The sequence below is a fragment of the Mauremys reevesii genome, linkage group 14 (assembly GCF_016161935.1).
Source record: "Mauremys reevesii isolate NIE-2019 linkage group 14, ASM1616193v1, whole genome shotgun sequence".
Classification (NCBI taxonomy): domain Eukaryota; kingdom Metazoa; phylum Chordata; order Testudines; family Geoemydidae; genus Mauremys; species Mauremys reevesii.
The window spans coordinates 35983701-36054938 of NC_052636.1; the positions used below are offsets into that span (position 1 = coordinate 35983701).

The following is a 71238-nucleotide window of genomic DNA, read 5'->3' on the forward strand; positions in this document are numbered from 1 at the left end:
CTGTCAGGGGGCGGTGTTACCAGATTTGCCCATTACTTGGGGGTACGCTCATTTATTCGGGTTACTTTTCTGGGGAGGGGATTCTGTAATTCTATCCATGTGCTGTTTGTCTCATGTGTGTTTTCATATGGAGCTCTGCTCCTCCCTTCTGCACGTCCCCTCCCAATGGAGCTCTGCTCCTCCCTTCTGCACGTCCCCTCCCAATGGAGCTCTCCTGCAGGACCTCGGTTCCCTAGGGCTGGGTTTTTCCAGCCCCAAAACCGGATGAGCCCCCACCCACCCGCCCCTATGGTAACAGAGCAAGTCTGAGCGGACCGGGTCAATCAGCACTGTCAAGCTGACCCCGTATCTGCCCCTGGACTCACTGGGCTGGATGAAGCAGCACTTCCAAGCTGTTACCCTTATGTGTCCCAGATTCAGCACGGCCCTGTCCCCACCTTCACATCACAATTGTACTGGCAGGAACCTCCTTGATGAGCAAACCCCACAGGATTCTGGGCGCTGCAGGGATCTGTAGCTTAGGTAAGAGACGCGTTGCTGCAGAGTGACTGGGGGAAGCTAAAAACACAAAAGAGTGAGGTTCAGCAAGAGAGAGAGAAGCAGCCAGCTGAACCATGCAGGTTATGTATTGAATACTGGTGATCACTGCACAAGGAGCCTAAACCAACCTAACATCCACTATTAAAGGTTAATAGCTACGGTAGAAAGGAAAACAGAGCAAGAGAGAGAAAGTGGGGGGGTCTCAGCCACTCCATGAGGCTTGAACTGGTCGGGGTTCCCAGGTGACGCTGGTAGCTGAGGGTCCTGAGGGCTGGAGACAGGCAGAGCCCCCAGCACGATCAGTCAGGAGAAGATGGAGTCCCAGTGGAACTGATGCCTAGTTTGGCTCTAAGCATCAGCACCCTGACTGGAGGGTGAGTGGGGATTTTTGTAGAGAAAATACAATGGTTCAAGGGAGAACAATGCATTTGTTTATAGGTAAGGCTGATGACTCAAGGGTTTTCTGTAGACTAGACAATAGGAGCTGATCAGTCTTGGCTATGGGTGGTGTTTTCTTCCAGGGAGCTCACAATGCAACTAGATGGCTTCACTATTTGGGCATCAATTAAGGATCCATTGCTACAATTGGTCTGATAATTGCTGAGCTGGGTGTGGGCAGGCGTAGGTTCATTAGCATCTGGAGCAGAGATTCCCATGATGCAGTGCTTCCCTGCTTTTTCTGGTCCCAGAATTCAGTGTGGTTCTCTGCTCTCCATTCTGTATGTAAATAGAGATGGCTTCCTGTCCCATCTCTCATGCAGATGAGGGTAGGGGAGTTGTCTCCGCTCTCCATTCTGTATGCTAATGGAGATGGCTTAATCTTGTCACCCTTGTCAGGAGGGGTCTAGGTGTGTCTCCCAAGGCCCTTCACTGCTCTCTGCAAGTTTTTTTCTCTGATGGGTTTTGGTTTAAGCAGAGGGTGGGGGGTGTCTTTCATGAGTCAGGCTGGATACTGCACCCAGCTTCCCCAAGAACACAGAGGTGTCTGGGATCAGCGGGGAGCAGTTGGATAGGCGTGGGAGTCCCGGGGGTCTGTCTGGGGGTGGGGGTGTGGATAAGGGTCAGGAGGACAGGTAGGGGGTAGAGTCCTAGGGAGGCAGTTACAGTGGGGGGGTTCCAGGAGGGGGCAGTCAGGGGACAAGGAGCAGGGGGGATTGGGGGTTCTGAGGGGGGCAGGAAGTGGGAGGCAGTGGATGGGGTGGGGCTAGGGGGGGCTCCCTGGGTGCACACCCTAATGAAATGTGCTGCACACGCCTATGGTCACAGGGTGAGCTACTTGCATCCTTTTCCTGTTTGTGCCATTTCTTTCCGTCTCAAAACCTGAGAACAATTCTCTCTGGTTCTTCCCCTTCTCTCTCCCCTCCCCACATGTGGCTAGAAAATCCAAGGAGATTCCCTCGTTTTCCCTAAAATTATTGACTCTCTAGTCTCTCATTTTCCCTATTTTCTCCATAATTCTTAAATTCTCCTCAGCTTTGGGATGTGAACCCAGCCCGTTTGATCTGCAGCAATTTGTCCTTGGGTAGGTGGGAATTTGCTGTCCTGTGTCACTCCCCCAACGTGGGTGGGGGTTAGTAGGTGCTGGCTGGGGGAACCCGCAGACACGGCTGCCTCTGGGGGGGAGATGGGGGGGCCGATCTCTGCCAGCGACAGGACATGGCCACACAGGAGGGGAAGGGAGGAGCCAGTGTCCCTATGGAGCCTGCCCAGCCCCTTTGGTTCTGCTCCTTTCCAGCATTTTGTTCAGAGACTTTATTACTGGGGAGGCTGAAAAATCTCCCTGTGGGCTTAGCCTGGCAGGAGGGGCCAGGTCTCCCCTGCAATAAAGAGCTGGAGCATGTTCCCAGCATGGCAGAGCCTAGGCTGTGTCTCTGCAGGGAAAGGGCCTGGGGGAATCGTGATGTGACATGAACTAAAGCCTGTTCTGAAACCTCCGCAACTGCCCTTCTCGCCCTGCCAGGCTGCAGGATGTCGTCCATGTTTCGCTCCAGCTCATCCCATCCTCCCATGGGACAGGGAAGGGAAATGGCTGCAGAGGATCCTGTCCAGGTAGGGGTTATTGGGGGTTTGCTGGTGGGTTCCTGCTGGAGGGAGAGGGACACCAAATGCACCGGAGGAGGGAGGCTTGGGCAGTCTGGTTTGGGGGTTGGAGTTTGCCAAAAAATTCCCAGGGTGGAGAATGGGAGGAGGCCAGGGTGTAGCAAACCTGTTGGGACTTGTTCAATATGCGGCTTCCATTCTAGGAACAGACCCACGAGGTAAGAGGGTGGAAATGCTCTAATTTGTGGGACAGGAAACAACCCCCCCTAGGTGGGGCTAGGAAAATGGGCCAGAATCCCAGGGCTGGAGCCTGACCTGATTAACCAGCGGCTGCTGTGAGGTGTGAGGGGGCACCCACCAGGGAGGCTGGGGGGGGGGGGTTCTTAACCTTTTTCTTTCTAAGGCCTCCAACGTGCTATAAAAACTCCACTGCCCTGCATGTGCCTGGTTCTCTGCATATCACGATCATGTATGTGACTCAGTAAGATTTGACTCCATCATTGCTATTAGTATCATACTTGGAGCTGCGTTTATATTCATAGAAATTTTAAGTTACTTTACAGACAGATTTAAAAATACAGTTTGAAGATAAATGATCTTCATCTGCACAGTGTCTAAAGTTTTGAGTTTAGCTATTTTTTTCAAACGAGCCCTGCTAAGGTAAGTACAAGCAAAATGTACAGTCTGTTATTTGATTGTATCATTGTAAATAACGAATGACAAAGCACAATACGGCAATAACAGTAATAATGATAATTACTCCAGCCAGGCCAGGTGAGGCATTTTAGAACTCGTTACTCAGAGAACTGAATTTAAGCATAAGACAGAAATAAAATGATGAAATTCAGAGATCAGTTAAAAAGCTAAACTACCAGCACTGTCATCCTGACCGAATGTGAAAGAATAAAATTACAGAGACTACATGTACTTTGTGCATTTTGACAGGAGGTAAAAGGAAGTAACAACAGTAACTGAAGTGTGTGTGGTGGGGGAGTGTGAGACACACCCGCTGTCACTCCCAGCCCATCGGCACTCACTAGTCCGAAGGCTCGTTCACACGGCAGCAGGGGCCAGCAGCCCCCACTCCTGACCCAGAGGCAGCAGCACAGAATCTTGTCCCCCCACCTCAGCTCAGCAGAGACTGGTCACAGAGGCAGGAGGGTGGGGCCACCCCGACATCAGCCACCCCCCCGCTCCCCCCCCCTCCCCCCGCACAGCACAGGAGGCTCCTGGGAGCAGCTTGGCCGGGGGCAGCTCCAAGTGGGGAGGGGGGGCAGGGCTGCAGGAACAGGTGCAGGGGCAGACAGCTGAAGAGAAGTGGGAGAAGAGGAGAGACAGGACACCCCTGCTGGAGGAACCCCCTCAGCAAGGCCCCCCTGGACCGTCATGTCGTCTGCCCCCCACTGAGTCTGGCCCCGTCCAGCTCTTCACAATGAGAACAGCGCTGGGCTCCCTGCCAGCGAGCTCTCCCTGCACCCTGCCAGGGCCTCCATCTCCTGTGTCCGTCTGTGGCTAGTAGGGGGGGATGGATCTGCTGGGAGAGACAAGGGGCTCTCGCTTCGTCCCTCCCCCTGGCGTTTCCTGGCTGCTCTGAGCGGGGTGGGGGTGGGACTCTGCCTGTGAGCCACCCAGAGCTTCCATTTGATTGGCTCCTCTCCCCCATGAGTGTGGGGCTGTGAGTGGGGCGGCAGGTCCTGAGTGTTGGACTCTCGCTCTTTCAGGGGCCGGTGACCTTCGAGGAGGTGGCTGTGTACTTCACCAGGGGAGAGGGGGCTCTGCTGGACCCCGCTCAGAGAGCCCTCTACAGGGATGTCATGCAGGAGAACTATGAGACAGTGACCTCGCTGGGTAAGGAGTTCTGTTACCTTGGTCATTACAAGCTGTGGGGTCTCTAAAGAACCTGAGCAGTAATAACTTTATACCTTTATTCATCATCCAAGTTTTGACAAGTTTCCTTGCCCCCACTTTTTTGCCTTATCTCCCACCCACTAGAATAATTTTTAGACATTTGTCATCAGTCATTTTGAAATTGCATTTAATGTGTCCTTATTGGCTACATTAATAACTGTAGCTTTCATGCCTTTTCCTCATTTTAAGAGGAAAATATGCCTCCTGTAGAATTCTAAATTGAGTAAATAGGTGTGTGACCGATGCAGGGCTTGTGTGACAGTCAGATGAACTCCTCTTTTGATAGAAGAGAATATAACGTTGTCATTCAGGAGCCCAAAGGTGAAAGGAGAACAGAGCCATGTGAGATGAGGAGAAGGGGTCGGGGGAGTAGATAATTCTGGGGTGCCTGGACATGGGGAGGGTGTGTGCAGGGTTAGAGGTAAATTGGAGCAAGGGGGGATGAGGTTGTGAGAGACAAGGAGGGAACAGAAGATGCTCCCAAGGCACCAGGAGGTGGTGACAGCTGAGAGTAATGGGAAGAAGGGGAGGGGAGTGTGGAGCAAGGGCACCCAGGAAGTGGGCTGGGTGGGTCAGTGGGAGGGAGGAGAGGTTTGGGGATCCAGAGCTGTGGGGGATCCCAGACCTTTAACCCCGAATCCCTACCCAAGCCTTGTTCTAGAGCCTACACTCCAGTTTTCTTTCTGTTCAGTTTCACTTATATACATGTTTTCCCCAAATATTATTATTTTAACTCTTGACCTCCCTCTCCCACTCATTACGCCCTCCCCGTATAACCTCCCCATCTCTGTGCACAGAGACCCTGGCCACCGATCCTGAGTCCTTGCTGCATCCTCCCTCCCAGAGCAGGGCCACTACCCAGGCACAAATGGGCACTTTGTTGATGATGTCACAGGCTGGTGGTGTAGCCTGTACTATTTTTACATCTATAAGATGACGTATTGGGGCACAACTCGCCCTTGTACATGGCTACGCAAGGTTAATTGAGAAGATGAAATTTGGTGAAACACAGACAGTTATAATTGAAATCATAGGCAAGGATCAAGCTGCATAATGTACCCGTCGCCGAATTGCTGCTGAATCCATGGGACCGGCGGACCTCCCGCAGGCAAGCCACCGAAGGCTGCCTGACTGCCACCCTCACAGGGACCTCCAGGGTGGCCCCCGCGGCTTGCCATCCCGGGCATGTGCTTGGATAGGGACTCACATGCCTCTCCTTTTCCACCAGGGTTTGAGGATTGCAGCTTGTCCTCCACTGTGTTCACTGGACTAACGTCCAGTTCCTGTGCGTTGCTTTCTCTCCAGGGGCTGTGAGCAGTGTGTGTGTGTGTGAGAGAGGTGGGAATTTTGGTGATACTTGTATGATGCCAATACGCACCTCAGTTTCCCTCTGTGGTTGGTATTGCTGTGATTAGAACGAGCAGGAGACATGAGGTGTTTTGTCATGTAGCTGTCATGGAGTGATATGAATGGGTCATTAAGGACAGGCTGGGACCAACCTACATCAGTGGAATACCCGACAGAAACAAGGGAATGATTGTCACCTGTCCATGGGAGGATCTCCGCTTGGCTGAGTGAAGCATACTTGGACTCGTTATGTTTTTGGGAACAGGAAGAACTGGGCTCGCAGACGCAGGGAGCTCTACCAGAGCGAAGACAAATGGACAGGTGCAGTTAAAGGAAACCAAAGTGTTTTCTATAGTAGCCTGGCTCAAGGGCATTCGACAGTATGGACTATAATGTCTTCTTCACTTCCCTGTGCTAATCTAAGGACTTTCCAGTGCTGTGTTTCGGTTCACTAATGAACCCTGCTATGTTTTAACAGTCTGCCCAGTGCCACAGCAAAAACTTGCTCTGTGCATTGACTGAGGAACAGTCTCTGAACAGGAGTGTCGTTCAGCTGGTCCTGCTGGCAGAGCTCACAGGTTGAAGTAGGAGTGTTGAAGCCAGAGGACTATTTAAAAGCCCAGGCATTGCACAGATCCCATGGATCCATGACAGTGCCAGTGTGCCTAATGGGGAAAGGATATAAAATAAGACAAGGAACTAAATGCATATTTTGCATGGTCCCCTCATCAGTGCTCATGGGAATCCCTGATCATTTCCAACGTGTATTAAAACCTTCCTTAAAAGCTCACCTCTTAGTTATCAAGTCATGTCAGTTATGTTAGAGGCCTCCTGCTTCCCTGGTTCTTGTCACGCAGACAGCAAGCAGCAAAAGACCAGAAGTCCGAAGCGCAGACAATGCCATGTTTATTGGGGTTAGTTTCTAAGCAAGCATATTCCGAAGCCCTTCACACCAGTCGGGCTTATCTCTATACTCCCATAGAGTCTGTTCCCCAGTGTTTCCTTCCCAGCTCTGATGCGGCAGAGCCTTGCCTGTGTTCCTGTTCCATGTTCCCCCCTGTTAACAAACATGATTCCAATTTCCCTTCCCCCTCCTGTTTATATAGTAATATTCTCAGCTATACGTTAACCAATCATTGTACTGAAATTTAATGAACCAATCCTAACAGATTGTAATATAATTCTCTAACCAATTACATCCCACTACCCTAATTAACTTACACCTAGCAAAATTAATTATACAGCAGAGAGAAACACTTAGAGAACCAGACAGATTAACAATGGAAAATTGTGGGACATAAAGAAAAAGCAATACAGAAAAGAGTTTCACAACCGCAACTATTGAGAAGTGATTTCTTGCCGGACAGAATGCTGTCAAACTAAGTTTTCTTTAACCATCTTAAGATCTGTTTCTTTATCTGGTGGTGATGAGCACTATCAGGACAGGATCGACTTCCTAACAGCCCAATAGCACCTTATTTCAGTGTGACTGGTTTGGGATGTGAGGATGTGACCCTTCGCTTCCCAGCTTATGGCTGCCCCTACTGCTTAGCCAAAGGCCTTAGCCTAAGAACAAGGCCTCAGACTATCCTAGTGAGAGAAGGCCCATTCACAGGCGGACTGTGATTTTGATTCTTTGTTTTTATATCCCCGTAACTAGCTAAGTGATAAAAATACACCTAAGTTCTTAAAGTCTAGGCTTTACAGACAGGCCTGAATATCTCTATTCTAACCCATTCTGTGTCTGTCTTGTGTATTTAGATTGTAAATTCTTCAGGGCATGGGCCATCTACTGTTCTGTGTTTGTACTTTGCCTAGCACAATGGGGACTCACTGTTAGTTCGTTCTTAGGCACTAAGGTAATGAATATGATTAACAACTCTCCTGCCACTTTGAGCCAAGGAAGCTGGCCTTGGGATGTTACTGCTTAAAAATGAGCCGGGGGTAAAACCATGGAATATTCTTTGTGACAAGTATCCCACAAATTCCACTGACTTCCCTTATTTTCTTTGCCTGCAGTAGGGCTTCCAGATTCCAAACCTGATGTGTTCTCCAGGCTGGAACGAGAGGAAGAGCCGTGGGTCCCAGATCTCCAGGGCGCTGAGAAAGAAGTGCTCCTGAGAGCTGCCTGCACAGGTAGGGAATTGGGATTCCCTCAAACTGTCTGTGATTTCAGGAAACATTTGGGATTCCCTACAAAGACCCTATGAGACCTCCAAGTTCAGGATTGTTCCCTGCAGATGTGACTCATGGCTTCCCACCTATGCTCTGACAAGTGGCAGCAGGTCCCTGCCCAATGTAGCTTTCACCTGAGTGTTCTGGTGAAAATCAGCACCTGATAGGTTTGATCTCTCCCACACACATTTTGGTTTGTTCATCCCTTTTTCCATTCCTCTCTCTGAGATTTCCTTTCTCTCCGGTGCAGGTAGTAACCTATGTCTGCATTGGCTCAGTCTCCCATCAGGTGATGAGATGGTGCGTGAGAATGAGGAGCAGAAACCCCAGCAGGAAGATGCTGAGCAAGTAGAACCACATGGAACGCTGTCAGGAAGATCCAAAGGGAACGTTTCCGGGAGTTGTGCACTCCCAGAAAAAGAAACAGCCTGTGAGACTCAGCAGAGGTCAGAAGAAAACTTAAGTAGCCTCTCAGACCTTATTCCACACGAGAGAATCAACTTGGAACAGACATGCTACACATGCCATGAGTGTGGGAAAAGCTTCAATGGGAGCTCAGACCTTGTCACTCATCAGAGAATGCACAGAGGAGAGAGACCCTACATGTGCTCCGAGTGCGGGAAAAGCTTCCGTCAGAGCTCTACCCTTATCACACACTGGAGAACCCACACTGGAGAGAAACCCTACATGTGCTCTGAGTGCGGGAAATGTTTCAATCAAAGCTCTGCCCTTATCACACATAGGAGAATCCACACAGGTGAGAAACCTTATGGATGTTCTGAGTGTGGGAAACACTTCCTTGATAGTTCAACCCTCATCTCACATCAGCGAATTCACACAGGAGAGAGACCCTACACGTGCTCTGAGTGCGGGAAAAGCTTTAGTCGGCGCTCACACCTTATCACACATCTTAGAATCCACACAGGAGAGATGCCCTACACGTGCTCTGAGTGCGGGAAATGCTTCACTGATAGTTCAGCCCTCATATCACATCAGAGAATCCACACAGGGGAAATGCCCTATACATGCTCCGAGTGCGGGAAACGCTTCAATTGGAGCTCACACCTTATCAGGCATCAGAAAATCCACGTAAGAGAGAAATGTAATAAATGCCTTGACTAGGGCTGAGCAAAGATATATATTTTTTTAATCACATTTGCTAATTCCCCCATAGTGATGTTTGCACCATCTTCACCGTAGTAGCTCAGCTCTCCCAGATGAGTTGCCTGCTTCTGCCTTTTCCAACTCACCCTTCTTTGGGGTCAGTCCTGTGATCTTTTCTGTTGAGCCGTAGGAGTGTATGTCATAGAACCATAGAATATCAGGGTTGGAAGGGACCTCAGTCCATTCCCCTGCTGAAAGCAGGACCAACCCCAACTAAATCAACCCAGACAGGGCTTTGTCAAGCCAGGCCTTAAAAATCTCTCAGGATGGAGATTCCACCACCTCCCTAGGTAACCCATTCCAGTGCTTCACCACCACCTTAGCAAAATTAGTTTCCTAATATCCAACCTAGATGGCTCCCACTGCAACTTGAGACCATTGTTCCTTGTTCTGTCATCTGCTACCACTGAGAACAGTCAAGCTCCATCAGCTCCAGGTTGGGGGGAGAGGTTTGATTCCCAACAAGCTACACTGAGGCAAAAACTACCTGTGCCTGACATCCACTAGGGCTGCACATGGCGTTGGCTGCTCAAGTTAGTGATCTTGGTGTAAAAAGACAATTATAGTTGTAGAGCAGATGCAGTCCAGGTGCAGTGGCTGCCATTAGGTTTCCCCTTGTCCTGACCTAAACTGCATCACTTTTCCTAGTCTAAACAAACCCTGAGCATCATGGTTATACTGTTCCCCCTTTTCACAGCAATTGTTAGTCATCGAGTTCCCCCTTTGGGAACAAATTGTTTCATTTCCCCGTTGCTCTGATGTTGGTTCAGGTTGTGCTGGGGAGCAGATATTTTTACTACCATTTTCCTCACTTAAACTATATTGAACTATAACAAAGAGCAGGAACAGGGCAGGGATAGGGGAAAATGTCATTTCACCCTCTGTAACAATAGGAGATAGGGTAAGTCAGAGGGATTCCCTTATTCCCAATCACCATCCCAATCCCCCTGTTGTGCAGTTGGTTAGGTCAATCTTTTTTCCTAAAGGGCTGGGAAGATGATACCCTAGTAAATGACTTGGAACTAAGCAAAATACCCATGCATTGGGCTCCCAAAGCCGTTGTGGCCCAGGCCCTATCGCTCCTGAAGATATCTCCTTCCTAATCAGGTGCATGTTGCCTATTTGGGAAATGCAATCCCTATCTAGGTAGAGATGGGGAAAAATGGAGGTGACATTTCTGTTCAGCTCACCGCTGGGAGATGCTGCAAATGTGTAGAAATTGAAACCCATGTTGAATGTGATAGAGCTGCAGAAAGATACCTATTTTTAATAGAGACCTGACATTTGGTATCTTACAGGGATTCTAAGCCGCACCTGAATTTAGTTCGTAATTGAAATCTGTGCCACCAGATTAAAGAAATAAAAGGGCACAGTAGGGGGAGTTGTACCTCACTGTCGCTACTGATCTGTTGTGTGGTTGGTGAAGAATTCTACGCCAGAGAAGTGTAAAATTACTCCAAGTAAGGTCAAAGATTTGACAAGAACTCAGGTAGAAATTGCAGGTAGTGGTGATTGATTTTCACCCCAGATGTGGAAGCTATGGTGTTTTTAGAATCCTGCTCCCTAGTTAAGTGGCATTGATCACTATCCTAAAGGATGCCATGATTAAACTGGGCTCAACTGTCTTTTACCATCTGATTCCAAAGTTAGATGAAGCACAGAGAGAAACAGCTGATTCCTTCAGAGCCATTCCATGCCTATGGGTCCCAATCTGGCTGCCTTGTTGGACAAGGAGCACTTCCTTGCTGGCCAAACAATGGTAGCCAATGAGGGAATGTATCAGATGCGAAGTTCAGACTGCAGGATACTTGAATGCTGAGTCCAGAGTCTGTGGTTTGGTCTCTTAGGGCAGGTCTATGCTACCCACCGGATCAGCGGGTAGCGATCGATCTATTGGGGTGTTGATTTATCGCATCTAGTCTAGACATGATAAATCAATCCCTGAGCGCTCTCCCGTCGACTCTGGTACTCCAGCACCGCGAGAGGCGCAAGCGGAGTCGACAGGGGAGCAGCAGCAGTCGACTCAGCGCTGTGAAGATGCCGAGGTAAGTCGACCTACATACGTCGACTTCAGCTCTGCTATTCCCATAGCTGAAGTTGTGTTTCTTAGATCAATCCCCCCTCCTAGTGTAGACCTGTCGTTAGTTTTTCTCTTGAGTCTAATGCATTTGTATCACCTCTCTGCCTCCTGCTTCTTTGAAAAATTAGTGTGAAAATAGAGCACAAGTGGTTCTAATTCCTCAGCATCTTCCTGCTGGGGTTTCCCCTCCTCATTCTCACTCATGGTCCCATCACCCAATGGGAGACAGAGAGAATGAGACATAGGTCACACCCTGCACTTGAGAGAGAGGAAATCTGTGCCAGTACCTGGTTCCTAAACTGCAGCTACAGTTCCTACTCCGGGCGAATCCAAAGCCCGAGAGGTGCAGAGATCCAACCCCTTATTATCTTAGAAATGTTTTGTTCCCTTTTCTATTTTTTCATCTGTTTCTTTTTATGAAGTTGGAGACCTCCCAGTCTTTCTATTTGATAGCCTTAAAACCCTGCCCTATGGAATGACAGAACGCATGCTCCTCACCTGTGCAAGCATTGCAAGGAATTGAGTGGTCAGATACATATTGTTCAGCGAGAGCTGTTTGAATTCTTTTACTAATGTGTCTCTTAAGGTCTGTATGTATTTTGGGGCGAGAGGGCGAGGAGAAGTATTAGCTACAGAATAGTTTTCTCCTTAGTTTTCACTAATTAGCTTTGAGGTTGTGGGCTAAATGTCAGCAATGATTTGGTTTCGGTATTGAAATATTCAGCTGGGTAAATCTGAGTTGCACTGCCTGGGTCAGAATCTCTGATTGGGGTTTCGGCATCACTAAATGTGCACCTGCCTTCTTGGGTTGCTCTTTTAGGATTTATAGGGGTTGGTTTTTCTGCTGTATTAATCTGATGGTTGGACTAAATTGACGACTTGATTCCAGCGCAATATCCTTGTTAACTCATTGATTTCCTGATTTGACCTGAACTTTATCACTGTGTTGTTTAACCCTTAGCTGAGTGGTGTCTATAGTCATTTAGCCTTAGTGACGTGCGCTCTTGGCTTTATTTGTTCATGTTAATAAAATAAGTAACTGGGAAATTGAGTCATTTCTTTCAATAAGCAACAGGGGCTGGAACTTTTCTTTGTGTATTTCCCTTTAATTCAATCTCCATTTTCTTCATTTCACACTGTTCTAAGTTAAGGAACGTGGAGCAACAAAAACTGACACACACCTGTTGCTGCCCCATTCTGTGCCCATCCAGCAGGAGCAGAGAACAAACCCCTCCTGGAGCCGGTATTGTCACACTGGACTGGAAATACAGACACGTGTCCCCAAGCTTTGCTGTCCTTCTCCAATCATGGCATAAGGGTGACACCCGCACCTACTTGTAATCATGCCTGGCAGGAAGGAGATCCCTATGTGCATTGCCTTGGGAGCAGGGGGATCTGGGAGACACTGGGGGGGCTATTTACCCAGAGCTCAGGAGCAATCTGCTCAGGGGTGATGCAGTAGAAAAGAGCTGGGTGCTGTTTTCCCCACTTATTTCTCCTTATCCCCTTTCAGTCTCTCCTCTTTCCCTTTCTTCCCCCTCCCCCACCCTCTGGCAGGGAGACTTGGTCACTTCCCTGCTCCCAGGGGTGCTCACTCTCCCATAGCTGGATTGGCCCCTGCGAGTGCTAATAGGAGCGAGAGCCTGGGTGCGGGTCAGTTCCTGCAGCGGCTCTGGGACACACAGGGGCAGGAGGAGGAGCAGAGATGGGGCTAGTTCCCACCTCAGACAGTCCCTGGCCCAGTGAGTGCGGCAGCTGCAGCCTGGGTTGGGCTTGAAGGAGCCAGGAAGGGGCTGGAGCAGTGGGGGGCTGGTAGGAAGGAAGCAGGAAAAACAAGGAAAAGAGCCGTGGGGCAGCTCCTGGTGGCCGGGCTTTGTAAGGTACGAGTCACTGCTGATGCTGCTGCCTCCAGTGTGCGCTGGGAGCCGGGGCTGAGCTCCGGGCTGCTGATGCGGCCCCAGAGGGGCTGCTCCAGGGACAGACTTTCACTGAAGCACTTTCTCTGCCCATCCGAGGTGGGGAATTTCTCCAGCTGGACCCAGTCCCAGGCTCTGCTGCAGCCCCAGGCCAGGGGCAAGGGCCAGAGGGACCCCAGGGGCAGCCCTGGGTGGGCAGAAGAGAGACTCCACACACAGGTCCCAGAAGCTGAGGGTCTCGCAGCCCTTGGGGATCTGCTCTTGGGTGGGGTCTGGACAGCGATGGAGCCCCTGCCTCATGCTGCCTCAGGTGTAGTGTGAGTAACTGCTGTGTGTAGGAATTTGCTACTTATGGTGCATTGAGCATGCTCACATGAACTGAGCATGCTCAGTAAATCTGCTGAAGCCATTTCCCTTCACCCTGCCCTTTCTCAGAATCAGATTCTGCAGATTGCTATTTACAGGGTGTCATAAACGTATAGCTACAGGTAGCATCACATACCCTGTAAAGGGTTAAAAAGCTCAGATAACCTGGTTGGCACATGACCAAAAGGACCAATGAGGGAAGAAAATACTTTCAAATCTGTTGGGGGAAGGTTTCTGTTCTCGTGTTCCGTTGTTCTCCCCGGGTCAGTGAGGAACCAGGGCATGGAAAATACATCTCCCTAAGCACATGGCATAGAAAAACCTTAAGAGTTCTGTCCATAGGCAGGTCCCTGCAGACCTTGCTGAGTCAAAAGGTGTATCTACCTTTTCTCGGTGGGTCGATTGTAGAGCTGATGGTCCGTAATGGGCCATCAAGCAGGCTAGGCAGAACTGACACCAACTTGTCTGGCTGGGGTGTTCCCTGAAAGCAGAGCACAAGTTTGAAATACGGGCAGCATAGAGCCAATATTCATAACATCAACTACAAAAATGATACACAGTTAGAGAGAGCATAATTATAATGAGCCAATCAGAAGCTCTCCATAGACCCCTTGCACAACAGCCTTTCTACAGTATTGGCTGCGAATATAGAACAGTGGTCGCAACGGTGATCTATACAGTTACAGATTATGTCAATAATGTCACAGGAGGTGACACGGCATCAATGAAATTGGAGCTGGGGCAGCAAAGAGCCACCAGATGTTCTGAGGGCTGGAGAAAAATGCCTTCTAGTGAGCTATTGAAAGAGCTCAACCTGTTTAGCTTATCAAAAGAAGATTGAAAGGTGACTTCATTGAAATGCTGAAGTGCCTTTATGGAGAGAAAGGATTGGGTATTAAAGGGCTTTTGAATCGAGCAGAGAAAGGCCTAACAAGACCCAATGGCTGGAAGGTGAAAAGAGACAAATTCATATTACAACTAAGGCACAAATATTCAACAGCGAGGATGATTCACCACAGGAACAAATTACCAAGGAACGTGATGGATTTTCCATCTCCTGCTGTCATTTCATGAAGACTAGATGCCTTTCTGGAATGTAAAAGCAGCAAAGAATCCTGTGGCACCTTATAGACTAACAGACGTTTTGCAGCATGAGCTTTCGTGGGTGAATACCACAGGATTCTTTGCTGCTTTTACAGATCCAGACTAACACGGCTACCCCTCTGATACTTTCTGGAATGTGTTTGCCCCAAAAGTAGCTATGGTGTCCTACAGGAGGCCTGTGATATGCAGGGGATCAGATTAGATGCTCTAATGGTCTCTTCTGGCCATAAAGTCGACTCATTTCTGAAAAACTGAGTGTAGCATTGGGAGCAGCGTCTGATGTTTCCCTGTCTAGCCGGCTTGCTGCCTAGAACGAACACTCCTGGAGTGGGGTGATCCCCAGGGAGTAGCTCAAATCTGCAAAGTGCCTGGCCAGGGGCAGGACATTGGCACAGCAAGGGAGGGGTGTGGCAGTGACATCACAAAGGCCTTTGGCAGGACCTCAGACTATTGGTCCAAGGCGGTGGGGAGGTGGTGACCTCACAGAGAGATGCTGACATCAGCCAGGCAGGACAGGGGCGAGGGGCCAGGGAAACCTCAGAGACCCCTGTGGCTTTGCTTCAGCAAGTCTCCTTCTCCAGGTCTCTCTTTGAGGACTGAGAGAGTATTCGGGTTCACGGACGTGAGCGCCAGGAGGAACCTCTTTTGAGTTTTCTCCTTCCCTTTTAGTGATTTCACTAGAAAACAGCCGTCCCTGTTTAGAAGGTAAGAGCCTCCTGGAGGTTTGAAACTTGTTCAGTCTGATCCATGTGGTGACAGTTGAATTCTAGGCATGGAAAACACGAGCTTAAGGAGGCAGAATTTTATTGTGCACCTGGGATTTTGTCCCTTAGAATCACCGGGGACATTGGGGTTTGTCCTTTTTGTTTCACATTTTCCTCCATCCCTCCCTCCCTCCTTTCTCTTCTTCTCTTGCTTATTTTGTTCTTTCTCCTGTTCCCCTCCCAACACCAGGAGGGGTGTGTGTGTGTGTGTGTGCGCGCGCGCGTTGCGGGGGAAGTGCTCAGGCAGTCAGGGCCGGATTAACCTTCTGTGGGTCCCAGCACCAAACATATTCGTAGGCCCCTATATAGTCACTGTGGGCTCCGAGTGTGGGCCTGGTGGGGCAGTGCAATTGGTGCCATAGCATACCCAGTACTGAACCTCAGAGACATTTTTCATTTTGATCACACACCTCTCCATGACTGTACGCATTGCCATACACAGCTCCCTCAGCCCCCGGGTTTTCTCATTGAGCTGTACACCCATGTGGGTTTACCAGTGTCCACAGTGAGCAGAACTTTCATAGTGATCAAGGAAACTCCCCACAGATTTATCTCCTTTCTCATTCAGACCTTCTCTAGCCATGTCTCCAGTACCCCCCACGTCACCAGTCATGGCATGTGGTCCTAGTCTCAGCTCAGAGTTCTAAAGCCGGCAGACACCTGCTCAGTTCTGACAGATCCCCCCCTCAGCCTCCATCCTGCCATGTGAGCCAGCCACCTGCAAACACCATCTCCGCAAAGTCAGGACTTAGCCCTTGGGAATCTGAAGCCACCAGCCTCTCTCCCTCTGCTCCCATCTACATGCTAGTCTGCTACCTGGTCACCACCACCTCTCCCCATGCTTGTTTCCTTTCCACTTTGGACATGCTCCCACCCAGCTGGAAGCTCCCTCTGCCAGCCTGACCTGCTCCCTCTTTCCCTGCTCCCCCTGACATTCCTGTCCTACTGGTGACCTCTGTTCCTTGAGGTGAACTCCAGTGTCTTTAGCTGCTCTAGCTTAATGGCCCCCAGTAGTCACAGAGCCACTTGTAGCTTCTCTGGCTACAGCCATGGGGCCAGTTCCCAGAGGCCAGCCTTAGCCAGCTGCAGCTACTAGCCGCAGGAGGGGTGGCAATGCCAGGGCTGAGCCTGCTTGAACCTTGCAACGGCTGCACTAGGGACTCTAAATCCTCAGCCCTGGCCCTAGGCAGCTGCACACTCTGGAGTTAGGCACTTCCCTCCTCTAGGCCATGGCTTTAAATACCTGAGATTCCCATCACCTGCAGCAGAGGCCACCAATTCCCACGCCCCCCTCAGCCAGCACCTAGTCGTGCAGAAAGTGCAGCCTGAGTGATTTTGGAGGCTGGGTGGCAGGAGGTTCCCGTCCCTGAGCAGCAGCCCTGCAACAAGCTCACATGCTTCCCAGTTGGGACATTAGCCGTTACTGACAAGGTTTGTCTGTGTTCTTTTTTTTATCTCATTGTTAGGTGTAAGAAGTATAAACTGTTCAATAGGTTCCATTAGTTGGTTAATAAGATGTTTATGAAGTATCAGAGGGGGAGCCGTGTTAGTCTGGTTCTGTAAAAGCAGCAAAGAATCCTGTGGCACCTTATAGACTAACAGACGTTTTGCAGCATGAGCTTTCGTGGGTGAATACCCACTTCTTCGGATGCAAGAGTGGAAATTTCCAGGGGCAGGTAAATATAAGCAAGCCAGAAGCAAGCTACAGAACCAGTTTCTCCTCCCTTGGTTTTCACACCTCAACTGCTAGAACAGGGCCTCACCCTCCCTGATTGATCTAACCTCATTACCTCTAGCTTGCTTCTGGCTTGCCCCCAGAGCAACAGGGTTACCGCACAGTGTCTGCTAAGTGGATAGAGAGTTATCACCGCCCCCTGCTGGCCAGTCACACAGGCAGAGGGAGCCCTGGGGGATGTCTCTTGAACAGGAGAATGGAAGGCCTGGAGGGACAAAATAGGTAAGAAATGTCCAAGCCCTGTCACTAGCAAATAATGGCCACCCTGGATCCACCCCAGAGGTGGCTGCATCTGAGCACTGCGGGAAGCAACCCCTCACAGAGGCCATTTGCCATGGGGTTTGGGATACTTCTGGACCCACACTGCACTCAGAGTGACCTCCTCATCCCGTGCCAGCTGGAGGAAAGAAAATGGTCCAGCCAACTCTCCCATTACCAGCTGGGAACCACTGATCCCCCAAACAGAGGGAGGCCTCTGGCTTTGATGGGTATTAAATATCTGGCTGGTCTCTTTCTTAGGCAAACATTTTAACCGTGATGGGGTGGGGGGAGAATGATTCTCAAAGGAGAAGAGAAAGATGATCTCTGGGAAATTTAACCCCCTGCGACCTCCATGATGGAGACGGAGAAGGACTCAGGGCAACAGGCTCCCTCCAAAGAAGAAGTTGCTGGGATTGGGAAACACGGGGAACAGCCCCAAACACGAAAGGATTTTTAATTGACATTTGATAATAACATAGAAATGAAAGAGAAAGGGGGGAAATCAGAGAGATTTTATATCAGTTGTTGATTAGGGGAGACGGGAGAGCGGCTCATTGGAGGGGAAAGGGGGGAAATTGCCCCAGATTTTATAGCCCGTGTGAGACACTGAGCGAGAAAAGGGGCAGAACTAGAGAGAATTTGTATCGGGGGTGAGAGGCAAGTGGCACAAACAGGGGAAGGATCCAATTAACCCCCCTTCGCCCGCCTGCCCGGGAATTTCCTGGCTGCCCAGAGACAGTTCAACCCCCCGCGCCTCCCACTGACCTTCCCGCCCCCGCAACTCCAGCTTCTCCCCTCCCTGCCTGACACCCCCCATCTTCCCCCACACCACAGGGGATCCCCCCCGCCGGGCCCCAGTCTCTGCTCCCCAAATCCCAGCGGTGGGGGGGGGGCGTGGATCCTGCTGCGGCTCCGCTGGGGCTGAGGTGGCTCCGAGGCTTCTCCCGGGTTCCTTTCTCTGTGTCCCCCAGGAGTCATACCCCAGATTTTGGGGACCACTGACCCCTACTCGCTAAGCAGGGGCTAGTGATGCCAAAGCCCAGGGAAAGGGAGAACAAGTGCGGGGGCCCCAGCACCGGAACCATGACCCCCCCCACGTCTGTGTGTGGCTCCGCCCCCTTCCACACCTTCCACCCACAGCCCCATCCACTGTCACCTCTGTTCCACCCCTTCCCCCACTGGCCCCACCCTGTCACTCCTTTACCCCTGCCCCACTGCGGCCCCGAGACCAGAGAAGCTCTGTGCCCCTGCTGCAGCCCCCGGGCCGTAGCAGGGAGTGGGAGCTCCTCCAGCCCTGGGGCCACCGTGGGGGAGACTTTCCCAGGGGGGCCTAATTTGCCCAGGGCCCCTAGTCATGGGCCCCACTGTCCCCTTGGCAACGCAAGGTTTGGGGAGGCTGAGCCCCCCCGAGCCTCCATTACGAGCCGCCGAGGCTACCTCTGCTCAGTGGGTGGCCAGTCTCCCTGTGTCTCTGCTGCTCGTGCTGGGGAGCCCGGCCGGCCTTAGGGGTGGGGCCCCCGGCAGCCGCCCAGGGCTCCAGGGGGTCAAAGGGCACCGTGTGGCCATGCAAAGGTGCTCACTGCTCTCCCCTGCCCTAATGCTCCTCCGTGGCCCCACAGAGGCTGGGGGGAGCGAGGAGCAACACTATGTGCCCCATGCATCCTGGTCACTTTCCCCACCTGGGCTGGGCTGTGAGCAGTTCATGATTCTCTCAAATGTTGCAGTTCTCAAATACTTGCTGAATAATTCGTGTGCACTGTTGTTGGTCTGGAGCTCATCTGTGAGCACGTTATTCAGGTCATTCAGTGTATGAAATTCAAGATCCGATGGTTAGATTGAAAATCAGGGCTTTTGGGTCCTATTCCCAACTCTGCCCCTGACTGGCTGTGTGACCTAAGAGAAGTCAATTCTCCTTTCTCAGCCTGAACTTCTCTCTCTTTCGCGTAGGGATAATAATGATCCGCTCCTACCTAGCTCAACCCACTCACTCTTCCCCAGCACACACACTGTCTCTCCCCAGAACACAAACAGTCTCTACCCCGCCATGCACACTGCAGTTGAAAAGCAGCTGGCAATCTAGTAAGATGCCCGTGGAACGGTGGGATAGAGAAACCTGCATCATGTGATGCTGTACCAGCCCGTGAGGCATTGCAAACCCTTCCCAAAACACCCTGCAGCCAGTTGCACAGTGGGATAGTTACCCACAGTGCACTGCTCTCTGTTGCCATCCACGAACTGCTAGCATGGATGTGCTCTGGTGACACAAGGGGCATAGGGAGGACATTCAATAGCTGTTTTAACTAAACACTTTAACTAAAGCAGCAATGCCGGGGGGTTGGTGGCTTCTTTGTTTCCTCACCCTGGAGTAAACTCAGCTTTTTATTCCATTCTTGATGCTTCATGGAATAACAACAGATGACCGAAGAAAGATGTGGACAGGGTGGGTCTCGGGAGGGGCAGAGAGTTTCGAGCGGTGGGCAGAGCAGGTCTCGGAGGTGGGGGCAGTGAGCAGGGCAGGTCTCAGGGGAGAGGCACAGAGGTGTGGGTGGTGGGCAGGGTGGGTTGCAGGGATGGGTCAGAGTGGTGGCGGCTGGTGGGCAGACCTTGTGGTAGCGGGTGGAGAGGCACGAGCAGGAGGCAGGAAGGCCTTGGGGGAGGAGAGGAGCGAGCGAGAGGTGGATCAGCCGTCCTCAGCCAAAGAGGAAGAGCGAGGGTGGGAAGTGGCCAAACAGGAGCAAGGGGGGAGCACAGGTGGGGCCTCAGAGAGAGGAGAAGGGGGGGCAGTGCCATGGTCTGGGCACCAATGGGCCCCCCACTTCCAGGGAGCTTCCAACGCTCACACCCAGCCTCCCCAAATGCAAGAGCCATGGGCCACCTATTCTCTTCATCTTCACTAATCAAGCCCCTCCCCAAGCTATGTTGATGGGAGAAGCCCTCCTGTTGGCACAGCGCTATCTGCACCGGGGTTAGGCTGATATAACTGCATTGCTTAGGGAAGTACATTTTTTACACCCCTGAGTAATGTAGTTACACCGATCTAATTTTGTAGTGTAGACCTGTCCAAAGAATCTTGGGAGTAAAACTTCACCTGCTCCTCTGCTTTACTGAATCCAAACACCAGCAAAGCTTGTCAGGCCCAGATGGAGGTTGGCAGAGAGTCAGGTGTGTGCAGACATGATCCCTTCAGCAGCTGAAGACACCATGGCTTAGCTGGCTAAAACCATTGTTTTGTATGCAGGAGATCCTGGGTTCAAGTTCCAGTGGTACCTTCCTGAGTTGCTTTTGGGGCACCTGGTACTGGCTACTGTCAGAAGACAAGATTCAGAGCTAGATGGACCTTCGGTCTAGCCTAGTGTGGTTTTTCTTATGGTTTAAATTACACTCACAGGCACTGAGGATAGAGTTACTGAAAGTTTGGGAGTTAGGAGCTGATAGGTCAGTGGTCCAGTCCCCTCACAGACGACCCCATCCCTCTGGGACAGGGGCAGGTCTGAGCTCTCACACCAAATGCTCATTGTGGCTGCCAGAATCTGTGGGCAGCTCGTTTAGTTTATGCCGAGGGTTGAGTCCTGTTTTGTGCACTGTGTCTGCGAATGAAAATCCTAAACCACCCTTTGAAATAACAAAAGCAGCAGGACGTGTTTCTGTCCCTGCCCCAGAGCAGACAGACCAATGGAGAAATGCCATGAGTCCAGGGTAATACTCCCCTGCGGTTTTACCATTTCCACTTGCTAAACCCCCTCCCAACCTTCTGGGCTCCTGGAGCAGGGGACTGAGCCTGAGCCGAGACACGGACACTGCAACTTTACAGCCCAAGCCACATGACCCTGATTAATGTGACACGGGCCAGTCGTGGGTGTTTCATTGCACTGGAGACGTAGCCTAATGTTATGTCTGCACTGTGATTAACACACCCAGGGCACCTGTCGCAAAGCCCGGGTCAGCTGACTCAGGGTTATGGGGCTTGGGCTGCAAGAGTATAAAATTACAGTGCAGACAGATGGGCTTGAGCCCAACCTCTGAGACCCCACGAGGGTGAGGTTTCGAACCCAGGCTTCAGTGTGAACACAAATATCTGCACCACAGTTTTTAGCCTTTCAGCTTTAGCTTCATGAGGTCAGATGGTCCAGGCCAGCCATGCTGCCATCTTTATCCCAGGAGAGATGGACTCTAAGGGTACGTCTCCATTGCAATGTCAGCCAATGGGTGGCACGCTGTGCTCAAAGCAGCACCCTGGAAGCCCCATATTCACCACTCTCATATAATGATGATACGGTTTGTACAAAGTCTGCCTGGTGAGGTGTCATTTCAAAAGTCTTGGTCAGTTGAACATTAATATTGTGTTGGATTGTGTGTGTAGCATTGGCTGGGAAGTTTTGCTCTGTGTGTGTTACTGAGATGAGGTTGGGAAATGCCCACCACCAGCCTTTCAGGTGTGAGAATGGAGGAGCCAGACTCGCTGCTGGCCCATTAAAGGGATCCACACTCCCAAGGACTATCCCAGGAACCGTGTACAATGCAGACTTCTCCGAGATAGCACAGCGACAATGGACACTGCTTGCTCACATCCTAGCAAAAGTACTTCCTAGCCAGTTGGAAGAAACTATGAAAGGGGGGGTAGAGACATTATGAGTTAGCCTCTCTCCCCTACAACTCAACAGCTGGAAACACACCTGGATGGCAAAACTGATTCAGAAATCAGAAGAGAATAATAATAATACATTCAAACCAAAGTCCCCAAACAGACTAGTAGTGGTTTTTCAGCAGAAAATTTTCAGTTTGGGGAATTCTGTTTTCTCAGTCAGACTTTGCCAAGGGAAGCAGAGAGAAAATGGTTGAGTTGCCTCCTTCAGAACAGCTTGGCCTAGGCACTAGCTCTGGTTCACTGTTGTGGCCTTGCTCAGGTTGGGGGTAGTTTAATTATTTGGGGAGGTCCCAGGGTGTTTGGGGCAGATTATGAGGCTGTTCCCTTTTGAGATAAAAACTAAGTAATGCCGGACTAGAGAATTGTTTTAGAAATCTGGTATTTAGACATTTTATTTGAAGCAAAGGGGGTGGGGTGGGGGAGAGATTCTGAGAAGGTTTTTGTTTGCAAGAAGCAACATTGTTTGATCTGTCATTGTACCAAAGTGGGGAGACGGTTGTCTATAAAGGAGGGTGAAGACTAAATGCAGCTGCTGAGGATGGGATTTGAACCCATGTGTGCAGAGCACAATGGATTAGTAGTCTATCACCTTAACCACTCAGCCACCTCATCTGAGCTATCAGGAAGTGGACAGGAGGAGAAATCTAAGGCCGGCAGAGATAGGGCCATTAAGGAGTTTTTAAATACTAAGCGTAAGCAGGGGCTGAATGAGCTCCCCCCTCACATCTAGTGAGGAGCTGGGGGAAGACTTCAGGAACAGGCCGTGTTTGCACAGACACCCCTACTCTGCCTAGCTATGCAGCATGATGGGGCCGCTTCCCCAAAATGACCAGTTTGGGATGGTGGTGGGTTGCAAATCACTTTAGCATTGAGTGGTATGAAATGTTATTCTCCTTCCTGTACGAGTGAAGGGCAGCAGAACGTACCTAGGCCGTCCTGATGGAGGGGTGGGTGGGTGAGGAATCACTTTCATTGGACTGCAGAGAAGTGATTGAGGACGTCACCCTAACCCAGTGGGCCCCAAACATTTCACACTGTGCCCTCGGATCCATGGCTGTGGCCCCTCGGAAGCCGCGGTCGAGAACCGGGGCTGGGAGTGGGGCCGTTGCTTGCTGGGGATGGGGGTGCGGACAGGGGTAAGGGGGTCGAGGCCGGGCTGGGAGCCAGGGGCCCAGGCTGAGGGTGGGGTTGGGGAAGAGCTGGGACAGAGTGGGGCTGAGTGGGGCTTCCTCCCTGCCCTCCATGGGGGCTGGCTCAGGCCCTGAGGTGCCCCCATCAATCTTCCTCTGTGTCCCCCTAGGAGTCTTGCCCCACATTTTGGGGTCCGCTGCCCTAAACTGACCCCTAGTCACTAAGCAGGGGCTAGTGATGCTAAAGCCTAGGGACAGGGAGCTTTGCCAGAGTGGAGACTGTAGGTCACATGATGGGGGGCTGTGAGGGGCACACAGGCTCCGTGCTCTGGAACAGCTCGGAGTCAAACCCAGGCAGGAGCCTCCTCAGTGTGACCCCCCCAGGGGACGCCCTCACTGGGGGAAGCCTCCTTGGCTTCAGCCCCTCCTGGGACTGACCTTGGACCTTTCAGCCCCCCTGTTCCACACCAGGAGCTTCCTGCAGTGAGTCCACCTGAATCGGACACCTTGGAAAGCCTCACCCCCCCGAAGGGGAGTCCTGCACCCCAACTTCCACAGTCCCCAGTGACTCTCAGCCAGCGCTGTACAACAGAAGGTTCGTTAGGGGTCTGGGATCCAGCCTGGGAAAGTTCTGTGTTCGCACAGGAAGCAGGAAGATTCAGCAACGTCCATCTTGGGCAGCCCCTGAACTCAGAGCCTGGGCTCTCCCGTCGAGTCCCCAACCCAGCAGACTCCTTGCTCCCAACAGCCCGACTCAGCCAGGCCCTTTGCCCCTCATCTGTCCTCTGTCCTGTTTCCCTGGCAACCTGCTCACCTGGCCTCCAGCTCGTTCTTTGTTCTCCGACTCCTCCCAGCCAGCTGGCCTCTTGCAGCAGGTGCGCCCCGGCCATCGGTTGCTAGGAGACAGAATTTGTGGCCATTGTCTGGGCCCAGGCAGCTCAACAGCAGCCACACCTGCCCTTTGGGGGTCTCTGCCAAGATTTAACCCCCTTGTCCCACCGCTGAGATCCGTGGTCCCAAAACACTTCAGGGTCATGCCCCCACCCCGTCCATGCTCCCCCCGAGTCGTGGCTGGGAGTGGGGCCGCAGCTAAGGGGGAAGGGACACAGACAGGGTAAGGGGCTGAGGCAGGGGCCAGAGCTGGGGCTGGAGCCAAGAGTGGAGCTGGGTGGCTCCCCCTCCCCGCCCCATGGGGGCTGGCCCAGGCCCAGCTGCATCCCCCTGAATGTTACTCCATTCCCCCTGGCAGGGTGCACCCCACATTTTGGACCTTTAACCTAGATAATCGTGCAACAAATAGGGGAAACTGAGGTACACACAAGATGCAAACAAAACATCCAGAAAATTCCCACTTCGTCAAAGGGGTGTCAGTGGGGTCGGAGCTGGGCAGCAGCACAGGAAAGTGGGGAGGTTAAACTGCAAAACATCCCCCTGTGTTCCCGCAAAAGCCTCTCGTTTATCCCCTAACCCCCTCCCCATTAAAATCTCCACCCCTGCCCTGGCACACAGAGACCCCCTCACTCCAACACAGATTTTTAACTTTTCTTACTTGTCCTTGGCCTTCCACAAAATGACCCAGGGCTTTTACAACGAGAATGAGAAAACAAACTAAATCAAACCCAAAGAAACCGCTATCGACCTCCCCACCACACACACTTTGGGTCTGAATTTTTCTACTGAAATGTTGAGGCAATAAAACTCTCACTGCTCTTGTCCAGAAACAAACCTAAGCCCCCCATGCAGTACCTGGGGCATCTATGTCTGACCCACCAAGGCTTCAGCTCCTTTGGGGAGATTTCCAGCTGCCCAGTCCTGCTGCTATTCCAGGGGAGCAATTCCTGGCTCCTGTCAGCATTTATCTCAGCCCCGTTCTGGGCATCACAGGTTTCTCCGCAAAAGGGCAGCGAGTGGTTCTAGGGGCCAGTGATCCTCCTCCAAATCGAGCTAGAACCTGAGACTTCTTCCCCTTCCCCAGGTTGTGGGTGGGGAGGCATTTCACAGAGCTCTCGGAGCTATAGCCCGTGGCTAAGGAGAGAGAAAAAGCCTCCCATCCCCCTCTGCTCTGGGGGCTGGGTTTCCTCCTGAAGCCTCTGCCCCCCACCTAGTGCCTATGGCTCATCCCTGACCCTTGCTGCTGCTCCTTGCTATAGACTGTGAAAGGAGCGGAGGCAGCAGAGGAGCTTTCTGGGGACGCAGATCTGAGGCTTTGGGAAAGCCACATTGTCTGAGACATCAGAGCTCTGCAAACCAGGCAGCCACCCCCTCAATCCGAGGCCTGTTCCAGCCCTGAGTCTGGGCTGCCGCAATCCCTCACCCAGAGCAGGGCGCCCACAGATTACAGCCTGGAAATAGGCGTGTGAGACTAACTCCTGTTCTCCCTGACAGGGCCTCCCCTAGACCAAGTGGCATCCCAGGCAAGAAGTGTCTTCAGTGCCCCCCCCCACTCCATATGTTAAACCATTGAATACCTTATTTTTATTGCATTTGTAGCTCATTTCATGATTTCGATGCACAATCTGGATGCAGGATTTTCTCTATCATATAAGACAATAAATGTTCATGCTAGGATGTGTAAATCTGTATTTATTCATGCCGTATATAAGCAAATGAAAAAATAATTTCTTTTAAGCATATAGAAACTTTTAATTTTGACAGTAACTGAAATGTACTAACATCTAGAAATGGAACTGTCACCAGCACAGGGTGGGCTGGTATTAAATAGTGTTACAGTCGGAGACAGACAGCGTTAGGATGTTAACCCCAGCCCTTTGTTCAAAGGTCGCTTCTCTCGCCTTTCCCCCATGAACTGAAGCGCAGCATTCAAGAGATCCGGAGACTAGTTGATGACGTTTCCAAGTGCTAAAATAGCAAGCGATGTCCGTCTTGCATTGGCCATTATTGACTGGAGAGATGGTTTATGGAGAATAAACTTCAAGGTGAGAAGCAGTAGCCCAAAAAGGCCCCTGCAGGTGCTGAAGTAGCTCAGTTGGGAGAGCATTAGACTGAAGATCTAAAGGTCCCTGGTTCAATCCCAGGTTTCAGCAGGCTGTTTCATCCCTCTTCCTGCAGCAGTGAGCTCTTTCCTGGAAGCCCAGCACTGCCTTTACTCAATGCAAGTCCCTCATTTTGGGCTTCACTGCAGGAAAAGGCAGCATTGGCTTCTGCACCCAGTTGGCCCACCGGACCTTTCTTTCTTCTCTTGCTGCTTCTCAGCAAGGGGAAGAAAAAGAAGCTCCCCTTCAAGCTAGAGTCACAAGGGTGATGTAAGGACGACTTCCTGATCCCTGGCTCCAGTCCTCTGCTCTTCCAGCTGACCCATCAGAGAGCTGCTGCCAGTTTCTCCAGGTTCGCCCATCAGTGTGTGCCAGGGTGAGCACCACCAAAGTGCAGGGAATTTGAGGGCGGGGCAGGGCAGTGCACTGTAATGGAGTTTCTGTCGTGTAGTGGTTCTCACATTTCCCTAACCTGCATCAAGCCGGCTAGGCAGAACTGGAGATTAGCTAATGTAGTTCCTATATTCAAGAAGGGGAAAAAAAGTGACCCGGGGAACTATAGGCCTGTTAGTCTAACATCTGTAGTATGCAAAGTCATGGAAAAAATCTTAAAAGAGAGAGTGGTTCCGGAGCATGAGGCCGATGGCAACTGGGATAGATTACAGCATGGATTTACGAAAGGTAGATCGTGCCAAACCAACCTGATCTCCTTCTTTGAGAAAGTAACAGATTTTTTAGACAAGGGAAATGCGGTGGATCTAATATATCTGGATTTCAGTAAGGCGTTTGATACGGTACCGCATGAAGAATTACTGGTTAAATTGGAAAAGATGGGGATCGAAATGAAAATCCAGAGGTGGATAAGGAGCTGGTTAAAGGGGAGACTGCAGAGGGTAGTATTGAAGGGGGAACTGTCCGGTTGGAGGGGGGTTACCAGTGGAGTTCCTCAAGGCTCGGTTTTGGGTCCGATTTTATTCAATCTATTTATTGCTGACCTGGGAACCAAGAGTAGGAGTGGGCTGATAAAGTTTGCGGATGACACCAAGTTGGGGGGTATTGCCAATTCAGAAGAGGATCGGGATATTCTCCAGGGAGATTTAGATGACCTTGTAAACTGGAGTGTTAGTAACAGGATGAAATTCAATAGTGAGAAGTGTAAGGTTATGCATTTAGGAATGACTAACAAGAACTTTAGTTATAAGCTGGGGACGCACCAGTTGGAAGTAACGGAGGAGGAGAAGGACCTAGGAGTCCTGGTTGATCGTAGGATGACTATGAGTAGGCAATGTGATGTGGCCGTTAAAAAAGCTAATGCGGTCTTGGGTTGCATTAGGCGAGGTATTTCTAGTAGGGATAAGGAGGTGCTAGTCCCGTTATATAAGGCGTTGGTGAGACCTCATTTGGAGTATTGTGTGCAGTTTTGGTCTCCCATGTTTAAGAAGGATGAATTCAAACTAGAACAGGTACAAAGAAGGGCCACTAGAATGATCCGAGGAATGGAAGGCCTTTCGTATGAAAGGAGACTTGAGGAGCTCGGTTTGTTTTCCTTAACCAAAAGAAGGATAAGAGGAGATATGATCACACTCTTTAAATATATCAGAGGGATAAATACCAGGGAAGGAGAGGAATTATTTCAGCTCAGTGCTAATGTGGACACGAGGACAAACGGATATAAATTGTCAGTCAGGAAATTCAGGCTTGAAATTAGACGAAGGTTTCTAACCATCAGGGGAGTACAATACTGGAACAGCCTACTGAGGGAAACAGTGGGGGCGAAGGACCTCCATGACTTTAAGATTAAGCTAGATAAGTTTATGGAGGAGATGGTATGATAGGATAACGGGCTTAGTCAATAGGTCAATTAAGTGCCACACTGGTAAATAGTACAATGGGTCAATGGTATGATATAATCTTTTCCAGAGGGTTTGGCTGGAGAGTCTTGCCCGCATGCTCGGGGTTCAGCTGACCGCCATATTTGGGGTCGGGAAGGAATTTTCCTCCAGGGAAGATTGGCAATGGCCCTGGAGGTTTTTCGCCTTCCTCCGAAGCATGGGGCAGGGGTCGCTTGCTAAGGAGTGGGTGGATCGGCTTATGTGGCCTGCATCTTGCAGGAGGTCAGACTAGATGATCATAATGGTCCCTTCTGATCTTGAATTCTATGATTCTATGATTCTATGACACCAACTTGTCTGGGGTGTTTCCCAGAAGCAGAGCACAAGTTTGAAATACAGGCAGCATAGAACCAATATTCATAACGTCAACTACAAAAATGATACACATCTAGAGATAGCATCATTATTAACCAATCAGAACCTCTCCATAGACCCCCTTACACAACTACCTTTATACAATATTGGCTGCAAATATAGAACAGTGGTTGCAATGGTGATCTATACAGTTACAGTTTATGTCAATAACGTCACAGGAGGTGACACGGCATCAGTGAGACTGATACTGGAATACTGCCTCCAGTTTTGGTGTCCTCGTTTGAAAAAGATGTTGTGAAATTAGAGTTTGGGACAGCAAAGATCCACCAAATGTTCTGAGGGCTGGAGAAGATTGAAAGGTGACTTCATTGAAGTGTTGAAGTGTCTTAATGGAGAGAAAAGACTGGGTATTAAAGGGCTCTTGAATCGAGCAGAGAAAGGCATAACAAGACTCAGTGGCTGGAAGGTGAAAAGAGACAAATTCATATTACAACTAAGGCACAAATATTCAACAGCGAGGATGATTCACCACAGGAACAAGCTACCAAGGGAAGTGGTGGATTCTCCATCTCTTGATGTCATTTCATGAAGACTAGATGCCTTTCTGCAATGTGTTTGCCCCAAAAGTAGCTATGGTGTCCTACAGGAGGCCTGTGATATGCAGGGGGTCAGATTAGATGCTCTAATGGTCTCTTCTGGCCATAAAGTTGACTCATTTCTGAAAATCTGAGTGTAGCATTGGGAGCAGCGTCTGATGTTTCCCTGTCTAGCCGGCTTGCTGCCTAGAACGAACGCTCCTTGAGTGGGGTGATCCACAGGGAGTAGCTCAAACCTCCAAAGTGCCTAGGCAGGGGCAGGACATTGGCACAGCAAGGGAGGGGTGTGGCAGTGACATCACAAAGGCGTTTTGCAGGACCTCAGACTATTGGTCCGAGGTGGTGGGGAGGTGGTGACCTCACAGAAAGATGCTGACAACAGCCAGGTAGGACAGGGGCGAGGGGCCAGGGAAACCTCAGAGACCCCTGTGGCTTTGCTTCAGCAAGTCTCCTTCTCCAGGTCTCTCTTTGAGGACTGAGAGAGTATTCGGGTTCACGGACGTGAGCACCAGGAGGAACCTCTTTCGAGTTTTCTCCTTCCCCTTTAGTGATTTTACTGGAAAACAGCCGTCCCTGTTTACAAGGTAAGAGCCTCCTGGAAGTTTGAAACCTGTTCAGTCTGATCCAGCTGGTGACAGCTGAATTCTAGGCATGGAAAACACGAGCTTAAGGAGGCAGAATTTTATTCCGCACCTGGGATTTTGTCCCTTAGAATCACTGGGGACATTAGGGTTTGTCCTTTGTGTTTCACCTTTTCCTCCCTCCTTTCTCTTCATCTCTTCCTTCTTTTGTCCTTTCTCCTATTCCCCTCCCACTACCGTGTGTGTGTGTGTTGTGGGAGAGGGCTCTGCAGCTCCCACTGTCGGAGCTCCACCCAAAAATGTGGGGCTGAAATAGTGCTCGGGCAGTGATCCCCACCAGTGACCTGGGCCATCCTTTGGGCTCTCTGGTGAGAACCCTCAGCCTCCCGTCCTCAGTCTCTACCCTGATTGGCTGAGCAAGGGGTTACTGACAGGGAGGAGACTCAGGTCCTTGTTCTCTTTTAAGACCAAGGAAATAAGTCAGAACCAGTTCTATGTTTGATGAATTTTGCTGCTTCTCTGCATTAATGGTCTCTGAGCAGTTCATGATTCTCTCTAACATTGCAGTTCTCCTCAAATACTTGCTGAATAATTCCTGTGCACTGTTGTTGGTCTGGAGCTCATCTGAGAGCACTTTATTCAGGTCATTCAATGTCTGAAATTCAAGATCCGATGGTTAGTTTGAAAATCAGGGCTCTTGGGTTCTATTCCCAACTCTGCCACTGGCTGGCTGTGTGACCTCAGACAAGTCAATTCTCCTTTCTCAGCCTTAGCTTCTCCCTCTTTCGAGTAGGGATAATAATGATCCGCTCCTACCTACCTCAACGTGCGTGGAGGCAGGGCCGGCTCTAGATTTTTTGCCGTCCCAAGCAAAAAAATTGTTTGGCTTCCCCCACCCCACCCCTGGGCTCCCCCCTGCACCTCCCTGCCACCCCAGCCCTGGGCTCTCCCCACACACACATACCCCTGCACTCTTCTTCCACCCCAGGGTCACTGGTAACTTGCTCCCATGTGGGTCATTCAGCAGGGATTTTGGATGTGCACAGAACACAGACAGGACTGGTTCCCATATGGTTACAGAGCTGCAGTAAAGTGGAACAATTTTCAGCTTGTGTGACTGGAGGAGATCTGGATGCATATTGTAAGACTGTCCTCCATACATGAGGAAAAGTTGAGGTGCCTTTATTATTCTTTTGTTCCACTCTTTGTTTCTATGGGGAATTTGCCAATGCAATATCACTGTCTTCCTTTTAAACAAATAAAACAAAAACAAACAAAAAGGCAATGGCTGTTGAAAATAGCAATTCCAGTCCTAATAACCCCTGGGAAGCATTTCTTGCTCAATTTTATCCTACTGTTTCTACAGCAAATGACAGTGGATCAGTATATTTGATTTGGAAGAAAACAGCTGCCCAAACTGAGCTGGAGCACTCCTGAATGTTGAGGTATTCAAATCTGGAAGGCAGGTGCTAGATTCCCTTTCTGAACATTAGCTAAACCTGGAAAGGAAAAGTCAATTCCTGCTTCCATGGTTCAGGAGTGGAAATCCTCCTACGTGCCTGGTGCTGTATCTAGAGCTGCCCAGGTCCAGCAGAGCCTCCCCTCCCTCACTTTTCATTTTAACTTCTGGTGGGATCCACGTACCTCCCTTGCCAGGCTTCAGCTAGAGAGGGGCCCTGTCCATTTAGTCCCCCCAATTCCTTCTTTGGGGGCTGCCAGGTGAGGTCACACCAGTATCCCTCAGCCTGTCTGGGGATGTCTTCTGAAGGGGATGTCTGGGGCAAAGCTTTCTAGTCCAAAACGTCAGTGGCTGGAGGGGGGCACCATTTTCAGTAGTTTAATTTTTGGTATTGCACTGATTGACTGCTGGGTCTCTGAATGAGGCTTTATACTTGGGGGGTTGAGGGGGCAAGTGGGGAGCGGGTGGGCGAGCGGGTGGGCAAATGGCAGGTGGGCACTGAGGTGAGCAGTGAGCCAGCAGGGGCTCTAGGGGCGGGCAGGGGGGTTCTGGCAGGGGAGGAGGAGGTGAAAGGAGGGGAGTGGTGGGTGGGGACTGACTAGCAGGAGAGGCAGCAGGCCAGCAGGGGCTAGGGGTGAAGAGGGGTGTGACGGTGAGATCTGGTCACCCTATGGGGGCCATTTCTTCTCCTCCCCAAACCTTCCTTTTGGCCCACAGCTGTTTCTGGGGGCAGTGCTGGGGAAGGAGGGTTTGTTTCCAAAGGGATGGGTGGTGCTGGGGTGTTTCAAGGGGGCTGGGTGGCACAGCGGGGGGGCGCAATTTTATATTCTTGCCTTGGGTGTAAAAATAGCAAATTACAGCTCTTGGACCCCATATTGTGCTAGGTGCTGTACAATCCCTGGACAACACTGGGACACCCAGGGGGTCCTCAATCTCCCTGAGCCTCTGCTGCCCAACTTCTTCTGACTCCATTTGGATCACACCTGCCCCCGCAAAAACCACCTTTCCAAAGAGTCCTTCTTTCCCTGCCCCCTGATTCTGCTTTCACACCCTGGGCCCATCTCCTCTCTTCATCCCTCCCGCCCCAGGTGAGCAAAGATGGAGGCAACTTCAGCCACTGGAGCCAGCCCCAGCGAGCGCTGCAGCCCGCCCGGGGGGTGTTTGCAGACACAGGAAGGGAGCAGCTGGGGGTGGGGGGTGCTGGGAAGTAGGAGGCAGGAGACCAAATCCCAGAGGGGGGGGCAGCTCCTGGGGGCGGGGCTCTGGCACAGCCCGGGGGCGGGGCAGCTCCTGGTGGCGGGGCTCTGGCACAGCCCGGGGGTGGGGCAGCTCCTGGGGCGGGGGCTCTGGCACAGGCTGGGGCGGGGCAGCTCCTGGGGCGGGGCTCTGACACAGCCCGGGAGCGGGGCAGCTCCTGGGGCGGGCTCTGGCATAGGCTAGGGGCGGGGCAGCTCCTGGGGCGGGGCTCTGGCACAGCCCGGGGCGGGGCAGCTCCTGGGGCGGGGCTCTGGCACAGCCCGGGGCGGGGCTCTGGCACAGCTCGGGGGCGGGGCAGCACCTGGGGGCGGGGCTCTGGCACAGCCCGGGGGCGGGGCAGCTCCTGGGGGCGGGGCTCTGGCACAGGCCGGGGGCGGGGCAGCTCCTGGGGGCGGGGCTCTGGCACAGCCCGGGGGCGGGGCAGCTCCTGGGGGCGGGGCTCTGGCACATTGTGACGCAGGAGCCCGGGCCCAGCAGCTGCTCCCTGGTGGCCACGTGCTGCCAGCAGCGCTGGAGCCGCCCGGGCCGGAGCGGAGCCGCTGTTCTCAGCTGCAGCAGGAGCTGCCCCCGGCCCCGCTGGGCTCCAGGTGGGGACAGAGCCTGGGCCCGGGGCTCCCCTGGGTGCGGCTGGCGGGGCGGGAGGGGAGAGGCCGGAGCTGCAGGCGGGGAAGGGCGGGGGGGCAGGCGGGGGGTTGATCGGTCTCTGGGCACCAGGGGAGCCCCGGGGCAGAGTGTGTGTGTGAGTGTCCCGGGCCCAGGCGTGCGCAGGGGGGGAGCCCCGGCACCCCAATGCCCTGAGCCCCGGCTGGGGAGGCTGCTCCCCCCCTCCCGTGGGGGCTCCGGGCGGGGAGGAGGCTGCAGCGGCTGCAGGCGGGTGCTCGGCCCCCCCGGGAATGACCCGCTGCCGGCAGCTTGTGGTGCCTCCTCCGCGGAGCTTTTCCCCGGGGGCGGCCTGGGCGCGGCTGCGATCAGCTGTTTGCTGGGCAGGCTCCGCTCCGCTGCTCCCCCCGCCCCTGGGGGGCTGAGTGAGCCCCCCCCAAACAGCCCCAGGGGTCGGTGGGGGGCGGGGCCAGCAGCAGAGCCCCCGGTCCCCTGGGGCTGCCCCGCCCCGCTCGGGCTGGGGGCTCTGCCAGGGCCCCCGCGTGAATCGCTGCTCCCTGCCCGCCAGGCTCGGGGATCTGGCCCCAGCAGCGGCGGGTGCCCCGGGGAGCCCAGCTGGGCTGGGGCAGGGGAGGTTGGGGGAGAAGCTCCAGATACTGGCAGAAGCCGCGGGGCGGGGGGGGGGGGAGAGGAGCCGAGCTGAAGTGGGGGGAGGAGAAGCCCCGGACTGGGCTGGACCCACGCTGGGGGTGGGGTGGGGAGGAGAAGCCCCGGGCCCCTGCAGGAGCTGCACTGGGGGGGTGGGGGTGGAGGAGGAGAGGAGCCGCCCTGGGGCAGGCAGGAGAACCCCGGACCCTGGCAGAAGATTTGGGGCTGAAGTCCCCGGCTCGGGAGCCCCAGCCACCTTAGTAGCAAAAGTTGCAGGGCTGAAGCCCTGACCCCCCTCTGTGTGGAGCTGGCCTGAGCCCCTCTCGCTCCCATCCCCCCTGTGGAGCTGGCTCCCACTCTCCGGCTGTGGAGAAATTCAGCCCCAATCTCCCCATGTTGGTACCTCCATTCTCCCCCCCCGCCATCACCCAGCCATGGATGGATTTAGCCCAGGAGGCAGGGTCAGTGTTGGCCCCATTGGGCAGGTGGGATCTAGGGCATAAAGAGGTGAAGTGAGTTTCCCAAGGCTAAGCAGGGAGTCTGTGGCAGAGCAGAGACTCAAACCCAGAACACCTGAGCCTGAGTCCTGTGCCTTAACCACTAGGCAACCTTCCCCCCGAAGGAGAGGGAACCTCCTCCGCCACTTTGAGTGTGTGGGTGGGAGCAGGCACTAGACAGAGCTGCCAGGAGGTGGGGTGGGGGGTTGGACAGTTGGGGGGATGATTAGGGGGTTGGAGGGGTCTCTGGAGCGGGTGGTCAGGGGACAAGGAGCAGGGGGGTTGGATGGGTTGAGGGTTTGGGGGTGCCTGTCGGGCAGTGGAGAGCAGTTGGGGCAGGCAGGGAGCAGAGGGAGTTGGATGGATCGGGAGTTCTGGGGGTCCTGTCAGGGGGTGGGGAGCGGTTGGATGGGGCGTGGGAGTCCTGGGGGTCTGTCTGGGGTTGGGGGGGTGGATAAAGGGTCAGGGGGACAGGTAGGGGGTAGGGTCCTAGGGAGTCAGTTACAGTGGGGGGGGTCTCAGGAGGGGGAAGTCAGGGAACAAGGGGCGGGGGGGTTGGGAGTTCTGAGGGGGGCAGCCAGGGGGCAGGAAGTGGGAGGCAGTGGATGGGGTGGGGCTAGGGCGGGGCTCCCTGGGTGCGCACCCTAATGAAATGTGCTGCACACGCCTATGGTCACGGGGGTGAGCCACTCGCATCCTTTTCCTGTTTGTGCCGTTTCTTTCTGTCTCAAAACCTGAGAACAATTCTCTCTGGTTCTTCCCCTTCTCTCTCCCCTCCCCACATGTGGCTAGAAAATCCAAGGAGATTCCCTCATTTTCCCTAAAATTATTGACTCTCTAGTCTCTTATTTTCCCTATTTTGTCCATAATTCTTCAATTCTCCTCAGCTTTGGGATGTGAACCCAGCCCGTTTATCTGCAGCAATTTGTCCTTGGGTAGGTGGAATTTGCTGTGCTGTGTCACTCCCCCAGCGTGGGTGGGGGTTAGTGGGTGCTGGCTGGGGGAGTCCGCAGACACGGCTGCCTCTGGGGGGGGGGATGGGGGGGCCGATCTCTGCCAGCAACAGGATATGGCCGCACAGGAGGGGAAGGGAGGAGCCAGTGTCCCTATGGAGCCTGCCCAGCCCCTTTGGTTCTGCTCCTTTCCAGCATTTTGTTCAGAGACTTTATTACTGGGGAGGCTGAAAAATCTCCCTGTGGGCTTAGCCTGGCAGGAGGGGCCAGGTCTCCCCAGCAATAAAGAGCTGGAGCATGTTCCCAGCATGGCAGAGCCTAGGCTGTGTCTCTGCAGGGAAATATCCTGGGGGAATCGTGATGTGACATGAACTAAAGCCTGTTCTGAAACCTCCGCAACTGCCCTTCTCGCCCTGCCAGGCTGCAGGATGTCGTCCATGTTTCGCTCCAGCTCATCCCATCCTCCCATGGGACAGGGAAGGGAAATGGCTGCAGAGGATCCCGTCCAGGTAGGGGTTATTGGGGGTTTGCTGGTGGGTTCCTGCTGGAGGGAGAGGGACACCAAATGCACCGGAGGAGGGAGGCTTGGGCAGTCTGGTTTGGGGGTTGGACTTTGCCAAAAAATTCCCAGGGTGGAGAATGGGAGGAGGCCAGGGTGTAGCAAACCTGTTGGGACTTGTTCAATATGCGGCTTCCATTCTAGGAACAGACCCACGGGGTCAGAGGGTGGAAATGCTCTAATTTGTGGGACAGGAAACAACCCCCCTAGGTGGGGCTAGGAAAAAGGGCCAGAATCCCAGGGCTGGAGCCCGACCTGATTAACCAGCGGCTGCTGTGAGATGTGAGGGGGCACCCGCCAGGGAGGCTTGGGGGGGTTCTTAACCTTTTTCTTTCTAAGACCTCCAACGTGCTATAAAAACTCCACTGCCCTGCATGTGCCTGGTTCTCTGCATATCACTATCATGTATGTGACTCACTAAGATTTGACTCCATCATTGCTATTAGTATCATACTTGGAGCTGCGTTTATTTTCATAGAAATTTTAAGTTACTTTACAGACAGATTTAAAAATACAGTTTGAAGATAAATGATCTTCATCTGCACAGTGTCTAAAGTTTTGAGTTTAGCTATTTTTTTTCAAACGAGCCCTGCGAAGGTAAGTACAAGCAAAATGAACAGTCTGTTGTTTGATTGTATCATTGTAAATAACGAATGACAAAGCACAATACGGCAATAACAGTAATAATTACTCCAGCCAGGCCAGGTGAGTTGTTTTAGAACTCGTTACTCAAAGAACTGAATTTAAGCATAAGACAGAAATAAAATGATGAAATTCAGAGATTAGTTTTTTAACTGAACTACCAGCACTGTCATCCTGACCGAATGTGAAAGAATAAAATTATGGAGACTATATGTACTTTGCGCATTTTGACAGGAAGTAACAACAGTAACTGACGTGTCTGTGGTGGGGTGAGTGTGTGTGTGTGTGGGGGGGGGGGGAGGGTGAGACACACCCGCTGTCACTCCCAGCCCAGCCGCACTCACTAGTCCAAAGGCTCGTTCACACGGCAGCAGGTCATGAGTGTTGGGCTCTTGCTCTTTCAGGGGCCGGTGACCTTCGAGGAGGTGGCTGTGTATTTCACCAGGGAAGAGTGGGCTCTGCTGGACCCCGCTCAGAGAGCCCTCTACAGGGATGTCATGAAGGAGAACTATGAGACAGTGACCTCGCTGGGTAAGGAGTCCTGTCCCCTGCGTTATTAGAAGCTGTGAGGTCTCTAAAGAACCTGAGTAGTAATAACTTGATACCTTTATTCATCATACAAGTTTCCTTGCCCCCCCCCTTTTTTGCCTCATCTCCCACCCACTAGTATCATTTTTAGACATTTGTCATCAGTCATTTTGAAATTGCATTTAATGTGTCCTTATTGGCTACATTAGCAACTGTTTTTTTAAATTAATTAATAAAATTATAAAAAAAATAAAAATATTTTTAAATTAAAAAATAAATAATTTAATTAATAAAAATAGGTGTGTGACTGATGCATGGCTTGTGTAACAGTCAGATGAGCTCCTCTTTTGATAGAAGTGAGTATAATGTTGCTATTCAGGACCCCACGGGTGAAGGGAGAACAGAGCTGTGGGAGGGGAGGAGAAGGGGGGAGTAGATAATTCTGGGGTGCCAGGACATGGGGAGGGTGTGTGCAGGGTTAGAGCTAAGAAGCAGCAGGGAGGGAGGAGGATGTGAGAGACGAGGAGGGAACACAAGAAGCTCCCAAGGTGCCGGGAGGTGGTGCCGGCTGAGAGTAATGGGAAGAAGGGTAGGGAAGTGTGGGGGAAGGGCACCCAGGAAGTGGGCTGGGTGGGTCAGTGGGAGGGAGGAGAGATTTGGGGATCTGGAGCTGTGAGGGATCCCAGACCTTTAACCCTGAATCCCTGCCCAAGCCTTGTTGTTCTAGAGCCCACACTCCAGTTTCCTTTCTGTTCAGTTTCACTTCATTATACATTTCCTCCCCCAAATATTATTATTTTAACTCTTGACCTCCCTCTCCCGCTCATTACGCCCCTCCCCACATAACCTCCCTATCTCTGTGCACAGCGACCCCGGCCACCGATCCTGAGTCCTTGCTGCATCCTCCCTCCCAGAGCAGGGCCCCTACCCAGGCACAAATGGGCACTTTGATGATGTCACAGGCTGGTGGTGTAGCCTGTACAGTTTTTACACCTATAAGATGACGTGTTGGGGTACAGCTTGCCCTTGTACATGGCTACTCACAGTTAATTGAGAAGATGGAATTTGGTGAAACACACAGAAACTTGATTAAATACAGACAGTTATAACTGAAATCACAGGCAAGGATCAATCCATGTAAGATCAGTATAGTAAAGAGGCGCTTGCACTGTGCAGACGTACAAGTTATGACACCAATGGAAACAAAGATCGAGGGGCAAGGGAGCCCGTCAGAAGGGAGGCCCTGCTTCAGTTTACACTGTCTCGGGGACCTGACAAAATGGTCACTAGGAGAGGTAATTTATCCACTTCCTTATGGTAATAGGATGGCGATATACCGCATCTGCTGCTTTGCTCTGATTACAATAATGTCAATAGCTGCCCCAACCCATATGTGACCTTTGGGAAGTCCATAATTTAGCATCAAGCCTTAATACTCATGATTTACATCACTTAGTTATTAATAATCCCAATATATAAATGTGTCCAACTGCTGAGATCCTGCATAGCAACCTAATTGCTAAAGCCCACCCCAAACGTCCTTCTTTCAGAATCCTGTGGCATATTCCACCTGTTTGTAGTTACTCCTTAGTCTGTAAAAATGAGGGTGCGAAATATCTGACTTGGGATTCTCTCCTTAGGCCTGGTCAGGTAAATCCCAGACTTCAGCAGAACTTCTCCCACAAAGCCTCCACCTAATAGAAGGCCCTTAACTGTAGCAAGCTGAATAACCCATTTATCTATGTTCACCTCCTTGCCCCTCCACGCATGGTCCAAGCTAATAAGCAATTCTCTGATCATGACATCTTACCTCTAGCGAGTATGAAATTGCCCATAAGACGTGAGACTGGGTCATAGATCGTAAAATCAGGTCAGGGTCAAGAAGAGTGAGAGTTTGGAGAGAGTCTTGTCCCCCCTCTCCCCATCTGCAGCAGCCACAAGCTGTCTTCCCTCCAGGCTCCTTGGATCTCTGAGCCTGTCCCTCCTGAGGCTGCGTGGCCCAGTTCTTGTTTCTGACCTTCTCCTTTTCCGGAAGAATTAGAGGCTGTTGCTCCTGAATGTTAGTGTGTAATTCCCCAGCCTTCTCACACTGGGGGAGTTTAATTCTCCCTCCCATTACACCAGAGTCACTAGATTTCCTAATTCCCCAAAATGTGCTTTTGCAATGTCACAGTTCTGGGGTAGCGAAGCCTTTGACCTGCCTCCATGGTCTGCTCACGGAATGGCCCCTCAGGTATCAGGCCTCCAGCCAGCCCCTCTCTATGGGCAGGGACCCACATGCCTCTCCTTTTTGACCAGTGTGTGAGGATTGCAGCTTGTCCTCCACTGTGTTCACTGGACTAACATCCAGTTCCTGTGCTTTGCTTTCTCTCCAGGGGCTGTGAGCAGTGTGTGTGTGTGAGAGAGGTGGGACTTTTGGTGATACTTGTATGATGCCAATACACACCTCAGTTTCCCGCTGTGATTGGTATTGCTGTGATTATAAAGAGCAGGAGACGTGAGGTGTTTTCTCACGTAGCTGTCATGGGGTGATATGAATGGGTCATTAAGGATTGGCTGGGGCCAAATTAGATCAAGGGAATACCCGACAGAGACAAGGGAATAATTGTCACCTGTCCATGGGAGGATCTCAGCTTGGCTGAGTGAAGCACACATGGACTCGTTATGTTTTTGGGAGCAGGAAGAACTGGGCTCGCAGACACAGGGAGCTTTGCCGGAGTGAAGACAAATGGACAGACACAGTGAAAAGAAACCAAACTGTTTTCTACAGCAGCCTGGCTCAAGGGCATTGGCCAGTGTGGACTATATTGTCTTCATTGCTTCTCTGTGCTAATGAAAAGACTTTCCAGTGCTGTGTTTCGGTTGACTAATAAACTCTGCAAAGTTTTAAAAGTCTGCCCAGTGTCACAGCAAAAACTTGCTGAGGTGCATTGAAGCATGAATGAGGAACAGTCACTGAACAGGAGTGTCGTTCAGCTGGACCTGCTGGCAGAGCTCACAGGTTGAAGTAGGAGTGTTGAAGCCAGAGGCTCAGTCTCAGGTGTTGAAGCTACATGGCCTGTCCTTGTGGAAGAGTGGGACCCCTTGGGGGTCTAGTGCACGCAAGGGGCACCTCCCAAGGACTGTTTCAAAGCCAGGGCATTGCACAGATCCTGTGGATCCATGACAGTGCCAGAGGTTCAGCCTTATGGGGAAAAGATACAAAACAAGAAAAGGATCTAAATGCGTGTTTACCATCGCTCCCTCTCAGTCCTCATGGGAATCCCTGATCAATTCCAAAGTGTATTAAAACCTTCCTCTAAGGCTCACCTCTTGGTTATCAGGTCATGTATGTTTTGTTACAGGGTTTTCCCTTCACCCTCCCACTTCCCTGGGTCTTGTCACGCAGACAGGAAGCAGCAAAAGACCAGAAGTCCAAAGTGCAGACAATGCCATGTTTATTGGGGTTAGTTTCCAAGGAAGCATATTCCGAAGCCCTTCACACCAGTCGGGCTTATCTTGATCTACTGATAGTCTGTTCCCCAGTGTCCCCTTCCCAGCTCTGACGCCGCAGAGCGTTTATCCCGTGTCCCCCTTCCCAGCTCTGATGCAGCTGAGTCTTGCCTGTGTTCCTGTTTCCCCCACACACACCTTAACAAACATGATTCCAATTTCCCTTCCCCCTCCTGTTGGACCCCGTTTATATAGTAATATTCTCAGCTATACCTTAACCAATCATTTTACTGAAATTTAACGAACCAATTCTAACATATTGTAACATAATTATCTAACCAATTATATCCCACCACCCTAATTAACTTACACCTAGCAAAATTAACTGTACAGCAGAGAGAAACAATTACAGAATCAGACAGATTAACAATGGAAAAGTGGGGGCCATAAAGATAGAACAATACAGAAATGAGGGTTTCACAACCACAACCATTGAGAAGTGATTTCTTGCCAGACCGGCTGCTGTCAAACTAAGTTTTCTTTAACCATCTTAAGATCTGTTTCTTTATCTGGTGGTGATGGGCACTATCAGGACAGGATCGTCTTCCTAGCAGCCCAGTAGCACCTTATTTCAGTGTGACGGGTTTGGGATGTGAGGATGTGACCCTTCGCTTCCCAGCTTATGGCTGCCCCTGCTGCTTAGCCAAAGGCCTTAGCCTAAGAACAAGGCCTCAGACAGTCACAGTAAGAGAAGGCCCTTACAAATACAGACAGTGATTTTGTTTCTTTGTTTTTATACCCCTGTAAGTAGCTAAGTGATAAAAATACACCTAAGTTCTTAAACTATAGACTTTACAGGCAGGCCTGAATATCTCTATTCTAACAGTGGGGTCTATCCCTTCCCCCATTCTGTGTCTGTCTTGTCTATTCAGATTGTAAATTCTTCAGGGCATGGCCCAGCTACTATTCTATGTTGTACTTTGCCAATGGAGACCCACTGTTAGTTGGTCCTTAGGCACTAAGCTAATGAATATGATTTATAATCATAATAACTCTCCTGCCACTTTGAGCCAAGGAAGCTGGTCTTGGGATGTTACTGCTTAAAAATGAGCTGAGGTTAAAACCATGGACTATTCCTTGTGACAAGTATCCCACAAATTCCACTGACCTCCCTTGTTTTCTTTGCCTTGAGTAGGGATTCCAGTTTCCAAACCTGATGTGATCTCCCAGCTGGAACAAGGGGTAGAGCCGTGGGTCCCAGACCTTCAGGGCTCTGAGTGCTTCCAAGAGCTGCCTGCACAGGTGAGGACTTGGTTAAACCAACTCAACAACTGTGTGGGAATGCAGGAAATATTTGGGATGCCCTACAAAGACCTTATGAGATCTCCAAGTTCAGGATTGTTCGCTGCAGATGTGGAATCATTAGGCAGATGTGACTCATGGCTTCCCTCCTATTCTGACTGACAACTAGCAGCAGGTCTCTCCCCATCTCTCTTTCCCCTGAGCGTTCTGGTGAGATGTGGATCAAAACTGATCCCTTCCTCTCTCCTCTGTGGAAGGGTTTGGGGAAAATCAGCACCTGATAGGTTTGATCTCTCCTGCACATATTTTGGTTTGTTCTCCCCCTTTTTCCATTCCTCTCTCTGAGATTTCCTTTCTCTCAGGTGCGGGGAGTGACCTGTGTCTGGATTCTCTCTGTCTCCCATCAGGTGATGGGCTGGTGAGTGAGAATGAGGAGGAGAAACCCCAGCAGGAAGATGCTGAGCAAGAAGAACCACATGGGATGTTATCAGGAAGATCCAAAGGGAATGATTCCGGGATTTGTGCACTCCCAGAAAAAGTGAAATCCTGTGAGACTCAGCACAGGCCAGAGGAAAACTTCAGTAGCCACTCAGACCTTATTACACATGAAAGAATCAACTTGGAAGAGACACGCTACACATGTCATGAGTGTGGGAAAAGCTTCAGTCGGAGCTCTGCCCTTATCAGACATCAGAGAATCCATACAGGTGAGAAACCTTATGGATGCTCTGAGTGTGGAAAATGCTTCAGGGATATTTCAAACCTTATCACACATCGGAGAATCCACACAGGGGAGATGCCCTACAGGTGCTCTGAGTGCAGGAAAAGCTTCAATCAGAGCTCAAACCTTATCAGACATAGGAGAATCCACATGGGTGAGAAACCTTATGGATGCTCTGAGTGTGGGAAACGCTTCATTCATCGTTCAGGCCTCATTTTACATCAGAGAATCCACACAGGAGAAAGGCCTTACACATGCTCTGAGTGGGAAAAGCTTCAATCAGAGCTCAAGCCTCATTAGACATCAGAAAATCCACATGAGAGAGAACTGTAGCAAATGCCTTGACTAGGGCTGGCCAAAGTGGTGGGGTTTTTTTTTTGTTTTTTTTTAAATCACATTTGCTAATTCCCACATAGTGATCTTTGCACCATCTTCTCTGTGGTGTCTCAACTCCACCAGATCAGTTGCCTGCTTCTGCCTTTTGCAGCTCACCCTTCTTTGGGGTCAGTCCTGTGATCTTTTCTATCAACTCCTTTCCTTCTGAGTCACAGGAGTGTGTGTCCCTCCTGCCAGGAATGTTCATCAGCTCCAGGTGGGAGAGAGGTTTGATCCCAACAAGCTACACTGAGGCAAAAAGTACCTGAGCCTGACATCCACTAGGGCTGTACATGGCGTTGGCTGCTCAAGTTAATGATCTTGGGGTAAAAAGACAATTATAGTTATAGAGCAGAAGCAGCCCAGGTGCAGTGGTTGCCATTAGCTTTCCCCTTGACCTGACCTAAACTCCATCACTTTTCCTAGTCTAAACAAACCCTGAGCATCACGGTTGTACTGTTCCCCCATTTCACAGCAACCGTTAGTCATCAGGTTTTCTTCTAGTTCTCTCCCTGCCTCCTCCTACTGTATTGTAAATGGAGGCTAATCCTGAAATTAAAACCTCCCTCCAAAGGAATTAGAGTGGGGGAACAGGTGAGAGAAATAGCCTGTGTGAGAATAGAGACCCAGGATAGACTGTAATTATTTCTATTTCAAGTGGAATTCATTTTGATAAATTTTAAAATAAATCTTTTGTTAAGAGGAAAATTACTTAATACAAGAGGTGTAACCTTTTACCCAGTTAGAGGGTAACAGCCAGAGAGTTCCCCAGGTCTCTTGTTTGCAAAGCAAAGACATCACATCAGGCAGCAGATGTCAAAATCTACAATGGTGATGGATGTGTGATGGGAGCTTTTCTGGGTTGGTTTTTTGGTTTGGGTTTTTTATTTAATTTTTTTTGGTTTTTCAACCAGTTATTTTTATAGGTGTGGAGGCCCCTTTTCCTGTTGAGCACAGCTGTTTAACCCTCAGGCCTGGCTCTGGAAACCTCCTCAGTGCTGGCCTTGTGTTTCTTTCATGTTTGATATCTTTGGGGTCCACACATCCACACTACATGCGGTTCACAGCGACAGGTACTTTGAGAAACCTGCTGGGTTCAGTGGGCCTTTTCCAAACGGACATTGACCTAAAGTCTGCCTCAGTTCAGCTGGATTGGGACACGTCTGTATCAAAGGAGTGGTTCACACCGGATTTGCGCAGTAACCTCGGGGGAGGGGTGGTAGGATAACATCAGTAGGAATTGACAACAATGAAGTTAAAGATAAGGGTGAAAGACTCACCTTGCAGGGCAACAAGCCTGTTCTGTTCATTCCCTCTGACGCATCTGGCACTGGTCACTCTCAGGCAGCACACGGGGCTAGATGGACCATTGGTCTGAGCCAGTAGGACCAGGTTTGGGTTCTTATGTTACGTAAGCCATCTACGGCCTTGTCTACACTGGCAAGTTTCTGCACGGTAAAGCCGCTGTCTGCCCTGTAACTTCCAAGGTGTGCATGCTTTCAAAGTCCCCTCCCTGTTTGCTTGGTGATGCCTGCCGTGGTCTCCGCGCATCTCTCCAGGTGACCAGGCCTGCTCCACGCACCAGGTGAGCCCCGGCTTGGAGCAATGCCGAGCTGCTGCACCTCATCAGCATTTGGGGAGAGGAGGCTGTCCAGTTCCAGCTGTGCTCCAGCGATAGGAATTATCACGCCTATGGACAAATTTCATGATGCATGAGAGAAAGGGGCCATGACTGGGACACACTCCAGTGCAGGGTCAAAGCGAAGGCCCTGCAGAACACCTGCCACAAGACGTGGGAGGCAAACTGCCTTTCCAGGGCTGCACCCACGAGCTCCAGATTCTACAAAGAGCAGGACACGATACTCAGTGGTGACCCCACCTCCCCTGCAAAGGCCACTGTGGGTATTTCGGTGGCTTGTGTGCCCGTTGAGAGTGGATCGAGCCAGGAGGAGGAAAACTTGGAGGTGGAGGTGGAGGGGGACCCAGAGGCAGAGAATGACTTGCAGGTCAGAGATGTTTGCAGCTGGAAGTTCTTCTCTGCCCTGGAGGAGGCTCACCACTCACAGCTGGCTAGTGGCTTTGATTTAGGGATTCACTGAAGCGAGTTGTTGGGGGCAGGAGGGTTGCAGAAAGCAGGAGTTATGGAGTGCCAAGCGGACACGCTCTCCAGGTGCTACTAGCACTGCAAACCAGGCAGCGCTGTGCATGCCCTCCCCTGCAGCCACTGTCACAAACCTCTGTCCCGTGTGCCCCCAGACACGGCCAATCCACTCTTATCAACCTCCTGGCTCCAGTCTGGACCCTTCTGCATTCCACTCCTGCCCCATCGCAGTCCAGCCCTGCGTACTCCTAGTACCCAGTCCACTCAACACCCGTCCCTCTGCAGCTCATTCCTGCCGAAGCACAGTACCTGCTGCACTGTACTCCCAAGGATACGGTTGCATAGATACTTAGACTGACACAAATCTTTAACCTCATCTACTCAGGGGACACTCCCTTCCCTCATCCCCCACTGTGCTGGGGTGTGTGTGTGTGTGTGTGTGTGTGTGTCTCTCTCTCCTCCAGTGGTTGTTTTTAATAGAATAGTTCTGGTTTGGAAGCAATCTTCATTCCATTAATTGAAAGTGAACAGAGCCCTGCAAAGCAACAGGCAATTTTCTGCGCCCCTCTAATAGTGCTGGTCTCTGGCTGTTCAGATTCAACCTCCAGACACTGAGCCTCAGTGGTCCAGCCCTGAGTGAAGCTTTCCCCCTTCCCGTCACAGATATTATGGAGTGTACAACATGCGGCTATAAGCACAGGAATATTGTCACTGGCCAGGTCCAGCCTTCCCTCTAGGCAGCGCCAGTCGGCCTTTAAATGGCCTAAAGCACATTCAACTGTCGTTCTGCACTCGCTCAGCCTGTTGTTGAACCGCTCCTTGCCGCTGTCAAGGTGCCCTGTGTATGGCTTTACAAGGGGTAGGCAGGGTCTCCCAGGATCACAATGGGCATTTTGACTTCCCCTATGCTGACGTTCTGGTCTGGGAAGAAAGTCCCTGCTTGCAGCTTCCTGAACAGGCCAGTGTTCTGAAAGGTGCGTGCGCCGTGCCCCTTTTCGAACCAGCCTGCGTTAATGTCTGTGAAATGCCCATGGTGATCCACTACTGCCTGGAGAACCATAGAAAAATACCCCTTGCGATTAATGTACTCGGGGGCTAGGTGGTCTGGTGCCAGAATTAGAATATGTGCCATCTATCACCCGCCACAGTTAGGGACGCGCATTTGTGCAAAGCCATCTGCAATGGCATGTACGTTGCCCTGAATCAGGGTCATTCAGAGCAGGATTCAATTAATGCCTGGCACACTTTTGTCAACACGCGTCCAACGGTCGATTTTCCCACTCTGAACTGGTTAGCGACTGATTGGTAGCAGTCTGGAGTAGCCAGCTTCCACAGTGCTATTGCCACACGCTTCTCCAACGACAGGGCAGCTCTCATTCTCGTGTCCTTTTGCTGCAGGGGCGGGGCGAGCTCATCACAGAGTTCCTTGAATGTGGCTTTCCTCACCCAAAAGCTCTGCAGCCGCTGCTCATCATCCCAGATGTGCATGAGAATGTGATCCCGCCGCTCAGCGCTTGTTTCCACAGCAGCATTCCACTGTGGTCAGCACCTCTGTGAAAGCCATAAGCAATCTCCTGTCGTAGCTACTACATGTGGCAAGATCAATGTCGAACTCCTCTTGCCTTTGTAGGTTAAAGAATAACTCCACTGCCACTCGTGATGTGTTAGAGAGCGAGCAGCATATAGGTCAACCGTGCGGGGTCCATGCCTGCTGCCCAAAGGGGCAGAATGCGCAGTACACCCACCATTGAAAGATGGCCCCAAATGTGAATGGAAGCACAGGGATTGCTGGGGTGCAAAGCGATGCATCATGGGGCATTGGGACAGGACCCGGGATGCTCTGCGACCCCCTCCGCCTTCCCACAACTCTTAGCAGCATAAGAGGAAGAGATGCTCAGTGGGATACTGAGTGCACCGCTCCGAACACTGCTGCAAGTGTGAACACGCTATTGCACAGGCAGCTGACAGTGTGAACACACAATAGTGGTTTCCCTTCAGCGCTCTCTGAGCGGCACTGTAACTCCCGGTGCAGTAACTCTGCCAGTGTAGACATAGCCTCAGAGAGACTGACTGCCAGGATCCCAGGACTGATCCCCTCTGGGGAATGAAGCACAACAGCGATGGGCTATGCAGCCTGCACTAGTCTCCCTGTACCTGCAAAGCCTGCTAGCCCAACGTGCTGGAGCATCTATGCCATTACCTGGTTCCTAAACTGCAGCTACAGTTCCTACCCCAAGTGAATCCAAAGACCGAGAGGTGCAGAGACCCAACCCCTTCTAATCTTAGAAACGCTTTGTCCCGTTTTCTATTTTTGTCTGTTTCTTTTTATGAAGTTGGAGACCTCCCGGCCTTTCTATGAGCTTGGGGTGTAACAGTGCGGCTCAGTGGGTGTCAGTGTGTGAACACCTCTGAAATCTACACAGGGAAGATGCTAGGAAAAATAGTTCCCCAAATCTTAATAGCCTTAAAAGCTCTGCCCTATGAAATGACTGAACGCATGTTCCTCACCTATGGAAGAATTGGAAGGAAAAGAGCTGTTTGAACTTCTTTTACTAATGTCTCTCTAAGGTCTGTATGTGTTTTGGGGCGAGAGGGCGAGGAGAAGTATTAGCTACAGAATAGTGAAATCTAAGGAGAAAACTAATTAGCTTTGAGGTTGTGGGCTAAATGTCAGCAATAATTTGGTTTCGGCATTGAAATATTCACCTGGCTAAATCTGGGTTGCACAGCCTGGGTGAAAATCTCTGATTGGGGTTTCGGCATCACTAAATGTGCACGTGCCTTCTTGGGTTGCTCTTTTAGGATTCGTAGGGGTAGGTTTTTCTACTGTATTAATCTGATGGTTGGACTAAATTGACAACTTAATTCCAACGCAGTATCCTTGTTAACTCATTGATTTCCTGATTTGACCTGTACTTTATCACTGTGTTGTTTAACCCTTAGCTGAGTGGTGTCTATAGTCATTTAGCCTTAGTGACGTGCGCTCTTGGCTTTATTTGTTCGTGTTAATAAAACCTGTAACTGGGAAGTTGAGTCATTTCTTTCAATAAGCAACAGGGGCTGGAACTTTTCTTTGTCTATTTCCCTTTAATTCAATCTCCATTTTCTTCATTTCACACTGTTCTAAGTTAAGGAACGTGGAGCAACACAAACTGACACACACCTGTTGCTGCCCCATTCTGTGCCCATCCAGCAGGAGCAGAGAACAAACCCCTCCTGGAGCCGGGATTGTCACACTGGACTGGAAATACAGACACGTGTCCCCAAGCTTTGCTGTCTTTCTCCAATCATGGCATAAGGGTGACACCTACACCTGCTTGTAATCACGCCTGGCAGGAAGGAGACCCCTATGTGCATTGCCTTGGGAGCAGGGGGATCTGGGAGACACTGGAGCCTATTTACCCAGAGCTCAGGAGCAATCTGCTCAGGGGTGATGCAGTAGAAAAGAGCTGGGTGCTGCTTTCCCCACTTATTTCTCCTTATCCCCTTTCAGTCTCTCTTTCCCTTTCTTCCTCCTCCGCCCTCTGGCAGGAAGACGTGGTCACTTCCCTGCTCCCAGGGGCGCTCACTCTCCCGTAGCTGGATTGGCCCCTGTGAGTGCTAATAGGAGCGAGAGCCTGGGTGCGGGTCAGTCCCTGCAGCGGCTCTGGGACACACAGGGGCAGGAGGAGGAGCAGAGATGGGGCTAGTTCCCACCTCAGACAGTCCCTGGCCCGGTGAGTGCGGCTGCTGCAGCCTGGGTTGGGCTTGAAGGAGCCAGGAAGGGGCTAGAGCAGTGGGGGGCTGGTAGGAAGGAAGCAGGAAAAACAAGGAAAAGAGCTGTGGGGCAGCTCCTGGTGGCCGGGCTTTGGAAGGTACCAGACACTGCTGGTGCTGCTGCCTCCAGTGTGCGCTGGGAGCCGGGGCTGAGCTCCGGGCTGCTGCTGCGGCGCCAGAGGGGCTGCTCCAGGGACAGACTTTCACTGAAGCACTTTCTGTGCCCATCCGAGGTGGGGACTTTCTCCAGCTGGACCCAGTCCCAGGCTCTGCTGCCCCTGGCCAGGGGCTGCAGGGGCTAGAGGGACCCCAGGGGCAGCCCTGGGTGGGCAGAAGAGACTCCACACACAGGTCCCACAAGCTGAGGTCTCGCAGCCCCTGGGGATCTGCTCTTGGGTGTGGTCTGGACAGCGATGGAGCCCCTGCCTCATGCTGCCTCAGGTGTAGTGTGAGAAACTGCTGTGTGTAGGAATTTGCTACTTATGGTGCACTGAGCATGCTCACATGAACTGAGCATGCTCAGTAAATCTGCTGAAGCCACTTCCCTTCACCCTGCCCTTTCTCAGAATCAGATTCTGCAGATTGCTAGTTACAGGGTGTCATAAACGTATAGCTACAGGTAGCATAAAATACCCTGTAAAGGGTTAAAAAGCTCAGATAACCTGGTTGGCACATAACTAAAAGGACCAATTAGGGAAGAAAATACTTTCAAATCTGTGGGGGAAGGTTTTTGTTCTCGTGTTCCTTTGTTCTCTCTGGGTCAGCGAGGAACCAGGGCATGGAAAATACATCTCCCTAAGCACATGGCATAGAAAAACCTTAGAGTTCTGTCCATAGGCAGGTCCTTGCATAGCTTGCTGAGTCACAAGGTGTATCTGCCTTTTCTCAGTGGGTCGACTGTAGAGCTGATGGTCCGTAATGGGCCACCAAGCAGGCTAGGCAGAACTGACACCAACTTGTCTGGCTGGAGTGTTCCCTGGAAGCAGAGCACAAGTTTGAAATACGGGCAGCATAGAGCCAATATTCATAACACCAACTACAAAAATGATACACAGTTAGAGATAGCATAATTATAATCAGCCAGTCTGAACCTCTCCATAGACCCCTTACACAACAGCCTTTCTACAATATTGGCTGCGAATATAGAACAGTGGTCGCAACGGTGATCCATACAGTTACAGATTATGTCAGTAATGTCACAGGAGGTGACACGGCATCAATGAAATTGGAGCTGGGGCAGCAAAGAGCCACCAGATGTTCTGAGGGCTGGAGAAAAATGCCTTCTAGTGAGCTATTGAAAGAGCTCAACCTGTTTAGCTTATCAAAAGAAGATTTAAAGGTGACTTCACTGAAATGCTGAAGTGCCTTAATGGAGAGAAAGGATTGGGTATTAAATGGCTTTTGAATCAAGCAGAGAAAGGCATAACAAGACCCAATGGCTGGAAGGTGAAAAGAGACAAATTCATATTACAACTAAGGCACAAATATTCAACAGTGAGGATGATTCACCACAGGAACAAATTACCAAGGAAAGTGATGGATTTTCCATCTCCTGATGTCATTTCATGAAGACTAGATGCCTTTCTGGAATGTAAAAGCAGCAAAGAATCCTGTGGCACCTTATAGACTAACAGACGTTTTGCAGCATGAGCTTTCGTGGGTGAATACCACAGGATTCTTTGCTGCTTTTACAGATCAAGACTAACACGGCTACCCCTCTGATACTTTCTGGAATGTGTTTGCCCCAAAAGTAGCTATGGTGTCCTACAGGAGGCCTGTGATATGCAGGGGGTCAGATTAGATGCTCTAATGGTCTCTTCTGGCCATAAAGTCGACTCATTTCTGAGGCCTGGTCTACACTAGGCGTTTAAATCGGTTTTACGAGTGTAAAACCGATTTAACGCCACAACCGTCCACACTAGGAGGCACCTTATATCGATTTTAATGGCTCTTTAAATCGGTTTCTGTACTCCTGCCCGACGAGAGGAGTAGCGCTAATATCGGTATTAACATATCGGAATAGGGTTAGTGTGGCCGCAATCGACGGTATTGGCCTCCGGGAGCTATCCCACAGTGCACCACTGACCGCTCTGGACAGCATTCTCAACTCGGATGCACTGGCCAGGTAGACAGGAAAAGCCCCGGGAACTTTTGAAATTCATTTCCTGCTTCGACAGCGTGGAGAGCTCATCATCACAGGTGACCACGCACAGCTCATCAGCACAGTTAACAATGCAGTCTCCTGAGAATCGAAAAAGAGCCCCAGCATGGACCGCTCGGGAGGTAATGGATCTGATCGCTATATGGGGAGATGATTCAGTGCTAACAGAACTGCGTTCCAAAAGACGAAATGAAAAAGTATTTGAAAGAATTTCTAAGGCTATGACTGCTAAAGGCCACAGCAGGGACTCCGTGCAGTGCAGAGTGAAAGTTAAGGAGCTCAGACAAGCCTACCAGAAAACCAAAGAAGCAAACGGAAGGTCCGGGGCAGGTCGAAAAACATGCCGCTTCTATGCTGAGCTGCACGCAATTTTAGGGGCTGCGCCACAAGTACCCCACCCTGACTGTGGATTCCGAGGTGGGGTTGTAATCTCTGCCATGTCTGAGGATTATGCAGACGGGGAAGATGAAGAGGAAGAAGAAGAGGAAGACCTCGCAGAGAGCACACAGCACTCCGTGACCCCAGCAGCCAGGAGCTTTTATCACCCTGACGGAATTACCCTGCTCCCAGCCCTCGCAAGCAACTATTGCAGAGAATGACGCCCTGGAAGGAGCTCTGGTGAGTGTACCTTTGCAAATAGCAAACAGTGTTTTTTAAGCAAGCCTTTTTTAATGATTGATTTGCCCTGAGGACTTGGGATGCATTCGCAGACAGTATAGTTACTTAGAAAAGTTTGTTAACATGTCCGGGGATTGAGAGGAAATCCTCCAGGGACATCTCGATGAAGCGCTCCTGTAGGTACTCCAGAAGCCTTTGCAGAAGGTTTCTGGGCAAGGCATCCTTGTTCTGCCCACCGTGGTAGGACACTTTACCATGCCATGCATGTAGCAAGTAATCAGGTATCATTGCGTGGCAAAGCATCGCAGCGTATGGTCCCGGGGACTGCTGGCATTCAAGAAGCATCCGCTCTTTATCTTGTTCTGTTATCCTCAGCAAAGTGATATCGTTCAGGATAACCTGGTTAAAAATCAGGAATTTAAGTAAGGGGGGTGGCCATTTTTCTACTGGGTTCGTGGAATGCAGCAGCTTAAAAAAAACACTTTCCTGCACGTAGCGAGCGGGGAGGAGGGTGAAATGCCGATGATCTTTTCTGTTTGGTCACCGGCGAGGCGAGCTTCCCAAGCTACCGGACAAGCAGTGGGTGGGGAGGAAGGTTGTTGATTAGCAGGAGCTAGCGTGGTATTAGCCATGCGTTGGGGAGGGTAAATCACTGAGACAGTGGCTTACCATGGCCGCATGCAAGCTGAATCCTGATGCCTGGACCTGTGTCTGTGAGATCTGTAACCCCAGAGATGCAAGCAGTCACTATTAAGATGAAAAATGCGACCTTGTAGGAAATCACATGTGCTATGTAAGGTGAATAGTGCTTTTCACTGTGAAAGAGTATAACCATTGTTCTGTAAAATGTATCTTTCTAAATATTTATCTCCCTCATGCAGCTGCAAATTTTCAAGCGTCCCTCCTCCATCCCAAAGGCTAGCACAGATAAGGCGGAGGAAAAAGAAGACGCGAGATGAGATGTTCTCAGATATTATGGAAGTTACACGCAATGAAAGAGCTCATCTGAATGAGTGGAAGGACGTGGTTTCAAATTACAGGAAAGAGGCCAGTGAACGTGAGGACAGGAGGGATGAACGTGAGGACAGGGGGACAACCGAGATGAGAGGTGGCGGCAGGAAGACCGGCAGGAAAATCAGCGGTGGCGGCAGGAAGATCAGCGGTGGCGGGATGCAACTCTGGGGCTGCTGCGTGATCAAACTGACATGCTCCGGCGTCTTGTGGAGCTTCAGGAACGGCAGCAGGATCACAGAGTGCCGCTGCAGCCCCTGTATAACCACCCTCCCCCCTCACCATGTTCCTTAGCCTCCTCACCCAGACGTGTAAGAACGCGTGGGGGGAGGCTCCGTGCACCCGCCCACTCCACCCCCGTGGACAGCCCAACCAGAAGGATGCCGTTACTCTGAATTTTTTTTTAATGGCCTTCTCCATCCCTCCTTTCCTCCTCCCAAAGCACACCCTTACTTCTCTCCCTCTTTTTATAATGAAAGATGAAAGAATTATTGCTTGTTAAATGTGTGTCTTTATTTGCAGACGGAAGCTGTACTCGAAGGGGAGGGAGTTGCTTACAGGGACTGAGTCAATCAAGGGGTTGGGTGTTCATCAACAAACACAGCAGTCACACTGTACCCTGGCCATTGATGAAGCTCGTTTTCAAAGCTTCTCTGATGCGCCGCTTCCTGGTGTGCTCTTCTAATCTCCCTGGTGTCTGGCTGCGCGTAATCAGCGGCCAGGTGATTTGCCTCAGCCTCCCACCCCGCCATAAAGGTCTCCCCCTTACTCTCACAGAGATTGTGGAGAATACAGCAAGCAGCAATAACATAGGGGACATTGGTTTGGCTGAGGTCTGAGCGAGTCAGTAATGTGCGCCAGCGAGCCTTTAAACGGCCAAATGCACATTCCACCACCATTCTGCACTTGCTCAGCCTGTAATTGAACAGATCCTGACCACTGTCCAGGCTGCCTGTGTATGGCTTCATGAGCCATGGCATCAAGGGGTAGGCTGGGTCCCCCAGGATAACGACAGGCATTTCAACATCCCCAACTGTTATTTTCTGGTCTGGGAAGTAAGTCCCTTGCTGCAGCCGTTTAAACAGAGTAGTGCTTCTGAATACGCGAGCATCATGAACCCTCCCTGGCCATCCCACGTGGATGTTTGTGAAACGTCCCTTGTGATCCACCAGTGCTTGCAGCACCATTGAAAAGTACCCCTTCCGGTTTACGTCCTGGGTGCCCTGGTGCTGCGGTGCCAAGATAGGGATATGGGTTCCATCTATCGCCCCACAGTTAGGGAATCCCATTGCAGCAAAGCCATCCACTATGGCCTGCACGTTTCCCAAGTCACAACCTTCGTAGCAGCAGCTTAGTGATTGCTTTGGCTACTTGCATCACAGCAGCCCCACAGTAGATTTTCCAACTCCAAATTGATTCCCGACTGACCGGTAGCTGTCTGGTGTTGCAAGCTTCCACAGGGCTATCGCCACTCGCTTCTCTACTGTGAGGGCTGCTCTCATCTTGGTATTATGGCGTTTCAGGGCAGGGGCAAGCAAGTCACAAAGTTCCATGAAAGTGCCCTTACGCATGCGAAAGTTTCGCAGCCACTGGGAATCGTCCACACCTGCAACACAATGCGGTCCCACCAGTCAGTGCTTGTTTCCCGGGCCCAAAATCGGCGTTCAATGGATAGAATCTGCCCCATTACCATCAGGATCTCCAAAGCGCCGGGGCCGCGGTTTGAGATAATTCTGTGTCCACGTCCTCATCACTGTCATCGCCGCTGCCGTATCCGCCTCTTACTCGCCTCGGTTCGAAGGTCCTGGTTCAGCATATACTGCACGAGTGCGCGAGGTGTTTAAAACATCCACGATTGCGGTATGGAGCTGAGCAGGGTCCATGCTTGCTGTGCTATGGCGTCTGCACGGTTCACCAAGCAAAAAGGGCGCGAAACGGTTGTCTGCCGCTGTCAGGGAGGGAGGGAGGGAGGGAGGGGTGAGGCTGTACCCAGAACCACCCGCGAAAATGATTTTTGCCCCATCAGGCACTGGGATCTCAACCCGGAAATGCCAAGGGGCGGGGGAGGCTGCGGGAACTATGGGATAGCTACGGAGTAGCTACCCACAGTGCAATGCTCCAGAAATCGACGCTAGCCTCGGACCGTGGACGCACACCACCGATTTAATGTGTTTAGTGTGGCCACGCACACTCGATTTTATAAAATCTGTTTTACAAAACCGGTTTATGCAAATTCGGAATAGTCCCGTAGTGTAGACGTACCCTGAAAAACTGAGTGTAGCATTGGGAGCAGCATCTGATGTTTCTCTGTCTAGCCGGCTTGCTGCCTAGAACGAACGCTCCTTGAGTGGGGTGATCCACAGGGAGTAGCTCAAACCTGCAAAGTGCCTGGCCAGGGGCAGGACATTGGCACAGCAAGGGAGGGGTGAGGCAGTGACATCACAAAGGCCTTTGGCAGGACCTCAGCCTATTGGTCCAAGGTGGTGGGGAGGTGGTGACCTCACAGAGAGATGCTGACATCAGCCAGGCAGGAGAGGGGCGAGGGGCCAGGGAAACCTCAGAGACCCCTGTGGCTTTGCTTCAGCAAGTCTCCTTCTCCAGGTCTCTCTTTGAGGACTGACGGAGTATTCGGGTTCACGGACGTGAGCACCAGGAGGAACCTCTTTCGAGTTTTCTCCTTCCCTTTTAGTGATTTTACTAGAAAACAGCCGTCCCTGTTTAGAAGGTAAGAGCCTCCTGGAGGTGTGAAACCTGTTCAGTCTGATCCATCTGGTGACAGTTGAATTCTAGGCATGGAAAACACGAGCTTAAGGAGGCAGAATTCTATTGCGCACCTGGGATCTTGTCCCTTAGAATCACTGGGGACATTAGGGTTTGTCCTTTTTGTTTCACCTTTTCCTCCATCCATCCCTCCTTTCTCTTCTTCTCTTGCTTATTTTGTTCTTTCTTTGTTCCCCTCCCAACACCAGGAGAGAGAGAGAGAGGTGTGTGTGTGTGTGTGTGTGTGTGTTGCGGGGGAGGGCTCTGCAGCTCCCACTGTCGGAGGTCCACCCAAAAATGTGGGGCTGAAATAGTGCTCAGGCAGTCAGGGCCGGATTAACCTTCTGTGGGTCCTGGTACCAAACATATTTGTAGGCCCCTATATAGTCACTGTGGGCTCCGAGTGTGGGCCTGGTGGGGCAGTGCCATTGGTGCCATAGCATACCCGGTACTGAACCTCAGAGACATTTTTCATTTTGATCACACACCTCTCCATGACTGTACGCATTGCCATACACAGCTCCCTCAGCCCCCGGGTTTTCTCATTGAGCTGTACACCCATGTGGGTTTACCAGTGTCCACAGTGAGCAGAACTTTCATAGTGATCAAGGAAACTCCCCACAGATTTATCTCCTTCCTCATTCAGACCTTCTCTAGCCATGTCTCCAGTACCCCCCATGTCACCAGTCACGGCATGTGGTCCTAGTCTCAGCTCAGTTCTAAAGCCAGCAGATACCTGTTCAGTTCTGACAGATCCCTCCCTCAGCCCCCATCCTGCCATGTGAGCCAGCCACCTGCAAACACCATCTCCCCAAAGTCAGGACTGAGCCCTTGGGAATCTGAAGCCACCAGCCTCTCTCCCTCTGCTCCCATCTACATGCTAGTCTGCTACCTGGTCACCACCACCTCTCCCCAGACTTGTTTCCTTTCTACTTTGGACATGCTCCCACCCAGCTGGAAGCTCCCTCTGCCAGCCTGACCTGCTCCCTCTTTCCCTGCTTCCCCTGACATTCCTGTCCTACTGGTGACCTCTGTTCCTTGAGGTGAACTCCAGTGTCTTTAGCTGCTCTAGCTTAATGGCCCCAGTAGTCACAGAGCCACCTGCAGCTCCTCTGGCTACAGCCATGGGGCCAGTTCCCAGAGGCCAGCCTTAGCCACCTGCAGCTACTAGCCGCAGGAGGGGTGGCAATGCCAGGGCTGAGCATGCTTGAACCTTGCAATGGCAGCACTAGGGACTCTAAATCCTCAGCGCTGGCCCTAGGCAGCTGCACACTCTGGAGTTAGGCACTTCCTTCCTCTAGGCCATGGCTTTAAATACCTGAGATTCACATCACCTGCAGCAGAGGCCACCAATTCCCACGCCCCCCTCAGCCAGCACCTAGTTGTGCAGAAAGTGCAGCCTGAGTGATTTTGGAGGCTGGGGTGGCAGGAGGTTCCCGTCCCTGAGCAGCAGCTCTGCAGCAAGCTCACATGCTTCCCAGTTAGGACATTAGCCGTTACTGATAAGGTTTGTCTGTGTTGTATTTTTATCTCATTGTTAGGTGTAATAGGTTTAATTAGTTGGTTAATAAGATGTTTATGAAGTAAATCACTGGCTTTAAAATAAGATCCAATCTGGAGCATATGAACTATTGACCCCTGGACTCCATCTCTGAGAGGGGACTTGTTTACCATCAGGGACAGGCTCAAACCAGTCCAAACCGGTTTTTCCCGCCAAAACCAGCCCTCAGCGTTCCATCTCCTCAGCACTTTTCCCGCCACAGAAGTGATATAAGGACGTGCTCAGCGCCTGCGGGGGCCGCCCCAGCGACGGCCCCTCCACGGTCGGGTCTTCCCAGCGCTCCCGAGCCGGAGAGTGACGAGCCCCCTGGGTCCCGCCGTGAGACTGAGGAACAGGAGGCCTGTCGCCCCCATTCCTGCCGTCCTGCATCCCTGGTGTCCAGCCTCCCACGGAGCCCCGGGAGTGAGAGACCCGGGGGCACTGGGGCTGGGCAGGGAAGTGACTCTGCCCCGGGAACCTGGGAGAAGCCTCAGAGCTGTCTCCGCCCCAGTGGGATTGGGGGGCAGAGAGGGGGGCCTGGCGGGGGGAGCCCCGGGGGGGGGGGGGGAGATGGGGGGTGTCAGGCAGGGAGGGGAGAAGCTGGAGTTGTAGGAAGGGAAGGTCAGTGGGACGCGGGGGGGATTGAACTGTCTCTGGGCAGCCAGGAAATTCCCGGGGGGGGGTTAATTGGCTCCTGTCCCTGTTTATGCCACTTGCCTCTCGCCCCCGATACAAATTCTCTCTAGTTCTGCCCCTTTTCTCGCTCAGTGTCTCACACGGACTATAAAATCTGGGGCGATTTCCCCCCTTTCCCCTCCAATGATCAGCTCTCCCGTCTCCCCCGATTTCCCCCGTTCTCCCCAGGAGTCTCAAACGTCAGTTTAAAATCTTCTCTAGTGAGGGACATTTTCCCACCCATTTTATCTGCAGCGATTTGTCCTTGTTCAGGTGGGAAATTGTCGCCCTGAGTCATTCCCCAGCACATGGCTGCCCCTGGGGTGGGGGTGGGATGGCTCAGTGGTTGGAGCACTGGCCTGCTAAACCCAGGGCCGGGAGCTGACTCCTTGCGGGGGCCATTTGGGGATTTAGTTGGGGATTGGCCCTGCTTTGAGCAGGGGGTTGGGCTAGACACCTCCTGAGGTCCCTTCCAGCCCTGATAGTCTAGGAGGTGCCGGGTCTCTGCCAGGGCAGGGCAGGGAGGCGCACGTGTCCCTGCCATGGGGACTGCCTCAGACCCCGTTTCTCAATCCCAGTTGCTGCCCCCCCAACTACCAACACAAAGTTACCCCCAACCATCAGTTGTGCCAGTCACCCGCCCGTCCCCACTGCTGCCGTTGCTGCCCCCTTCCTTTGTCAGGGACCTTTCAGCTCCCCTCCCTTGCCCTTTTAATCAGCTCCTCAAAGGGCTTCCTGCCACTTGGCAATGAGTGGGGGTGGGGAACTCATTACTTTGTGTTTATGTATTGGACAGTCATATAAAATCCAGTCCAACAGTCCCCGTTTTCATAAAATCATGAGATGATCACTTAGAATCTCAGGGTTGGAAGGGACCTCAGGAGGTCATCTAGTCCAACCCCCTGCTCAAAGCAGGACCAAACCCAACTAAATCATCCCAGCCAGGGCTTTGTCAAGCCTGACCTTAAAAATCTCTAAGGAAGGGATTCCACCACCTCCTAGGTAACCCCATTCCAGTGCTTCACCACCCTACTAGTGAAAAGTTTTTCCTAATGTCCAACCTAAACCTCCCCTCTGCAACTTGAGACCATTACTCCTTGTTCTGTCATCTTCTACCACTAGTTTGTTAACTGTAGCTTAATATAAAATCCCCTCAGATCTTGGTGTTTTTCTCTCATGTTATCAAATACTCAGTTTGTGACACATTTTCTTTGCAAATATCAAAGGTTCATATAAAATAACCTAAACATTTGCCCCACTGCTCTCTAGTTGTCTGTTTCTAATTGAATATGCCTTGAGATTTTCCCCTGTCTCTCTAATTATAAAATACCAAAAATCTCAGGTTTACACCTTTGCTCAGATTCTTGAACCTGGATATAAAATGTTTGCAAATGTTGCTTACATTTCCTCTTTATTCATTTATCAGATATTCATGTGAAACACTCAGATTTTACCTCCTATCAACAACTGATATAAAATCCCTCTGATTTTCCACTTTCCTCTCTATAATTTGCAAAGTGGATCCAAAATGTCTCAGATTGGGAACTCTTTCATTTCTGAACATTGCTCTCAAAGCTCAGGTTTTGCCTCTTTCTATGTCATTATCAAATGTCAGTTAAAATCCTCTGGGGTTGGGGCTGTTCCCCCGTGTTTCTAAATCCCAGCAATTTCTTCCTTCGAGGAACCTGTTGCCCTGAGTTCTTCTCCATCCTGGATGTTGTAGGGGGTTAAATTGCCAGAGATCATCTTTCCCGTCTCCTTTGTGAATCATTTGTTCCCTCCTTTACCTCTGTTAAAATGTTTGCCGAAGAAAGAGACCAGCCAGATATTTAATACCCATCAAAGCCAGAGGCCTCCCCTGTTTGAGGATCAGTGGTTCCCAACCGATAGCAGGAGAGTTGGCTGGACCCTTTTCTTTTTCTTCAGCTGGCACGGGATGAGGAGGTCACTCTGAGTGCAGTGTGAGTTGAGAAGTATCCCAAACCCCATGGCAAATGGCCTCTGTGAGGAGTTGCTTCCCCCAGTGCTAAAGATGCAGCCACCTCTGGGGTGGATCCATGGTGGCCATTATTTGCTAGTGACAGGCCATGGACATTTCTTATCTATTTTGTCCCTCCAGGCCTTCCATACTCCAGTTCCAGAGACATCCCTAGGAGCTCCTCTGTGTGACTGGCCAGCAGGGGCAGTGGTCACTTTCTATCCACTTCTCAGGCACTGTGAGGTAACAGTGTTGCTGGGTGGGGGTGGGGTGGGGCTGGGGGAGATAGCAGCTGAAGGGGATTGTGGTGGGGAGGCCTCTGGGTGGCTGGGCAGAGGTACCCTAGGTAGGTTGGTGGGTTCTGGAGATTTGGGGTTTCAGGGGGTGGTTGTGATGTGCCCAGCCCTGAGGCTGTGGGTCCTGGAGGTGGGTATCGCTGGGGGCCTGGTGGCTGCAGAACAGCCGGGGTGAGCGTCTCTTGGGAGGTGGAACAGGGGTTAGAGGGCCTGGTGCTGTGCCAGGGGCTCTGTCTGGGCTTCCCCCGCAGACTCCTGGGATCGCTGCCCTGCCCAGTGCACAGAGTGTGTGTGGGGGAGAATCCCCGGTGCTAGGCCAGGGGGTGCCCCTGTAAAGCACCAGGGATCCCGCAGGGGGAGGAGGGGGTGCCAGGCAAAGGGCAGGGCAGATCCTGCTGGAGGGCGGGGATCCTAGGCAGGCAGTGAGGACTGAGTTCCCAGTGGGGGTCCCCTTTTGGGGGTCTCTGGCTGTTGTGGTCTTTTGGTGGGGAACCTTTGGGATTCCCAACCTGGCAGTGATGGTCTGGTGGGGTTCTCTGGCCGGTGGGGTCTGAGGGGTATCTGAGCTCCTAGCCAGGGACTCTGGGGGCTGGGTCCCAGGGAATATCTGGGGTTTGGCTGGGGCTCTGGGGCTGCTCTGACCCATCTTCTTCTCCGTGATTAGCTTATGCCAGAATCCTGGCTCCAAGCACTGCCCGACATTCCCGGCCAGGTCAGTCACTGTGACAACTTTCACAGCCACTTATCAAACACTCATCAGAGGGGTAGCCGTGTTAGTCTGGTTCTGTAGAAGCAGCAAAGAATCCTGTGGCACCTTATAGACTAACAGATGTTTTGTAGCATGAGCTTTCGTGGGTGAAAGCTCATGCTACAAAAGTGGTATTCACCCACAGCTCATGCTACAAAACGTCTGTTAGTCTATAAGGTGCCACAGGTTCTTTGCTATCAAACACTGTCAGGTGAAATCACAGATTTTGCTTTTCTCCCCTCTTGCAAACTGCAGGAACTTCCAGTTCCATTGTCCTAGATTGTCCATGACCCCAGTCCATTGTCAGTCCTTGTCCTGTATCTGGGGATGAGGGAGGTGGGAGGATCAGCACTGCTGCACAATGGACCCTTCCACAGCGTTCTGGACTCATTCTTTCTGAACTCTGGTTTCATTGAGACCATTGTTAATCCAGAGTCACTGTATGGAAAGACAAGGGTGACTCCGGATCGACAGTGGGGCAAATGAGATCAGCAATTCTCCTGTGAGGAGGGGCTCTCATTAGCTGCTCTCCCCAGAGAGCTACAGGAGGGAAGCTGCTCAAACGCTCTGTCCCTCTCTGCTCCAGGATATTGGGGTTCAGCTTCCTGGGTCAGACGCTGCAGCCTCCATTGTGATCTGGGAGACCAGGCTTAGCAGCTGCTGCTCCCAGCAGGGTTCTGTGCTGGGAAGTGACCTCAATTAAAGCTGCTTCTCTGCCTGGCCCAGGATGACTTTCTCCAGCTGGTCCTAGCCCCTAGGGCAGCCCTGGGCCCTGTTAATACTAAATTCTGAGCCAGAGTCTCCAGGTAACTGAAGACCTCAGGGAAAGTGCTGGGGTCTGGCATGAAAGTGACTCTGCACAAACAGCCCTCCTCATTTCTCCTCCCAGTAGCAATTGCCAGGAGAAAATCCAGCCATGGGAGAGCAAAGCCCCAGGAATGGGACTGTCCCAGCCAGAGGGGCAGGGAGAGAGGACAGGGAAGGAGAGACTGAAAGGGGCAGTGGGAGAAATGAGTTGGGAGAGATTTCTAGCTCTCTAGTCCACCCAGACACATGTATTGCTGCATCCTGGGCAGAACCACTGTCCAGTGAACAAGGAAAGGATCAGAGAGAGGAAAAGCCAGTTCCTGACTCCATATTCCCCTGCTGGGGTGTGGCTGTCACTTGAGGTCAGTGTCTGAGAATCCCCACAGTGACTCCTTTGGTTCTGCTCTTTTCTAGCCTTGTGTTCAGAGACTTTGTTACAGGGTGAGGGGAGGGAGAAGGGAGGTTAAAAATGTGTCTGGGTTTAGCTGGCAGGAGGGCCAAGTCTACATTGTAATAAACAGATTGAGCATTTCCCAGCATGGCAGGATCTAGGTGTCTGTCTGCAGGGGAAATGGCCTGGGAATTCTGATGTGAAATTAACTAAAACCGGTTCTGAAACACCCACAACTGCCCTTCTCCCCAGACAGGCTGCAGAATGGCGTCCATGTTTTGCTCCAGGTCATCCCAGCCTGACGTGGGACAGAGAAGAGAAATGGCTGCAGTGGAGCCAACTCAGGTAGAGATTATCGGGGTTGCTGGTGGGTTCCTGCTGGAGGAGGAGAGCAAATACACGGAGATGGGAAGGTTTGTACAGTCTGGTTTGGAGGTTGGTGCAGGGCAGGAAATTCACAGCATGGGAAAGGAGGAGGCCAGGGTGTGGCAAACCTGCTGGGAGTTATTTAATAAGTGGCCTAGATTCTAGGAACCGACGCTGGAGGTTCAGAGGTGGAAATGCCTAATTTGTGAAGAAAGAAAATAGCCCACCTACATGGAGCTAGTCAAACTGACCAGACACCCAGTGCTGGAGCCTGAGCTCACTAGCCAGCGGCCGCTGTGAGATATGAAGGGGGCACCCATGAGTCAGGCTTAGTGGAGCTGCCTCTCCCTTCATATCCTGCTCCTCACAATGGGGAGGTTGTTGGGCTTCCTACCAGGAGCTGTCCCTGAACCCTGCTAGGGCTCCATCTCCTGTATCAGTCGGTGGCCAGTAGGTGTGTGATGGATCTGCTGGGAGAGACAAGGGGCTCTCTCTTCGTCCCCTCAACCTGGTATTTGCTGGATACTCTGAGCAGGGTGGGGTGGGACTCTGTTGACTGCGATCCACCCAGAGCTTCCATTTGATTGGCTCCTCTCTGCCACAAATAGTGGGGCTGTGAGTGGGAAGAGGTCCTGAGTGTTGGACTCTTGCTCTTTCAGGGGCCGGTGACCTTCGAGGTGGCTGTGCATTTCACCAGGGAAGAGTGGGCTCTGCTGGACCCCACTCAGAGAGCCCTGTACTGGGATGTCATGCAGGAGAACTATGAGACTGTGACCTCGCTGGGTAAGGGTTCCTGTCCCCTCGGTTCTTGGAAGGGGAAATGAAGAGTTAAGGTTCACGCCAGCCCCACAATGCCACCTCTACTCTGTCCTGTTTCAGCATCACCCCAATATGCCAGACACACACACACTACAGAGACCCTCCCTGCTGCAGAACACTTTGGGAACAGAGCACAGGAGCCGTATCTCACAGTGTCAAAGAGCTCCTGTTTGCTCAAGTGAAACCGGGGGGTTAGGTCTGGCATAACTATTCCATACCCCTAATCATTTTTGTTGCCCTTTTCTGAACCTTTTCCAATTCAATATATCTTTTTTTTTTTGAGATGGGGCAACAACATCTTCATGCAGTATTCAAGATGTGGGTGTATCATGGATTCATTTGCTGTTTTACAATTGCATTATATGATATATTCTGTCGTATCTATCCCTTTCTTAATTATTTCCAACATTGTTCGCTTTTTTCACTGCTGCTGCATTTGAGTGGATGTTTCAGAGAACAATCACAGTGACTCCAAGATCCATCTCTTGAGTGGAAACACCTAATTTAGACCCCATCATTCTGTATGTATAGTTGGGATTATGTTTTCCAATGGGCTGCACTATGTGCTATCCTGACATCTAGCACTGCGGAGATCCTGTATTCAGTAATATCCCTGCCCTTTCTGTTCCCTTTCTCCACTGAACCCCACCAGCCCATGCTTCCTGTTCCCAGCTTCCCCATGACTCTCTCACTGTCTCTGAACCTCTCTGTCAGCAAGAAGCAGTGCCAGGGACACTTGCCCTCTGTCTGGAGTCTTCAATTTCTGGGACATGGATTTACTTTCTCTGTGTTGTAAGAGGCTCTGTCATAATGAGTGTCTGTGACATTAGCCAGAGTACAATCTGGACTGTTAAATAGCCGTGTTCCCTCAGTTCTCCAAACTGGGGTGCCTTTTCCACTGTTTTCCCGTGAGAACAGCCCCTCTTGGCCAATTAACACACAGTCTCCAGCATGTAACTCAATCCCAGCTACACAGTATTGAGTGCTGCTAGACAGCCACTCGTGAATTACACCTCAGGAGAAAACCAGCAAATTCTCAAGTGCCCGACTTTCCCCCAGAAATGTGCGTCTTGCACTGTCCAGCACGCTACTGAACAACGCAAGCTCATATGATGAAATGACATGCACCAGCTTGTTATCCCAAACGGAGTTTCCAACACACTTTAATCCAAACACACTGGTTAGATAAACAATAAACCAAGATTGTTAACTACCGAAAACTAAAACTAGGCCCAGCCCATGAAAGGGGCACTCCCAGGAGAGACTGTATAAAGGCAGGAACATCGAACAACTTTGTAAACCTGATAGAGCTGCCTTGGGAACAATGACAGGAGAATCCCCAAAGTGACTCTTTGGATTCTGCTCTTCTCTGGTCTCTGATTGTTCCTTCCAAAGTGGAGCACTTTGCACTTGTCCCTACTGAATTTCATCCTCTTTCCTTCAGCTCATTTCTCCAGTTTGTCCAGATCATTTTGAATTTTAATCCAATCCTCCAAAGCACTTACAACCCCATCCAGCTTGGTATTGTCCACAACTTGATAAGTGTAACAGAGACTGTTACTGGGAGGTTTCACCATGTGTCAGAGGGTTACACCCTGGTGGGATGGCGCTAGACCTGTACTGGGATAAGGTCACTCTGTGCTTCACAGTGTGGCAGAACCTAGAGTGTCCATTAGCAGGGGAAAACCTGGGAATCGGCTTGTGGAATGGACAAAAGCCCCATCTGAATTCTTACACCTTGCCCTTTTCACCCCAGCAGGCTACAGAATAACGTCCATGTTTTGCTCCAGATCATCCCGTCCTCAGGAAGGAAATGGCTGCAATGGAGCTGGCTCAGGTAAGGGATTCTCAGGGGCTGGTGGTGGGTTCTGCTTGGAGGAGAGGAGCAGTAAATGCATAAGAGGGTGGGAATTGCTAGAGGTGGTGGGAGGCAGGAAATATCTCAGGTGGAGAAAGGGAGGGGACAGGATGTGACAAACCTGCTGACACTAGTGTAGTTTAGGGTGTGATGGGTTGTCACCCCCAGGGGCAGTCTGGGAACCGCTGTGCCCTCTAACCCTTGAGCCGGGCTGACCCTTCTCACACTGTTTTGCTGGAGATTCAGCCAGCCTCTCCAGGGCCTGTTATCCCCAACAGGACAGCAGGTGGCGCCATACACCCAACTAAGATACCTGAGTGCTTTACCTGAGCCACTCAAGGAGAGAGAGAAAACAGCCAATTTCCCAGCTCCCCAACCTTGCACACTTGCTGTAGTATAAATTCAGAATTATACCCTCTTATAGTGCACAGGGATCCCTCTAATGTCAGCTCATTAATATAGTTCCCCTTCCCCTCGATCTGGGACAGATGTGCACTGTGAGCTTGTGCTAACCAAGCTGAGATTTTTCCCAGACACTTAACTCAAAATACGCTCATTAAGATAAAGCATAAAACAAGTTTATTAACTGCAGAAATTGATTATAAGTGATAACAAACAGATCAAAGCAGATTATTTAGCAAATACCAACACTCAAACTAAGCCTAACATACTATCTGGATAGAATTTGAATTAGCAGTTTCTCACCTGACTAATTGATACAAGCAGTCCACAAGTTTCCATACACAAGCTAGAAAACCCTTTACCCTGGGACCAGCACTCCCCCCACTTCAGTTTTTGTTTCTCAGGTGTTTCCAGGAGTTCTCTTGTGTGGGGAATGAGACCAAGGGATGACGTCACACCCCACCTTATTTGCTTTCCATATGGCAGTTCCCAGTCAGTTTGTGGAAAAATACAGGTACTAAAATGAAGTTTAGTGTCATGTGGTCTGGTCACAGGCCCTGCTGTGTCATAGTATCCATGACTAATTGGCTGGCTGAAACATTCACAGGAAGGCTAAGATCTTCTACAGTCCATTGTCTTTGTTGATGAGCCATCAGCACTGTCTGGCTTCTTCATTGTTGTACCTGAAAGGCTCGTTGTGGGTGTTACCCAGAGTAAGCACATTTGAAATACAGATACAGAGTCAATATCCATAACTTCAGATATGAACATGATATGTGCACACAAATAGGATAATCATATTCAGCAAATCATAACTTTTCCAGTGACACCACACATGATGCATCTTGTACAAAATACATCATAATTATGTCCTAATCATATTGTAACCGTACCACTATGATGAATATGGGGGTGTAGTTTCAGATAGGGCCTAATTTCAAGGCATAGGTGTTGGGAATGGAACTTCCCCTCTTTGTGGAACAGGAAATAACCCTCCAGCCAGGGCTGGGACAACTTCCCAGACTCCCAGTGCTGGAGCCTGAATCTACTGGCACTTCATTAGTTACCACCAACCCCAATAGTTGAGGCAACTGCAAACTTTATCAGTGATGATTTTATACTCTCTTCTAGCTCATGGATAAGAATGTTAAATAGCACAGGGCCAAGAACCAGTCCCTGTGGGAACCTGCTAGAAAGAAATCCACTCGACCACGGTTCCCCATTTACTATCACAGTTTTTAATCTATTTAATGTATGCCGTGTTTATTTTGTATCATTCTAGTTTTTTTAGTAAAAATATTGTGCTGATCAAGTCATATCTTTACTGAAGTTTAGGTAAATTACATCAATACTATTAGCTGCAACCAAACTTTTGATCTCATCCAATAAGGATATCCCGTTAGTTTGATAGGCTCTATTTTCTCTAAACCTTTGTTAATGGGCACTAATCATATTACCCTTCTTTGCTTCTTTATTAATGAATGAAATCCAGTATTGGCTGCTCCATTCTCTTGATGAGTATAGATGTCAGACTTCAGGTCTTTTAGAAAGTCTTGGATATAAGTTATCCGGACCCGCTGATTTAAACATGTCTGATTTTTAATAGCTGCTGTTTAATGTCCTCATGACTTCTTGTCGGAATGGAAAGAGTGTCGTTGTCAACATCTTATGATATGAGTACATCATCTGTTTTTCTCCAAATCCAGGAGAGAAATATTTATTGAGGACTTTTACCTCTTCTGCATTATTTTTTGATAATTCTGCCATTTCTATCTAGTAAAGTTTGCACTTAATATACTTTTAAAAACTTCCTTCTTATTGTCATTGATTGGTCATTGATTTCTGATAGCTTTCTTTATCAATTTTCTACAATTCTAACTTTCTAACTTCTGTTCTTTACTATTGACTTCTCCTTTCTTCCATATATTTTATTTGGAGAGTGTTGGGATTCCTACCAGGGAGACACCAGTAGGGTCAGAGCCAGCCCCATCTCCTATATCAAGCTCTGGCTAGTAGGTATGTGATAAATGTGACGACCCTGCCTCCGTCTGTCAGCTGGGAGACACAAAGGTTCTCTCTTTCTACCCTCTGATGCCTCCTGGCTGCTCTAAGCTAGGAGAGGTGGGACTCTGTTAACATGGGCCTCCCGGAGCTTCCATTTCCCTGGTGCTGCTGTTCCGTGAATAGTGGGGTTGTGAGTGGAGCAGCAGGTACTGAGTGTTGGACTCTTGCTCTTTCAGGGGCCGGTGACCTTTGAGGAGGTGGCTGTGTATTTCACCAGGGAGGAATGGGCTCTGCTGGACCCCGCTCAGAGAGCCCTCTACAGGGATGTCATGCAGGAGAACTATGAGACTGTGACCTCGCTGGGTAAGGAGTCCTGTCCCCTCTGTTCTTGGAAGGGGAAATGAAGAGTGAAGGTTCATGCCACCCCCACAACACCATCTGTACTCTAACCTCTACTCTGTCCTGTTGCAGCATCCAGGGCCGGCTCCAGGCACCAGCCTACCAAGCACGTGCTTGGGGCAGCATGGGAGCGGCAATCGGGGCTTGTTTTTGTTGTTTTTGGTTTGGCCAGGCGGCGCTAGGGGCAGGGCGGGGACTTGGGCGGCGCGATGCGGTGCTGGGGGCAGGGACTTGGGCGTGCGGCGCTGGGGCGGGGACTTGGGCGGCGCAGCGTGGTGCTGGGGCGGGATTTGGGCGGCACGACGCGGCGCTGTGGGAGATGGGGACTTGGGGATGTGACGCGGCGCTGGGGGCAGGGACTTGGGGATGTGCGCGATGCTCAGGAGGGGTCGGGCGGCGCTCGCGCAGAGCAGCGCTCCTTTTTGCCCTTGGGGCGGCAAAACTGTTAGGGCCGGCCCTGGCAGCATCACCCCAACATGCCAGTGACACACACACACTACCAGAGACCCTCCCCTGCTGCAGAACACTTTAGGAACAGAGCACAGGAGCCGTATCACAGTGTCAAATAGCTCCTCTTTACTCAAGTAAAACTGGGGGTTAGGGTCCAGCATAACGAACAGAAGCTTCCTACCCCCGGCCCTCTCTCAAACCCTGAGCCTTCTCTACCCAAACCAGAATGTGCTTGGGGTGTAACAAGCAGGCAGCTGGAGTCAGAGCTGCTGGTCCAGGGTTACTTATCACACAGACACTCGGTGCGTCCTTGAATGCTGGCTGGGAGTATCCAGACAGGGGAGCTCCAGCAGCAGAACACTGAATCTCACCCAGGATTACAGATGACACAACTCCTCACTGCTCTGGATTGCACCCCAGCATGTGAAAATGGCCTAGGTTGGTAGTGACATTTCTTGAGACATGCAGAGTCTTGCTCCCATATCACCAGGTGTGATAACGATAACAGGAAAGGCCGAATATGGAAAACTGATTGTTCAGCTTGCTTTTGACCTGCATCATGTTTTGCAATATATTCCAAATAAGGAAATTAACGTGCAACGTATGTGTCATTGTTTGGGGTTTTAAGCTTTAAAAGGCTTGTGTGATTTTTAGCTCAGGGGGACAGTATTCCAATAGCTGTCGCCCCCTGCGCACTTTTAACCAAGAAAAGAGCCTCAGGCTGAGCTGATTCAAAATCAATCGTGTGGTCGTTTTCCACAACAACTTTAAGTGGTCCCTGTGATGGAATGTAAATGTCTTCTTCCCACCTTCCCCCTGCAGGAGAATGGCTGTTTGACCAGCTGTTTGCCTGGCTGTCTCGGAGTAACTGGTCTGTGGGTGTTCCCCAGAATTGTAACTTTTTCAGTAATATCATACAGTAAAATCTCATAACTTTACATACAGTGTTACTACACATTTTAACAGGAGGATAATATTCAGTAGGTTATGCGTTTTCAAATGATACCTCACAAGCCATACTGCGTACAAAATTGATCATAATTTTCTAGATGAGTGAACACAGGGGTATAGACTGACACAGTGTCTGTGTGTGTGTTCCCAGCAGATATGTGGGTATTTCAATCCCTCATAAGCACAGTGTTCGGCATCTTCAAGGACCTGGGGAACTGGTCCTGGGAATTCACGGGTTTACCAAGTGTGACACTGTATGGAATTGTGAGACACTTTGGTATTAATAATAAAATAATAATATAATCTGATAAAATTGCAATGAATTGTGCTAGATATGCCATGTAAGGTGTCAGTGAAAATGTTATGATTTGCCAAGTATGATCATTTTGTTTCTACATTTGTATCACCTTTGTATTGTGAGTTATAGATATGTGGGGTATATCTGTATTTCCAGACTTGTGCAGTGTTTCTGGGTGACACTCCCATACATATTGGCATCAACACTGCGTAGCCAGTTTGATGGCCCATTGAGGCCATCATCTGTACAATGAGCCCATGGAAAGGACCAAGGGGATACACCTATTGAGTCAGCAAGACATGCCGGGGTATGCCTGTGTAATGAGAACTCCAAGGCTTTTCTATGCCACATGCTGTGAAGCTTGTGTTTGGGACACAGGAAGTACAGGCCACATGGTAAAAGGAATGTAAAGGGCAGCTGCATCATCTCCATTTGTCTTCAATCCCCCTTCCTACTTCTGGAGCAACTTCTCTACAAACTGAACCCTGGAACAAAGGAGTGAATGACCCATCCAAGCTATGGATGTGTTCCAGACGGACTTTCAAGCCAGCAACTCACCAATACTGCTAAGAACCTGATATATCCATTTTGGAATGTATCTGACTGCTTTCCCATTTACCTTCTTTCTGTCTTTCTTTCCTTTAAACCTTTAGTTTAGATGTTAAAGGATTGTCTGGAAGGATGGAATTTTGGGTACTATCCAAACCTATACTGACCTGGTGATGTGGTTGACCCTTTGGGGTCAGAGGAACACTTTGTTTATGTGAGCAGATTTTTTAAATAACCTCTCACTGTACTGGACCTAGTTGCTGATTGGGAGTCAGAGAACAGGGATGCAATAAAGGTGGCCGTGTGATTTCTTTTTTCAGCTTCGCGATAACCCATGTGGGGTATCAGAAGCACAGTTAGTGACTGGTCAGTGAGTTTAACTTCAGTGTTAACCAGCAGTTTTGGGAGCATCTGCTCTCCTTTTCAGCATGCCTAACTTTGGCATTTTCAGTGAGAACTGCCCTGGCCCACCAGGTCACACTAAGCACTGAAGTTAAATTAATAGAATGTTTTTATGACCAAGTCTTATGTAATCAACTGAACTCCTTTGTTTTCTTTCATCTGAGCAGGGTTTCTAGTTTTCCAACTTGATGTGATCTCCCAGCTGGAACAAGGAAGAGCCATGGGTCAGAGACCTCCAGGGTTCAGAGGAAAGAGAGATCCTGAGATCTTCCTGCACAGGTGAGAAACATTAAACCACCTCAGAATCTGTAAGTGCCTGAAGGAAACATCTGGGATGCCCAACAAAGCCCTTGGGAGGTCTCACAGTTCATTATTATCCCTAGCAGGGTCGTATCCTCAGGGTAAATATAGTTCATGGCTTCCTATAGATCCTAGCAGACACCAGGCAGTAGCTTCCTCCCTTCCCCTGCGTATTTGGATGGGATGTGAAGGCTGAATTCATCCCCTCCTCTCTCTCCTACTTGGGGAAGAGTTTGGGAGTTCAGCTCCTGATTTTTATTTGACCTGTCCTCAGCACTTGTTTTTGTTTGGTCTTCCCCTTTCCATCCCTGTTTGAGGTTTCTGTCTCTATCACAGCAGGTGATGCAAGGCATGTGAGAAAGAGGAGCAGAATTCTCAGCCTGAAAATGTTGAGCCAGTGGGTAAAAACAGAGCATTATTGCAAAGATCGAAAAGGAATGTGTCCAGGAGTCATGAGCAGGAAAATCTTGGGAGATTCAGCACAGACCAAAAACAGATCAAGAAACCAGCCAGGGAAGAAAGTGGATAAATTTATTTCTTCTTGGGAACTCAGAAGATCCTCATGGAAACCACAACACAGCAAGATATCCTCAGGCGAAAGAGAAAAATACATGCAGTGAGTGTGGAAAAACCTTCTCTCACAGCTCAGCCCTTTCTGTACATCAGAGGATCCACACAGGGGACAGGCCCTATGAATGCACTGAGTGTGGAAAACCTTCAATCGCAGTTCGCACCTTATTAGGCATCAAACAATCCACAGAGGAGAGAGGCCCTTTGAATGCCCTGAGTGTGGGAAAAGCTTCACTCAAAGATCAGACCTTTCTAAACATCAGAGAATCCACGCAGGGAAAGGCCCTATGAATGCACTGAGCGTGGGAAAACCTTCAATCGCAGTTCGCACCTTATTAGGCATCAAACAATCCATGGAGAGAGAGCCCTAGGAATGCCGTGAGTGTGGAAAATGCTCCACTAGCAGCTCAAACCTTAGATTTAATTTACCCTGGTTCCTCAACTGTTGCTACAGCTCTACTACCCATCAGTCCAAAGACTGAGAGAAATGGAGAGTTCCAACC

At 50.8% G+C, this 71238-nt stretch overlaps 2 non-coding genes across 2 annotated transcripts; one reads left to right on the forward strand and one right to left on the reverse strand.

Annotated features, from left to right (window-relative positions):
- Positions 1 to 22575: 22575 nt before the first annotated feature.
- Positions 22576 to 22657, reverse strand: TRNAS-ACU. Its single transcript has one exon. It is a non-coding gene; the product is annotated as a tRNA-Ser (tRNA).
- A 3489-nt stretch (positions 22658 to 26146) lies between these two features.
- On the forward strand, positions 26147 to 26219 carry TRNAF-GAA. The gene has a single exon. It is a non-coding gene; the product is annotated as a tRNA-Phe (tRNA).
- Positions 26220 to 71238: the final 45019 nt, after the last annotated feature.